Source organism: Saccopteryx bilineata, chromosome 11, assembly GCF_036850765.1.
Source record: "Saccopteryx bilineata isolate mSacBil1 chromosome 11, mSacBil1_pri_phased_curated, whole genome shotgun sequence".
Taxonomy (NCBI): domain Eukaryota; kingdom Metazoa; phylum Chordata; class Mammalia; order Chiroptera; family Emballonuridae; genus Saccopteryx; species Saccopteryx bilineata.
The window spans coordinates 36,948,425-37,020,513 of record NC_089500.1 but is presented as its reverse complement, the minus strand read 5'-3'; the positions used below and the strand labels follow the sequence as shown (position 1 = coordinate 37,020,513).

Here is a 72,089-nt window from a genome sequence, read left to right as displayed (position 1 = left end):
GCGCGTGTCTGCTTGAGTCCCTTGTTTCTATTATTCCATAGAAGCAAATAACTCAAACCCTTGTTTAAACATTAGATTTCTCCACTTTATTTCTCTAGTAACCACTGGGTGGCAGCATAGGATGATAAATCAAAAGGAATCAATTCAAAATTTAGCAACAGAGTTCAACAGATTTGAATGTTGGTGCCTAAAATATAGAACTGGTCACAAATCCATTCGTGGGGAAAATGCGTGTGGTATTTAGTTCCACCCATGTGCGGTGGCAATAACACTTCACCAAGTCATTTCTCAATTTTAGCCCAGTGGAAACTATAATAGAATCTATCATTCGTGCTGCCATATCTTGTAGGGTCAGAGTGTTAGCAATATGAACATTAATTTGCAGTAAGAAATATTACAGCTTGAAAAAAAATATAAAAATCATCCCATGGCAGCCTTGGAATTTTCTTTTAGAAATCAATACTCAGTTTCCTGTCTCTGGTTCCATTTCCCTCTCTCGTAAAAAAGAAACTAAAATGTGCGAAAATCCATTCTGATTACATCAGGTTATTTTAGCTCATGAATGCAAGATTTTTAATACTTACATTATCTTCTGGAAGAACAGGATATAATTTTTCTTCAAAGTGGATGAGCCAGCCAATTAACTTTAGGTACTTTTTTAAAGTTTAAAACTTGAAATATATTCAAAAATTAGATTAGTACTCCCACATTCTATATTTTGTTACTTTACATGTATTTTCTATTTTCTCACATGCCTACAATTACTTTAAATGATATTATTTGTTGTTTAAAAATTCTTACTAAGAACATCATTTACCTCAAGAAATGCTTCATAAAAAGGAGTTTTATTTCAGAAATTCCAGGCATGCCTTTTGAAAAAAAGAAATATACAAAAATATACTCAATCTCTTAGAAGTCCTACAGAAAAGAACTATTTTACCTTTTAGAAATTCAGCTTTTTAAACCCTGATGTTACATGCACTAAAATTGCTGATTTGGAACAGATCAAGTAGGGCAAAATTTTAAGATTACATTTCAAGATCTATAATATCTCTTACATACAAAACTGGCATTTGATATCACAAATACTAAATATCTAACTCAGTTGCCAATCAACATAGAAAATCCTATAAAATCCCAAAATTCTTGAGACAAGAATTTAATACAATTTTTAAAGTGTATCATATATCTTAAATGACATAAATAATTCAGTTTATCTAAAACAAAATTTTTGTGTGGAAACTGTGCTTTATATCTTGGATTTAATCTTGAAGACTACAATATATGTTGCCATCTAGCGGTCATTTCTTAAATCACATTTTGGACTGAAATAAGAGTGGACATTTGGTTGAAAGGTATTATGTTAAAATTACATCCAGAAACAAAATTTTAAAACCGATTATCACTGAAGTAAGATTAACTTATAATTTTATAACTATAATTTTTAAGGTGTAATTTATTCATGAGATCTTTTATTTAGTTTTCATTTCATTTATCAATTTTCTAAATTTACTGAGTACCTACAGGTATAAATTAAGCTTACTATTTCTAGTGGGTTGGATATTAGGCTTGTTTTGATCTGCTTATTCTTATATATTTTTACCTGGTTTTTTACATGCATTTAATTTACAAATGTATTAGTCATGTCAAGTTAGTGATAGTCATGTGACCTTTTCAAAGAAATAATACTCATTATATATCAGCTAATGCAAGCAACTAAAATTAAACTAATGGTCAGTTCCCCACGTGATGGATTGTGCTTACTGTAAGTCTTAAAGTGGTTAAATGTTATCTATTTAACAAATACTTTATAAATACCTACTTAGTACCTTGTTATATGCTAGTCAGTAGAAATAACTAATAAGCAATATATACCCAATCTCTACCTCATGGGGTTTCTAGGAGAGAAAACAAAGGTTAAACAAATAATTATGTACAACAAATAATATTCATTGGAACGTAACTTAAGAATCCACCACTCAAGACCACCTGTCTTAGTGCACTGAGGGGGAAGGAGCTTTCACATGTCCATCCATCATGCACCCAACAGCTCCTCTCTGCCTCTTTTTCTGCGGGTCACAGCACATATCAGCCCCCGGCACCAGTATCGTGATGCTGCCTCCACACAGGAGTCAATGTGGGTGAACCCACTTTTTTTTTTTTTTTTTTTGTATTTTTCTGAAGCTGGAAACGGGAAGAGACAGTCAGACTCCCGCATGCGCCCGACCGGGATCCACCCGGCACGCCCACCATGGGGCCACGCTCTGCCCACCAGGGGGCGATGCTCTGTCCCTCCGGGGCGTCGCTCTGCCACGACCAGAGCCACTCTAGCGCCTGGGGCAGAGGCCAAGGAGCCATCCCCAGCGCCCGGGCCATCTTTGCTCCAATGGAGCCTTGGCTGTGGGAGGGGAAGAGAGAGACAGAGAGGAAGGAGGGGGGGGGTGGAGAAGCAAATGGGCGCTTCTCCTATGTGCCCTGGCAGGGAATCGAACCCGGGTCCCCCGCACGCCAGGCCAACGCTCTACCGCTGAGCCAACCGGCCAGGGCCAAACCCACTTTTCTTCACTGGTTTCCTTTGTGGTGTCTCAAAATACCAAAACAAAACATTCTAAGGGTATCTAAGACAGTAGTAAATGTTAAAGGATAAAAATTATAACCTAGAAGAGAAACCTATACATTAACCATGATCAGTACCATAGTCTAAATAAATAAGTACTAAGAGGTATATCCTTCAGAACAGACCTTTCTGGATGCACTTCCACACTTAGGCTAGTTAAAAAAAAAAAAAAAAGGTATATTAGGGGAGCCCAGGTCAGATGTCTTTGTGGCTTAGAGAGCATTGTCCCGAAGTGCAGAGGTTGCTGGTTTGATCCTCACTCAGCACATACAGGAACAGATCGATGTTTCCCTCTCTCTCTCTCTCTCTCTCTCTCTCTCTCTCTCTCTCTCTCCTCACCTTCTCCCCTCTCACTAAAAATAAAAATAAAAATATTTGTTAAGGGAATTAAGTGCCTAAGGAAACAGATTGAATTGAATTGAATAGATGGAATATGTAGGAAATACTTCAGAGCCCCATTGAAGAATGAGTTTACCATGGAGGCTGCTTCTGCAGTGGCTGGCCCCAGGAGTAAGCCACCACCACCACAGTCAGGAAATCACTACCATCAGAACAAAGCCACAATCAAGAAGCAGCAATTGTCAAGGAGCTTAGTATAATAAGGCACTTCCAAGATACTAATTTTTGGGGAAAAAAACCCCAAAAACTCAGAAAAAAAAAGATAAACAGAAGTCAGACCTCTGCTTCTCTTCTGCTTTCCATGTGATGAATGGAACCTAAATTGCAGCCAAAACCTAAATGCAGGAAAGCCTGTGACATGTAGCTTATATATTTCTAGTTTATATGCTACAGGAAGGTACAGCAGAGAGAACAGGGAATGGATGCTTTGAGTGGTTCTGGGTCAGTCTGAGCGACGGTTTTTCAGACCTTTAAATTTAAGTCAAAGGAACTCTTGACATCATCATGAAAGACCGTGTAGCCATATGTCTCTTCACCATCACTGCGCCAGCTTCTGGCTTCTCTTTCCAAGTTGTATGCCAAGCGCAGATGCTGGATCATCAATGTCTACAGAGCAAACAGTAAGATAGAGGAGCAGAAAATGGGATCGTGACACCACACCAACTGAGATCCAATTCTACTTAACGCACACAGGATTCCCTCTGTAACAAGTATGCTTTAGGTTAAGAGTTTATAAAATATCACAATATTTTTAAATCAAAGTTGGTTACAAGTATTACTTTTTCTCTCAGCAAATTTACAGGAAGAAAAAAAAACCCCATGTGGTCTGAAGAAGAGTTCATTGGTCACATACAAAGGAATAGATCTTGTCCTTTAAGAGCTGAGACACAAATTGACATTAACAATCAATCAAAGAAGTCATATCACACATTAGGGTGCAGAGTGTGCACCCCAAACTGATTTGTTGACTACATTAATTTCAGCTCTCTTTCCTTAACCAGCACTACCTAATGTCCAGCCAATGGATTCTAGATTTTTCTGCATACTTTGACAGCTGTGGTTTTGCATGCACTGCTGTTTTTAAATAGACAAACACACCAACACCTGAGCACAAACTCACGGTTTCAAGTTATCTGACTGGTCCACCCCATTTTTAATTTTATCAGGGAAGTTTTCTCTCCTTCCTTTATTTTTGTTTTATTTTGCTGCTCTTGATAAAACTTTCTATCCTGTTGAATCTCAGCAAAACTTTCCTTAATTCCAGTAGATTTAACTGTGATATAAAATAACCTAAATCCCCAGATTAAGTGCTATCCTCTTAATACTTTTGCATTAGTTTTTTTTCTTTACTTTGTCTAAACTCTGGCATAGAATTTATTCTTCCAGATAAGAATAAATGACTGTTTTGTTTTTATTTCTCTCTGTGTTAATTTATTTAATAAATATCTGGCTCTAGTTTGGGTTTGCAAAGTCACAATTTAGGATGTTGATCTACCATTTCCCTTGTTATCAACCTATTGTTTTCTTCTGAAGATCTAGGCTACAATTGTTGCCATATATATATAGTGTGTATATATATATATATATATGTATATCTTTTTTATCAACTACTCTTTAACTGTTGATATAAGAAACCCCATTTATTACCAAGCATCAGAAAAATATCTATTTCTTATGAGGATTCTCTCTTCTTCTCAGTTTAGACATTTTCTCTCTTCACTATGTTTACACAGATATTAAAAATTCATACCTACATGGAACAGGGAACTCCCACGTTAAACATAGTAGCTTAAAATATGGTCTTAAAATATTTATAAATATTTATATTTTAAAAATATTTTCTCTGTAACTCTCTCTAATGGAAAAAAAATCATGTCTACATTTGTAATCCATTTTGGGAGAAAATATTTATAATGTGAAAACATTACTGAAATATCAAGATTTTTTCCAACTAGAATATCTGTATAAATATTAAATAACCAGTAATAATAAAAATGAATCAAATGACTAAGTGCTAACTTATTCAAATAAGCTTTTTGGTATAACTTCTTATTTGATATATTTTAAAAATTGACTAAGGTAATATTTTGTTCAAACACGGTCATTGTTTTCATGGGCCAAGGATAGATCATTTATAATGTCTATTATTAAAAAAAACTTGGGTTCTTGGAATAATATGAATTGAATGCATACAATGCTAGAAAATGACATCCTAATGTGTATATACCTAGATACATCTGTAATGGTTTGCCTTTAGAAAAATTTAAATATCATATAGTATAAAGTCAGTTAAAATACATTCATCAGTTGTAATGAAACAAGGAAGTGTAATCATGTGCTCAAACTTTAAAAAGTAAAACCAAAGTCAAGAAAAGAAAAGATTTATAAATTTTACATATAGCATAGCTTCTGACCCGCACCCAACTCCAAAGAGAGAATACTAAGAAAATAATATAAATCAATCTTTAAATTTTGAATATTTCTAATAGCATTCAATTCAATTCTGAGATAAGCTGCCTGATACTTCAACATCAAATGAAGAGATGTGGAAATTACAAAGAAAAATGGTGGAGAGTAGAAATTTCTTACAGTTGACCTTGAGATCTCAGCTTAGGCAGAAAGATCACACATAGCTATTCATTATTTCGAGATTTTAGGTCAAGTGGAGGATAAAGCTTTGCTATCATAAAAATAAAAAAAATCTCCAATTAAGATAGCTCAGAATGAGGGACTTTGTTATTTATACTTTCCATTTGATGTTTATATTTTTTAGTAATAAGCATGTATAATTTTTATTATAATAATACTTATTTTTTAAAAAAACCAAAAACATAATAAAGTATAATTAAATAATTAGAGATATTTACAAAATATATGTATAAAAGAATATATCATGATATGAGCATTTATTGACTTATATGGACATTGTCACTTTGGCGTGATCTTACAGGTTGTCGAAACTGTGAAGTAGTTCCTCTGGCTCTAATGTTTACCTATTGTTTTAAATATAATTCTTTAAAAGTTCTTGGTTTGTTATTCTCTCAAAATGACCTAGTTATTCTAAAAGGACTTATTTGGAAAAAATTTTATCCCTGAAACACTTCTTAGATAATTGACAAGGTTTTAGAAAGCCAAAATCAACTTTGAAGCCTACTTAGGAGGCTATCTCACAATTACAACATTAATTCGGTTGATTAAATCAACACAACTTTGAAAATTACCCTCACAAAGACAATTCCTATGTCTACACATTATAATTTCTAAGAAGAAAAAGTATTATTTTCAAATAAATATGTAAGAAATCAAAAATAAGAATAAAAGATTGAGATATCCAGGCAATGCTACTAGATATTTTAAATTACATATTTTAAAAAGAAACAGATATTTCTTTAAAATAAAACAAACAAAAAAACACATTTCTTGCTGAGCCTCATCAGAAAAAAATAAAGTAAAATAAAAATATAATTTTTTAAGTATTCTAATCATTTCCAGTGTGTCTAGGAGGAGGGGGGAGAAAAGAAAGTATAATATGACTGAAAGAAATAGTATCTCTCAATAAGTCATTAAAATGTTTATCAATGGATCTGTAGTATTAATCTAAAGTTCTAAGTCAATGGTTTTCTAGCTTGCTTTTTATTTAATTGAATATATTGGGTCAACAGTGGTTAATTCCACCTTTCTAAAATTTAATAAAAAGAACAATTTAAAAAAATATTAAAAGCAAAGTAGAATAGACATAAAACCTTGAGACCCCCATTTTCAGTGAAACCAGGAGACAGACCTTGGTGACAGAGCCAAAGGTGACCCCCAGTGATTTGCTGGTATCCATGCCTTTATGTCATCCCTCACTTTGAGTGCAGGCTGGACTCATGACTTGCTTCTAGCCAATAGAACGCGGAAAAAGTGATAGGCTGTCACACGCATAATTAAGTTACATTATGTAAGACCGTGGCTTAATGAACTGGAGGAAGAGAGAAGTAAGCGGCTACACTGAAGAAGCCCACGTGGCAAGGGCCTGGGTTGGCCTCTGGGAACTTGCTTGGCCTGTGGAACCTGAGGGCAACTTATCATGACAACAGTCATCAAGAATTGGGAGCCCTCAGGTGTGCAGCTGCCAGAGAATTAATTTTGCCGACAACCTGAAGACCCTGATAGTGATTCTTCCTTCTCAAGTCTCCAGATGAGAGTGCCGTGCAGTTGACATCTTGATTGCAACCCTGTGAGGCCCTGAGCGGATGACCTAGCTAAATGGGGCTCACACTCCTGCCCCATAGAATTGAGATAACAAATATATGCCATTCTAAGCCAAGTTAGTGGTGATTTGTTACACAGCACTAAAAAAAAAGTGCAGCTATTATCCTTAGTCAACAAAACACACACAAGAGCTACTCAGAGTAGCTGAAATCAAGCAGAAAATGGAGCAGTGAGTTGAAAGGGCCATTGGAGGAAAGTTCAGAAAATGCCAATAAAAACACATTCCTTAAGAGTACCCTGAAATAGCATGACCAAGCAGTGACCAGGCAGTGGATAGAGTATCAGACTAGGATGCGGAGGACCCAGGTTCCAAACCCCAAGGTCACTGGCTTGAGCAAGGGGTCACTCAGTCTGCTGTAGTCCCCAGTCAAGGCACATATGAGAAAGCAATCAATGATGTCTCTGTCTCTCTCTCTCTCTCTCACACACACACACACAAAGATAAAAGAAAAAGTACCCTGGAATAGATAAGCTATATTACCCATTTAGTGATCTTAGTCTGACTAGCCATAAAATAGAGCCAAGTGAGAATGTTTGTTATTCTTATATATTTTTTATTTTTTTGTATTTTTCTGAAGTTGAAAACGGGCAGGCAGGCAGACAGACTCCATCATGATCCCGACCAGGATCCACCCGGCATGCCCACCAGGGGGCGATGCTCTGCCCATCTGGGGCGTCGCTCTGTTGCAACCAGAGCCATTCTAGCGCCTGAGGCAGAGGCCACAGAGCCATCCTCAGTGCCTGGGCAATCTTTGCTCCAATGGAGCCTTGGCTGCAGGAGGGGAAGAGAGAGACAGAGAGGAAGGAGAAGGGGAGGGGTAGAGAAACAGATGGGCACTTCTCCTGTGTGCCCTGGCCAGGGATTGAACCCAGGACTCCCGCACACCAGGCCGACGCTCTACCACTGAGCCAACCGGCCAGGGCCTGTTACTCTTATAACATGATTTAATATTACTAGTTTAGTAATCAAAGTTATGTATTCTGTAACAAATCAAAAGTATATAATCAATACAAAGTAACACAGGAAAATAGGCCAAACCAAGTCCTCCTTACAGTTGAAAGACCTGTCTTTCTCCCGCTGACTCACATCAAGGTTTAACATCTGAGTAAGAATAAACATAAACAGGAACTTCATGACTCCACCTCAGACCCCTTCTTCTCACTCCCACCGTGCTGAGGTTTACAGTTCTGATTCTTGCTCAAGGCCAAGCGAGCAAGCTGACTGCAGGGATGTGTGGGCACCTGTTACAAAGAACAGTAACCCTAGTTTCTAAGTTACTTGCTGGCTTCAGTTCCTATAACAATCAAAGAAACAGACTCTGACCTTCAGATATGCCAGCTCCGGGAGATTTGCTGACCTTCAGTAATGAAAAGTACTGCAAACTGGCTTGCTCTTGGTCCTCTCAATAAAAAGTTCTCAATCACCTTCTTTTGATTCTTTTGTTCTATTTTTTGTTATTGTTTGTTCTCCCCTCTTTCTCTTTTCTTATAAAAAGCCTTGTCTGCACAAAAAGATTAAGATAGGTTTTTGAGGACAGGAGTACCCTCATCTTTTCAGGTGGCCGTCACTTAAATAAACCTATTTCCCTTTCATCAGCACTTGTGTAATTGGTTTTCATGGCAACAGGCTGCCGGACCTTCGGGTCATTTTTCCGCTTTCAAGAGCTCATTCTAACATAAAAGACTCTTAGATTTTGTTTTTAAAAATCATATGAGATTTTGGGTAAGCAGTTACCAAAAAAGACCCAGGCTAGTTCATACATGCAAGGAATGTAGGATTATAGAAAGTGTTAGCATCAATACTCCATAATGGTGAAAAGCTGAAGAAAGCATGAAGGTCTTCAGTGGGCGAGGTAATTAGGCCTTTCTTCTCATTCCGAGGAACCTCCTCAAAGAGCTGACTTAATAAATCCCATCTTATTTAATGCTAAAGGGATTCACTTTTCCCAGAGAGGAGAAACCTCATTCATTGCATTGAAAGAGTTAGGGATATTTTAGGCTGATAAAAGAAATTTGATTAAGGATCACTGCAAGGCGTAAACTATATCACATAGGGTATACTATACCATATAGATTATAATAAAATTGCCACTTAAAACACAGCATCTTACCCTGTGCCATGCTACTCAAGTGATTATCAAATATTTATACATTTTTTTATTTGTTTAAGTCCTTGAACACCCAGACACAAGATGCCAAATAGTGATAAAGGTTAGGATTCTGAATGTACCTGCTAGGTTAGGCCCCTCGATGTATTTTCTATTGGGTCCAGATATTAAGGTCACTCAACTCTCTGTGAGGGCCTTTACAGTATCAAAAGATGTAGGATTCTAGTAAATAATAAAACCAGCAATTCAAATCCAGTTCTGACCCCAAAACTGGCAATATTAAATGACCAAACCAATGCTGACATTTATTGAATGTTCACTCCAGGCAAGCAATGTTCTAAGAATTTTACCTGAACTGGCTCTGTTAATCTTCAGAGCCATCCAGTGAGGGAGGTACTGGCCTTGTAAATCTCCGCTTCCCTCTCACTGAAAACCACCAGGGGTTTATTCAGAGTGCAGTCTCTGACAAGAAATTTACAAGTGTTGTATGTCACTTCCCCCCACAAAAATACTTTCTAAAATTCTTCTGATAAGCTTCTAAGTCCAGAAATTCTTTTATTGAGGTTATAGTTCAGGGGCACAGCATGTGACTGCAGAAATGATGCCCAATTAAAGGATAGAAAGGGACTTGCCCATTAGAACTGCCTCCAATAAAGCAATACCTCTGATACCCCTAATAATTGCCCATTATTTCTGCATCCAAGGTTATAGTGAAAATAGTAAAATGCACAGTTCTGCTTAGAAAATAATTCCCATTGAACCCCCGCAAATACAGGGATTCTGGAACTGCCCTGATTTAGAAAAAAAAAAAATGAAGTCATCTCACCAACAGAAAGCTATGAAATAATTATGGACAACATGTTTAGCAAATATTATTTTAGATATATAATAAAAGGGCAGGGAGAAAAGTCTACTAAGATTGGTCTCTGTCCTTAAATCTTAACTTTATTACTCTTAAGTAGAATTTTAGGAAAATAGACCATAGCCCCAAACTGAGATTTGCACATACATTTGACAAGGTATGAAAAATAAATTAATTTTCTAATAGAAACCATCTCAAGTACATTTATTTGATTTATGTTTGGGATAAGCAGCAGCAGCAGGAAAAAAAGCACTTAAAAATAGCTCTCAAACACACATGAATTTCACTGAGCTTTTATGGTGTGTGAAATAAAGGATTTGATTTTAAACAAAGAAGGGGAATAAAAAAAAATAGAAAATAGTAAATTAGGCCCTGGCCGGTTGGCTCAGTGGTGGAGCGTGGGCCTGGCGTGTGGAGGTCCCGGGTTCGATTTCCGGCCAGGGCACAGGAGAAGCGCCCATTTACTTCTCCACCCCCCCCCTCTTCCTCCCTGTCTCTCTCTTCCCCTTCCGCAGCCGAGGCTCCATTGGAGCAAGGATGGCCCCGGCGCTGGGGATGGCTCCTTGGCCTCTGCCCCGGGCGCTAGAGTGGCTCTGGTCCTGGCAGAGCCACGCCCCAGAGGGGCGGAGCATCGCCCCCTGGTGGGCAGAGCGTCGCCCCCTGGTGGGCATGCCGGGTGGATCTCGGTGGAGTGCATGCGGGAGTCTGTCTATCTCTCCCGGTTTCTAGCAAAATTAAAAAAAAAAAAAAAAGGAAAAGGAAAATAGTAAGTTAACTGTTAGTTTGGGGACAACTGACATTATTAAGAATAGATAAAATGGATTAATTATCAATGTATATCTACTAGTTATGTTTAATGCCTTCCCAAAAGTATCTAAAACATGTTATTTGAACACATAAACTCAAAAGTAAAATTAGCTCTGCTGTAAAACAATTTAACAAGTGTCCTCTTCTCTTTTTTTATTTTTCAATTACAGTTTGCATTCAGTATTATTTTGTATTAGTTCTGATGTACAACATAGTGGGTAGACAGACAATCATATGCTTTACAAAGTGTTCCCCTCAATATTTTCATCACCACCTAGCACCATTCATAGCTTTTACGATACCATTGAATATATCCACTGTATGTGCTGGATTTGACATCCTCCCTGCTATTTTGTAGCCACCAATTTGTATTTCTTAACCTCTTCACCTTTTTCACCCATGCACCTCAGCCTTCACTCTGGCAACCGTAAGTTTGTTCTCTGTTTCTATGAGTCCATTTCAATTTTGTTTATTTTGTTCTTTAGATTTTATATATAAGTGAAATCACATAGTATCTGTCCTTTCTGACTAACTTATCACACTTAGCATAATACATTCTAAGTTCATCCATAGTGAATGTCAGTAAACATATTTGAGATTTTTAATTTTTTAATAAAAATTAAATAAATTGCCCAATTCAATCTCTTTGAGATTTTTTTTTCTTAATCATGAAGAAAATTATTCTGCATATTTATTTAACAGACTTTTTGGAGTATAGGTACCTATGTCTTTTACCTTTCTTACCAGCATGTAGAAGTATGGGGTTGTTGGTACAGAGAAGAATAGAAAACCTAGACTAGATTATATAGAGGGCTCACGTTATAACATACGATTAGCAAAGACAGGCAGGTTCTGTTGAAGAGCGGTATTTTTCAAGCATTGCAGTAAGAATGGGTTGACTCAGAGTGGAGCACAAACACTCAAGCTAAGCTGGTTAGAGGGCGAACATTCATGTGAAAGCTGAATCGGTCTCACAGCCAGAAAGACATGTTAGAAGACAAGTTATATAGATTCCCATTGTTAGAAGAACTAAATGCTAAATGCTGATATTGGCAGCTTAGGTTCTCAGCCACACTTGCTGGTTCATGCCTTTTAATGTATTCTTTGTGACAATCCCATGGCATTTCCATGGTGACACACAATTGAGGAGATATGCACATGTCAAAGCTGGGAGGCACACTCAGTTCTACATCAGGGAGACAGTAAAATAGGACAAAAATCAAGGTGGAGAAGGAGAATAAAATATTAGGGAAAGGAAGAAACTGAGGAGGAAGAGAAACTTAAGAGAAGAAGGTGAAGAAAGAAGAGGGAGAGGAAATGAATAGAAGGAAAAGAAGAACAAGAAAGCCCTTTATATGTAAGGACTCCCTTCACCTGTAATGTAGGTACTGTTGTTGTAACTATGTCTCTCATCTACTCCAAACCCTTCAACAGGCTGTTATTAAGAACTTATTCAAAGTCAGATCTTAAATCATTATTACAGACACGGAAACCTGCTCGATCTGGTTTCCTCCAGTGACCTCTCCTCTCCACCTCCTCTGACTCTCTCTTCCATTCAAGGTCAGCTGTGCTGGCTTTATGGAACACACCGAGCAAAGCCTTAGCTCAGAGCATTTGTGCTAGATGATCATTAGCAGCAGAACATTCTCTCCCCCATCCACATGGCTTGTTCACTTCCTTCCTTCAGATTTTTACTTAAATGTCACCTCATTATAAGGGACTTCTGTAACCACTCTTAACAAAATAGGAATCTTCCATAGTTTCCTATGCCCTTAATTCTGCCTTTTTTCCTTATATCATTTATTATTTCATGTCATATGATACATGATTTGATACATTAGTTCATTATCTGCCTCCCCTTTCTATTTGTTTGGGATTTGTCATGAGAACACGAACTTTGGCTGTACATTTTTAGCATTTAGAACTGCACTTGGATTGTAGTAGTTGACCAAGAAATAATTGTCAGTGAATGAATAAATGGTCTTACTTTAGACAATAAACTGAAGCACAGAGAGATGAAGTAGTTTAGCCAGGTTACTTGGCAAGTCAAATACTTTCTCCCGGCTGAGCCAAAAAGTGCTCGTACCTATTTAGAACACAAATGGCATTCACATCTGAAGCTTCTGTTTTGTTTGTATTCATGTGCATTTTTGTATTTTTGTCCACTTTGAATCGTTGTTACAAAGTTGTGTTATCCTCATCTATCAAGGATAATTTATTTTATTGTTACATGTTTGGCATGAGTGTTGGTGTGTAGAATGGAGATAGAAACTTAGTCCAATTGGTTGTTGGAGATTATAACTTTTAATTAGATTACCAATAAATCTATTCAGAAATATAGGCTAAAGGAAGATTACAAAACTTTTGCAAGTATTAGAAAATGTAGTAAAAAACAAAAAAATACGAAGAAGAGAGAGTGTGACCTGGATCCAAAGATCTCAGAGAAAGAAACTCCTCACTCTGATCCCAGCTACATAAAGAAGCATAAACTCCAGTCATTGAAGAATAAGAAACCTAATTTTAATCTAATACAATTTACATTTTTACTTCATTTTTGCCACCTGACTAAATAAGAGGCAGGAATAGAGTCAAGATAAAGACAAATTAAGTTATGAAAACATGTTGACATATTTTCTACATCTGAACTTGTGGTCATGGATATTATTTGTGTCCTACATTTTAACACATATATAACAAAGAATTTCTTCTAAGTGATATACAATCTTTTTTGAATCAAGAGGGTGTGTTGAGTGAGGATTCCTTTTGAGGAAAAGAGTGTTTTGAAAATTGAGGTTACAGAAGATTCCATACTGAATTTTGAGACCCCATTCTTATGGATCAGATATAACCAGCTGCATAAAGTAAGAATCACATAATAATAATAATAATGTGACTACACCAATTTGATTCTAATAAAATTTTTATCACCTTGTTCTCTCTACTATGTTTTTTCTCCTCCTAGGGTTAATTTACTTAAGCTATTTTCTTGAATTTCCTCAAATAGCTTTATGGCATTATACTTTATCTGTTTACTTTGTCTATGATGCTTTCTATTAAGAGGAAAACCCATACATTACAATGTATTAAGAATCTTTGAGAAATTGTACTTCACCTTGGAACCTGTCACATCATATCATAGGAACTTGCATAGTTTATGAGCCAGAATGTTTATGTCTCAGCACAAATCTGTAACTAGTAACAATTAAGGTGAAAACAGAAATCTATCTTTCAACAAACTAAATGTGGCCCTGGCCAGTTGGCTCAACAGTAGAGCATCAGCCCAGCATGTAGAAGTTCTGGGTTTGATTTCTGGTCAAGACACACAGGAGAAGCGACCATCTGCTTTTCCACCCCTCCCTCTCTTGCTTCTCTCTCTCTCTCTTCCCCTCCTGCAGCCATGGCTTGATTGGAGCAAGTTGGCCCAGGTGCTTCCACCTCAGGCACTAAGAAGAGCTCAGTTGCTGACAACAGAGCAACACCCCAAATGGGCAGTGCATTATTCCCTACTGGACTTGCCGGGTGGATCCCAGTCAGGGCACATGCAGGAGTCCACTCCTTTCACTGAATAAAAAAAGGTAAAAAGCAAATGTATATACATGTATATTACACAGCATATATTTTCACTATATTTTGAAAAGAAAACAATAAAATCAATAAAGGTTGAGTGGGAATTTAGTAACAAATACTCGGGTTTTCTTCTGGCATCATATTACATCTATTAGCTTCCTTGATGTAAGCTAATAACACTGTCTGTTAATATCTAAACGACATATTTTCCTCCCACTATGATTGTGTTGTGCACAGAGACAAAGAACAATTATAGAAGAGGTTGCAGGAATTTTTGCCAGCATTTAGCTTTTTGCAAATTGGCTTCTGAAGTTTCTCCTGCTTTTGAAGTCATATGTAATGATAGCGTGTTTCTTTGGCACTGCCCAGGTGTTTGTGCAGGCCCAGATGCACTTCAAGCGCAGGAGGGGTGTAAGTGACTGAAGGGTGTGTCTCCCACTCTCTTACAGATACCTGAAAAGGAGCCAGGGACACTGGGAGCCGGAGGCAAAGGCAGAACATCAAGCCTCTCCTACGCTGAGGGTTCATAGAACTTACCTCGCCTCATGAGCACCATAAACCAGTTTATCCTGAATGGAAGTACTCTTTTTCCCTCAATGAGCTAAAAAAAAAAAAGACATAAGATCTAGCCCCCAACAAATGTTTACATGTATAGTATTGTTGAATATAAGCACAAGTTGTATAGCAGACCTCTAGAACTGTTTTATCTTGCATAACTCATACTCACTGACCAACGACTTCCCATTTTCTCTCCCCCCACCCCAGCTCCTGGAAACCAGCATTCTATTTTTGTCTCTTTGAGTTCGGCTACTTTTGATACCTCATATCAGTAGAATCATGTCGTTTTTATCCTTCTGAGACTGGTTTGTTTCACTTAGCATAATGTCCTTCAAGGTTCATTCATTTGTAGTGTATGACATGGTTTTCTTCTCTTTTATGGCTGAACGGTGCTACCACTTTAGAAATAGTACTGCAATTCCTCAGAAAGTTAAAATAGAACTACCATATATATGATTCAGCAATCTCACTTCTGCATATTTATTCTAAAAAATTGAAATCAGAATCTTGAAGATTAGAGCTGTACTCCCATATTAATTGCAGCATTAATCATAATAGTCAAGAGGTGGAAACAACTGAACGCTCATCAATGGATGATAGGATAAAGAAAATGTGGTGTGTACATACAAGGGAAGTCCCTTTCTTAACTATCTTTCAGTAATCTCTGATTGCTTCTTTGTTTGAATAGTAGATAAGAATCTCAGTTTACTTCTTTTACGTTCCAGAAATATAACTTTTCATGTTCACTCAGTTTCTATGTATTTCAAGTCCTAATTGAGCCAAGGTGGCAGAAAATAAATATGTCATTTGGGATTTTATCTACACTTCCATTTTCTGAGGTTGAGTGTAAGGTTCACTTATTCCTACAGAGTACCCACGGGAACTGGGTCGGGCGAGCGTATGATGCTTCCTCATTGACTCACGCAGGGGGTCACCAATGCAGCTGCTAATCTCATCACAGTCACCTGCGTGCTTGAGACTGGTATCTGTGTTAATTCCTCGGCACACTTACAGAACAGCTGAAGGATTTAGTCACTTAAAACGGGACAAGGATCTCAGAATTAGTCCAAACTATCAGAAGGAGAAACATGTTACAGAATTTTCTTGTGCATTATAAGCTCATATTTGGGGGAAAAAATAAGGCCGCCCCAGCCCATGCCCATAGCTGAATCATGTGGCTTCTCTGTTCTCTCACAAGCATAAAGTTGGACAGTCAGCAGACAGGGCCAGGGACTCAGGGTCTCTTAAAACTCATTAAAGCACAGACTGGGGAAAAAGGGCATATTATATACAGGCAAATATTATAGTTTCTCAGTAGATAAGTTGCTGCCACTGTTTTGGTTTATTTGTTTACAAGCAGGGGGTAGTATTTTAGCATGGGCCCCTGTTAGTCATGAATATAAAAAGTCCAGACAAGGACATCCTGGAGATGTGCAGTGGTGTGAAACAGAAAGTATCCCAGCACTGTGATGTAATGTGTGTTTCCAACAGCAGCCACACTCCAGAATGGACTGTATCTTAGACAGCATGTTGGCCAGGGTAGGGGGCAGCCGCACGCAAAGATAGAAAGACAGAATCACGTGGGTTGTTCAGAACTGAACAGAGAAGCTAAAGCAAGTTTTCAGCTTGAGTTTCAACTCTTGAGAACATTTAATTTTATATTTTTGAGTATAGATATTAGAATTATGCCCAAATCGATCAATTTCTGTCTAGAAAATATTTCCCGGTTCATATAAAATTAAGACATATCACTTTCAAAATACTTGTACAGCTAAGTTAAACTCTTTATAATTTTCTATTTTATCTTATTAAAACTACTTTAATAAGGCTACATTTACATATATATGTGTGTATATATATATATATATATATATATATATTTTTTTTTTTTTGTATTTTTCTGAAGCTGGAAACGGGGAGAGACAGTCAGACTCCCGCATGCGCCCGACCAGGATCCACCCAGCACACCCACCAGGGGCGACTCTCTGCCCACCAGGGGGCGATGCTCTGCCCCTCCGGGGCGTCGCTCTGTCGCGACCAGAGCCACTCTAGCGCCTGGGGCAGAGGCCAAGGAGCCATCCCCAGAGCCCGGGCCATCTTTGCTCCAATGGAGCCTTGGCTGCGGGAGGGGAAGAGAGAGACAGAGAGGAAGGAAGGGGGGTGGAGAAGCAAATGGGCGCTTCTCCTGTGTGCCCTGGCCAGGAATCGAACCCAGGTCCCCACACGCCAGGCCGATGCTCGACTGCTGAGCCAACCGGCCAGGGCTTTCTCTGAAACCTTTTAAAGAGGTCAGTTTTTACAGCTCTAAATTTTGCCAAGAAGATACGATGTTTTTACAAATAATAGATAGTGGTGCATATGGTTATAAGTATCATAAAATCTATTTTTGCTTTATTACATTTGATTTTCACATGCACAAAATTACTCATTTTGAATTTGGTAAATGACTGATAGTCATATTGTTTCTGAGCAATTCTGAACATGACCTTTCAGATATTGTAGAATTTCTTTCCAAAGCAAAAAGATACACACAAAAAAAATTAATTTCAATGAAAAGAAGCCAGATGCACAAGAGCACATACTGTGTGGTTTCATTTATAAGAAGTGTCCAGAAGAGGCAAATCCGTAGAAACAGAACATAGCTTAAGGCAGGGGTTGGGAACCTATGGCTCACGAGCCAGATGTGGCTCTTTTGATGGCTGCATCTGGCTCGCAAACAAATCTTTAATAAAAAAAATAATAACGTTAAACCTATAAAACATTCTCACATATTACAATCCTTTCATTTCCTAGCGCTCATGTTCACGTTTGCGGGTGGCGGGAGCCAATCACAGCTGTCCTCCAGGACAACACCAAATTTTTATTGGATAATGCATTACGTACATGGGTCATTATATGGCTCTCACGGAATTACATTTTAAAATATGTAGCGTTCATAGCTAGCTCTCTCAGCTAAAAAGGGTCCCAACCTCAGGCTTAAGGGTTGCCAGAAGCCGAGGGAGTGGGGACGTGAGGAGTAACTGCCTCCTCGGTTTCCTTTGGAGGAGATGAAAATGTTCTAGAACTAGATAATGGTGATGGTTGAATAACATTCTCAATGTCCTGATTACAACTGAATTGAACACTTAAAAATGATTAAAATAGTGAATTTTAAGTTTTTTAAATATAAAAATTATTTTGGTAAATGAAAAATGAAAGATCTGAGACTCACATCAATGGGATCAAAATAAACTACCAGGTAAAGTGGTCTGTAAACTGAATCTGAGTCTTTTTTTTTATGTCACAGCCTTTTTAGGCTTCCTGTTCATGCAAGCAACCCTAAACTTCACTAAAACAGGAGTCATGAAGAAGCTGTCTGAGGCTCAGATTAATCCTTTAAAAAACCTTTAATGTTTGCAATGTTGATTGTAGAAAATGAACACCAAATATAAATCAACCATAATTCTATTGTCTGGAAATAATCTGTTCAGGATTTTTTTTTCCTATATAAGCATAAGCTTTTTCCTAAAATGAGATTAGATATTATTTTGTGGTATACTCAACTACATATTTGTACTGCCTATATACCTACCACTTCTAAATCTTTTTCTGTGTACAGGAAATCTGCTGCATGCTTTAACTATATTAACTCATTTAATCATCCCAACAACCCAGTGAGGTCAGTATTATTATTTTGATTTTAAAGATGAAAAAACTGAAAAAGAGGATAAGGAGGCTTCTAAAGTCCTCAAAGAATAAGTGGCAGAGCCAGGATGCAAATTCAAATAGTCTGTCTCTAGAGTCCATGCTTCTGAATCACTATGACCTAATATTTGAGCAAAGCAATTCTGCTGACATTTGGAATTTGTCCAGTTTTGTTATTACAAAAAAAAAATTCAACAAATATTCTTCAGCCAGATATTTAGAGAGAAAAATAATGATCACAGTAAAAGTCCTGAAATTGAAGTTGTGGCTCAAATTATACTAGAATTTAAAGCTATTGATAAAACTAATACATTTTTGAAATGGTCTGCCTTATATGTGTGGGGAAGTGAGTGTGTGCACCCATACACACACACATCTGGGGAAAAGACTGACAGTGAATTGACCATCACCATAATTCAGTAGTAATTAAAGCTCTGAAGTTATGTATCCTGTAAGTGGCAGAACCAAGGTTGAAATATCAGTTGCTTTTTCTTTTTTTAACTCCTAATGTTTCCTCTTGTCTACACTGCTCTTCCACTAAGAATATACTCTATCAGCATTTTATTTCCGGAGCTGTCTGTAATTATAACCACCTTGTAGTCCCTCTTTACTCAAACAAAATCAGATGATAGAAAGATAAGTAGATGGATAAATAAATAATCATTTGCCTCCAAATAGCAATCCCCCTAAATAGTATAATATATATTAATAATGTTGACAATTTTAAAATTATCCATTCTCTAAAATATTCTGCAATAATACAAAAAAAGCATTACTGAGAATCTCTATTTCCATACAGGTCTTAAGCACAATTTTATAATGTATTTACAAAATAATTTAATCTCTGAAAACAGCAAAGACAAAAAATCAAATTAACATTGTTTTATTACATCCTGTATCCATGAATATTTCTTTACACATCCAATTTTTGCTATTATAACCTGCCATATAAAGTAACTTTTATAGCAAAGTTAAAGCTCTTTTAAAAATGTTGCAAAACACACCTCACTGCATTTTACACAGATAGTTAAGTGTTTCTTTATAAAAATAAGAAAAAGAATAACCTGTACATTTACATTAAAGAGTCAAGAACTGCAATACATGAAAGCTTTAAAAGAACCGAAATAGCATAATTTTCACTTTTCACATAAAAAGAAAGAATACTACATGTTAAAGATATTTTCAAGAAAACTTTAGAAGAAAAACTATCCTTTCAAAAAGTCTTAGTCTAAACATCAAGATTTCAGGGGCAAGTAAGAAAACCAAAAACGTAGCATCATATAAAAACTTTTAGATCATATTTATTTAAAGAGCTTCTATTTTAGAGCTCAAAAGGCTACAGAGGAATAAAGCACATCCCATGAATGCCTTATTTGTTCTGCACAACCAGTTCAGGTGCATCCTGTAATAGCCTTCAGACTCATCCTACCGTCAGCTCGCTTCTCCTGGACTCTGCTCTCCAATTAAAGAAAGGCACAGAGGAAGGGTTGGTGAGACTTTACCAAAATCAAATGGCAGCTTCCACTGGCTTGAGAAAGAAGTAAAAGAACAGCCTGGCTTAGGAGAAACTATGAGGCCATAATGTTGCTTTTATTACCACTCATGTCCCTTGGTTGTCCTCTTTTCTTGTCCTTGAAGGCTTGGGTTTTCATGATGCTCCCTAACTGTCCAAATATGCCCCTTGAGCTTTTTCTCCCCCAAAGTTTCTTGTGTCCCCACATATATACACACACACACATATACACTCTATTCAAACTATATACCTATAGAACATAGCCACTTCATGGGCTAGCTCAACAAATTGTCCCCAAAGTCAAATGAAGAATTTTCTGGGGCAGGGGGGAAATAGGTCCCAGTTCATGGCTGCAAAATTTTTTAAGTTAATTTTATTTCTTTTTCTCCCTAAATTTCCTTCAGCTAGTGACACTTTATATAGGGTGAGCAGAAGTAGGTTTACAGCTGTGAGTATGCAAAACAGTTTATTCTTGTATTATTATTTATTAATTTTTGTATTACTAATTTTCACTACAACTGTAAGCCTATTTTTGCTCCTTTGTTTCTAGTTCTAATTATAAACTATCAGTTGAAGTAAGTACACAGCCATGTGATTAGATTTACCATAAATTTAGGTATTCATTATTTTAAGTTCATAACATTGTTGCTTTGAAGTACACTGCAGGCCTCCAGGGGCTCAGTCACGGGGATAAATTTGAGAAGAATTAAATTTAAACAATGTCTTGGAAGATATTAAATTGCACCTAGCAGTTAAGTTTCCCTGTATTCTTTTGATTTATAGCATTTTGTAATATCTATCTGCCTTAATAAAGAGTAATATATTTTATTTGAAAATGGCAATAAATGAAAATGAATGCTTATTCCTCACTGCTACTTATAACTATGATATGAGTCTGTCTTTTCAGATTTTAAAGTATAACCACAATCCTTCAAAGGATAACATATTTTAATTTCAAATGACTACTATTGAGAGAAAATAGGAACCCCATGTGGTAGAATGGCAAATAAAAATATGAAAGTACAATACTCAAGAGAAGAAAAGCAGCTTTTGGGAGGCATCATTTTCATTACTGGCAAGTTTTGAAACAGTAGTCCTGAATCTATCTCTAAAAAAAAAATAAAGTTAAGATTTGGGACTATGATCTCAATAAAAAGATTTTTAGTATTTTCCTTAAAATACTGGCAATAACTCTCTGTATGGTGAATACAGTTTTGTTTCTTGAGTATAAGAAAACTTATATTCCTCATAACAATCCTTTATAAACCATAAAATACACTTTCAAAAACATAAAAATAACCATTTCTTGGTTTGCACTTGCTAGGGTAGTTTAAAATTGTGGCAATGCATTTTGATACCTTTATTAGGGCATTCTAGTAGATAAGACTGTACTTCATTACCTTATTACCAAGAAGAAAAACAAAATTTTGAAATCACAAGGTCTACTAAATAATAAATACTGATTTTTTAGAGCTAAACAATCCAACAAAATTTTCCATAGTGTTTGAAACAATCCTGTTTCACTTAAATCTAAATCTAGACCAAGAACAAAATTTCTGCCCTTGTAGCTGTTTTGCAATGTTCAATCAAATACAGCTTAGCTAATGCTGGACTAATATTTACACAATGTATTTATTGGGAAAATATCTGTAGAACAGATATTTTTAGACCTTAATTCCAATGCTACAACATGAGATTTGCTAGTTGTCTCTCTACGCAGCTTTAAAGAAGGCAAAAATCGGTGTTACATTTAAATTTCATGAAAAAATAAGCAATGAATTATTTGAGAAACACAAATTGATAATCAGCATAATTTGAAATTTAGAAAATTCATTTATAAATTATATATATGTATTTAGAAATTGAAATTGAATTTTACAGTATCCCTTTTGGAAACATCCAAAATGTCTGACAAAATCATGTCTGATTACAGCATTTTGTAATATTTATCTTTTTGTGCATGCTTCTGCTAATGTAGTAAACTTAGTTTCCAAATTATTTAAAAAGTCAAGACCCTCTTCTTCCTGTTTTTCACTGCAGCAACCCACAGAGCCAGCTGGAGATCCTTTTCCTTCATACTGATATGCAAGAACATAATCTTGAGATGAGGTGTGGTCATCACTCTGATTGTATCGGTTCAATTTCTGTAAAATAAATTTTAAAAAGGTTGCATTATTGTTTTAAACACACTTAAGCATATAAACATAAAATATATTTTTTTATTTACCTTTTAGGTTTAATTTTTAACCAGTGTGTCCTCTAATGGAGTCCTACATACAAAAAATGCACATGATTGGTCTATATCACAACCATACCATCAAGTCAGTATATTTTACAAATCTAGTAATACATACAAATAAAAATATATGTATACAAATGTTATATGTAAGTATATTTAAATTATCATTAAATTCTTATCTTTAAAATTTATATCTAGAGGTCAGGCTAGTCCACAGAATGGTGACAATATGCACAGTGGTAAGGAATTTGAGCTTAAATGGTCAAAAAGTTCTGATTTTGATTCATAGCTCAAAACCAACTAGCTATATGACCTTGAGCAAGTTACTAAATATTTTGTCTTTCCCTTCTCAAGCATAAAATGAGAATCTAGACAGTAACCATCTCACAAGACCTTTTTAAAATGATGTAGTGCATAAAAAATATTCTTATTCTGCCCAGCATGTAGTAAACAGACAACAGATGTTAACTAAAACAACTCCATATTATTGGGCAGTTAGAAAGTAAGTAAGAATGACTTCAATTGGCTTCAAAATCAAATATTCATGATAACCAAAACATGGCAAAATAGGGATGCATAATATATTTCAGTGAAATTTAAACACACACACACACAAACAATAACATGACCCACATTGCGAAAACCTGGCCTTTAGAATGGAGGGCCAAGCACTCAGCCACATCTCTCTTCACTGTTAATGGTGTATCTGCTCACTTGCCAAACTCTTGTGTCTGCTCCTTTCCTCGCCTGTGTGCATTTCCTCTCTAACCCAAGCTTATTTCCTAGTCTCACGTCATCAAATGCCATCTTCTCTCATGACCATTTTAGCCTCACATCCCATTACCTGATGTGCACATTGAAGAACATTCTTAACAGTGCTTCCCAAGCTTTGCTCCTTCTCAACCTGATATTACATGAAACTGTCTAGAAATAGAAAAAGGAGTAACACTTGAATTTTATTTTAAAAATTGCTTTGGACATGTGATAAGCTATAGCCGTGTCACAGAAGGTTGCCCATATGCACTCCATTGGAGGATTAGGGCTTCCGGTCCAGTGGCTGTGTTAGGCACTGCTACCCTCCGATTAAAGAAGTGACAATTCAGTACCTGAAAGGAATTTAGTCAGTAGATTTTACCTGGGCTGTGCATGTCTATCATCTGGGGAGCTTTAGGAAAAGAACAATTAATAATCTCTCAAAGTGGAGCGCAGGCATTAGTATTTTTAAAAATCTCCCAAGGGGGATTTTGATGTGCTATCAGGATTGAAAATCCCTTATTTAATCTCTCCTTTCTTTAAAATCCCTGTTTTCTTCTGAATAAAACACGTTGTTTCGCACGGTCCTTTTCACATTAAAAATCATTCAGACAGAGCCTATTATTTAATGTTAATTCTGGAATTGTGTATAGATGGTTTGTTTCCACAGAGAAGTGGGGATTGGATTTGGGGAGTTTTGTGAGCAATGAGATTCCATCCCCTGTTTTTCCATCTTAAAAGAGCTCATGAGGTAAACCCACATCTAAAAACTAAAATGTAACTTAAGTCAGAGATATTAAAAACCCCCAACTCTCATGAGACTTTAGAAATTAAGTGCTTATGACAGATGAAGTAAAATCCCTTTTATATTAAGTAACACAATCAAAGAGCAGAGGAAAAGTAACCTGAGAATGAGAAAGAGGAAACCATGAACAATATGGAAAAGCTGTTTCTAAAAACATATGTTAATTTTGATTTCCTATTGTTCTCCACTTGGACATTTAAATTGGAGAGTGAAGTCGCTTAGAGAAACTCACTTCACGAAGACGAGGCTGAGTGAAATTATGCCACTCTGAGTACATGTATCTGGAATTGTCCATCTCCATGTGTCCTCCCCTGCAGGAATCCAGGGTATGATGATGCCCTCGGCATGAATCCAAGGTATGGTGTCCTCCTCCTTTCACCATTTCGATGGTTTCCTGTCCTCCATTTTTCATTCCTGATCCCATCGTGCCACCAAAGCTACAGTTGTTGACTGTGTGGGTCATACACCCATTGGCAGAACACTGAAATAAAATAAGACCATTCATACTGGGAGAAAATGGATTTTAAGCAAAGTCTCAGGAAGGCAAGGGAGAAAGAACATTTATTCAACCTTTTTTATTCATTCTTTCCTTCCTTCCTTCTACAGACATTGATCATTTTCAATTATGTGCTCAGTCTAGTAGTACAAAGACGGACATGGCCATTCAGTGACCCCAAGAAATTTTTACTCCAGTAAGTCAGAATATAGATAACACTTTAAGAATGTGATTATTCTGATATATAGGTGAACACAGAATGCTATAGGAGCATAGAGAAAGAACATAAAAATTCAAATCCAGAAAGGTTACTTGAAAAACTGAGCTGAAGGATTCCTACTGAGAAATGGGAGGAAGAGGCAAAAAATCCTTTCTGGATCCTCAACTTTGACCTGTCAAGAATGGCTACCACGTAGAATTCAGAGAGGAAGTTGGAAAAGTTATAAGAGACCAGTGGACATAAAGACCTGCATGTCATGCTAAAAAATGTAGACTATCCTGAGATTATGAGGCTCAAAGAACAGTTTGCACAACAGGGGAGGAACATATTTTTTAAATCATTCTAGGTAATAATGTGAAAGACAGACAAGTTTAGTGTCATGGAGATTAGAGAGGTCGCCAAATTATTCTAGGTGAAAAATGATAAGGACGTAAGCCAGTGATGATTTTGACTGATTTGGATGATGATTTAGATGGTAAGGACTTAAAGGCAGTGGTTATTAAAATGTGGGTGGACTCCATGGAGAGCTCGCTGGTGATTAGACAGATGGGGCAGCAAAGGGAGTGTTCAAAAATAATTCTTATGCATTGCCCTGTACACTTAGACTGATGGTACAATTCAAACTGAAATAGGGAACAAGGAAGTGTTTGTGGGTAAGAGAAAGGCAAGCAATTCAATTTTGGATGTGGTAAACTTGAGAAATTGTGGGATGTCCAAGTTGAGTACGTGAATATGGGGACCTGGAGCTCCAGTGTTAGAGCTGAGCTAGTGATAGAATTCAGGGAGGCTCTGCCATATAGGTGGTAGTTAAAGCCCAGGGAATAAATGACATCACCCAGAGAAAACTGCAGACTGAAAGAAAAGAGGGCTAGGAATAAAGCTAAAAATAAAACCACAGAAAATAAACCCACTTTAGCAGACAGGTAAAGGAATTACAGCTGTGACAATTGATAGGGAATAGCCAATAGAGCAGCGGTTCTCAACCTGTCAGTCACGACCCCGGCGGGGTCGCCTAAAGCCATCGGAAAATACATAATGTATATCAGGTATTTACATTCCGAATCATAACTGTAGCAAATTACAGTTATGAAGTAGCCACCAAAATTATTTTTTGGTTTGGGGTCACCGCAACATGAGGAACTGTATTGCGGGGTCACGGCATTAGAAAGGTTGAGAACCACTGCAATAGAGGGAAGCAAACAGGCATGACTGAAGCCATGCAAAGAAGGGGTATGGTAAGGAGATCAATGATCAAAGGAAGATAAGAACTGGTTCAAACAAACTTAGCAAAAAAAGAGGCCATTGGTGATGTCTGTCCACAGAATTAACAAGGAATGCTGAGTGAACAGGAAGTGATAATATAGCAAAATTGAGTGTAACTATTTTTTTCTAAAAGTTCAGGTTCAAGGAAAAATTGATATAAATGGCACTAGAGACGTACAACATAGGTGTGAAGTTTAGTTATAGTGGAAACCACGGTGTGTCCGTCCTAATTAAAACCACTATGGTCATGACAAGACCTCTGTAACAATCAGGCTCTTTGCTGCCGTCTTCTTAGCAATTTAACTTTTTTAGATTTAATATGCAGTGTGTCCACCTAAACTGGAAGATTTTCAAGTTCAGATGATTTACTGAACCTGAAATGGATCTACAAAAATCACTGCCTTAGAAAAACTACCAGAAGAAGAGAACTGAAAAGCAGCCATCTGGTGGCACTGTTACCCTGTCCTTTTTGGTTAGGTTGCTGTTACAATGAATTTCCTGATTTTCAGATCAATACTATCAGCTTCAGCATCAAATGGCAAAAAAAAACCCACATATGAATTAAAGCTCACTCATTCCATGTTCAGATAGAAAATGAGAACTTGCTATTTTTGTGAGGACTATCAAAGGACTGAACCTATTTTCTGAATGGAGTGCAAATGACAGGGTTCCACACATAGACAGCTTAGATCCCGTAGGTTATGATTTTGTGTGAGGGTGGGGAGGTGGTGAAAGAGAAATACTTGATGAGAAAGTCATCTTCACCCTGAAATACCAAAAAGCTTGATATAGCGTTATTGTCCCTGGTCGTAGCAGCTATCCCTTTGACTTCAATTTTTATCTTATTACTCAAAATTAAACAATCTTATCATTTACACATTAAAAATATTTCTTACCCATCCCTAGTTTAATATCCTTTTTAACATTATCCCAGTAACCTTACCCTTAAACTGTCAAAAGATCCTAATCTTTTTTCTTCCCTGTCTCTAATGCCTTCCGGTTCTCATTGATCAGTGTGATTCATCATGACACTGCCCATGCTATACTGCTTTCTCGAGAAAAGCCTTGACTGACTCTCCCTTACCAAGAAATAAATCTGAAGTCCTTACGGTGGTCCATGCAAGTCCCATCTCTCACTCCTCTCTTATATCTTCCCTTGCAAAGACTAACTTAAGTTTCAAACCTCTACTCCAAAACATCACTTTTTCTATTTCAAATCAGTTTATTTACAATTTGTTTAATAATCCCTAAACTTTATTGTCTTCTTTTTAATTCTTTAGGCTGTTTTTCTCCTCTTTAGCTATTCCCAACATCTTTTCAGTTTCAAATGTTACTTAATCTTTAATTCATAGAGTGAGGTATACCTCTTTCACCAAGCCTCCCTGGTTGGTCTAGATGACATGTGTACCTAGGTATCTTTGAACTCAGACAATGCTCTCTAGCTTATTGATGTTAATGGTTTACTGGCATGTGCCTAATTATTTTCTCTATAAAAGTAGATCCTATTTATCATAAATTAAAACATTTTTGAGGAAAGAACATGCCTTGTAAAACCTTTTTTAATGTATTTCCTAAAAAACAAGAAGCATAGTCCCAAAAATATATGAGGTTGGCTATTGGCACTGATCTTCTAGTCTCCCACACCCCATACACACACACACACACACACACATACACACACATACATATACACACATACACACATACATACACACATACATACACACACATACACACATACACACACATACACACACATACACATACACACACACATTAAAAAAAACCTCATATATCTCTTTGAAATTTTCATTATTTTCAGAGCTTTTAGCAAGTTATTTTTTTACTATAAATAGTCAAAGAGACAAATAATATCAGGATCCTGATCAGGCGGTGGCGCAGTGGATAGAGGGTCAGACTGGGATGCAGAGGACCCAGGTTCGAGACCCTGAGGTCTCCAACTTGAGCGCAGGCTCATCTGGTTTGAGCAAAACTCACCAGCTGGGACCCAAGGTCACTGGCTTGAGCAAGGGGTTACTCAGTCTGCTGAGAGCCCACGATCAAGGCACATATGAGAAAGCAATCAATGAACAACTAAGGTGTCGCAACAAAAAATTGATGATTGATGCTTCTCATCTCTCTTTGTTCCTGCCTGACTGTCCCTATCTATCTCTCTCTCTGTCTCTATAAAATAATAATAATAATAATAATAATAATAATATCAGGAAATATAATTGTAGAGAGCAGCCAAATAGATTATTATAATAAATTTACAACCTCCAAGAACAAGTTTTACATTATAATACTAGACAGTGGGAAAAAGAAAATGGAAACAATGCATCTGGTTTAAAAATTAAATAAATGTCACTACACATATGTTTAAATGTTGACAGATAAAATACTTATGTCTACCAAATCTTACTCAATTAGAATATAAATAAACATCTAAATTTCAAAATAACTTCATGAGGATGAGTTGAGAAATTATGGAAGATACTCAGAGATAAATACTCGTTGAAGAAGATTACTTACCACCTTATCATCCCCAGGTGCTTCTGTGTTTGATATAATTAAGTTCTGCTGTGCCAAATCCTCAGAAAAACCTTTTTTGGTTCTGGCACCAACAACTCCACATACTAAAGTCAGCAACACAGCTGAGTTTGAAAAGAAAAAAATTGAGTATATAGTTTAACATACATAGAATAAAATACCCGTCTTTTGTATCTTATCATCTAAACTACACACAGGACGCAGATAAAGCCACTAAGCTTAGATTAAACCAGTATTTTGCTTAATTTTAAATTTTGGCATGATTATATGTATAGTTTGATGATACTCATCTTCAAGAGATATCATCATACTGAAGCATTTAGAATCATGAGTTAAACAGTACCTATTTAAGACAAAGACTGTAAAGAGATTTACTCATTCCTAAGAATAATTTGCCTATAGGAAAGCATGACAAAACATTTTTTCAGAATAAATTTATCTCTAAGTATCTGAATTAAACCTTTTTGTATTTTGCCTATTCAGAATTTTTATTTTGCATAATAATTGTGGGAAGTTAAAATTATGATAATATAAATAATAGCAATAAATGTTTTTATAATGTTCTGCAAATTGCTATACCACAAAATATCATGGCACAGCCCCAAAGCCAGCCCACCACATGTTTTTGTATGACCCATGAATATGTTTTTTACATTGTTAAATACTTGATAAAAATCAAAAGGGGCCCTGGCTGGTTGGCTCACTGTAGAGCATTAGCCCAGCGTGTGGAAGTCCTGGGTTCAATTCCTAGTCAGGGCACACAGGAAAAGTGCCCATCTTCTTCTCCACCTCTCTTCCTCTTGCTTCTCTCTCTCTCTCTCTCTCTCTCTCTCTCTCTCTCCCTCCTTTTTCTCTCTCTTCTCCTCCCCTCCTACAGCCATGGCTCGATTGGAGCAAGTTGGCCACAGGCACTGAGGATGGCTCCACGGCCTCCGTCTCAGGCACTAAAAAATGGCTCTGGTTGTAACAGAACAACACCCCAGATGGACAGAGCATCACCACCTAGAGGGCTTGCTGGGTGGATCCCAATCGGGGTGCATATGAGAGTCTGTCTCTGTCTTTCCTCCTCTCAGTAAATTTTAAAAAAATCAAAAAAATAGTTTATTACATGTAAAAATTATACAAAATTCAAATTTTAGTGTCCACAACTAAAGTTCTATTGGAATACAGCCATGCCCATTATTTAAATATTTCCTATGGCTGCTTTCTTGATACAAGGGCAGATCTGATTTGTTATCATCAAAGCTGCATTTTAGTTATATACACAGCCTACAAAGTTTAAAATATACACTAACTAGCCCTAAACAAAGTATACCAACCTCTGCCTACCCTTGTGGCCCCTTGTGACCTTTTACTTCTATTTCTTACCCCACTTAACCCTCATCCACTGCCCCCTAGCCACATTGGCCTCCTTGCAATTCCTTGATTCCCCTACCTGAAAGCTCTTTCCCCAGGAATTCCACTGCCCTGACTCACCTTTTCCAAAAATCATCGGCCGTAACCTTCAGCTAGGCCGGACCTAACCATTTACTGAAAATTGCAATCACTATCATCAATTTCCACACTCACTCCACTCATTCTACAGCGCTATAGATCCTAATTATTTTGCTCTACCTTTTCCTCCATAGCACTTAATTTTATTTATTAGTTTACTGTCTCGAGACAGATTGTTATTTTTGTTTTTGTCTGTTTTATTCTTTGATGAGTCCCATGTATCTAGACCATTTCTGGCATATCACAGATGTTCAATATATATTTACTTTGTTGAGTTGATGAAAAATAATGAACACTTATTAGAAATAATACCATACACTGTTGTAAGCTCTTCAGATACATTAATTAACCCTTGGTGCTCCCCCGTAAAGTAGGCTACTATAATTATCTCATCCTACAGAGAGACAACTGAAGCATGGTTAGGTAACTTGCCCCAGGTCACACGGCTTGCAAAAGATAGAGTGGGGTACCCACCCAGACAGACCGATTCCAGGGTCCTGCTCTAATCAGTGCTCCTGTCACAGAATGAGGAACAACAGCTAATCTGAGCTGGAGGTTGGGTGGGAATAAAAAAGGGGGGATGTGGTGCCATTGGAACTAGACACCTGGTAAAGAGGTTAATAGAATTCAAAATTGGCAAGATAACATCAACGAGGAGCTATTGCTGAACATCTCTAATAAATCTGTGGCTGAACGGTGAGAAGACATGCAATGGAATGGCTTTTAGTGAACTTTCCTAGAGCAGAAGTGTTAGACAGTTTTATAGTACTAAAACGGGTAGTATTATGACCAAGAAATAAAAGTTTTATGTTGACAGATTTAACACAATCTAAGGAATTTTCAACAGTTCTGTTCAGATATGAAATCTTTTATGTCAAAAAAGGATCTTGCTCTTTTCAGAAAATTGTCAGTCAGAACTCAGCTAATAACACAAAGGTAATTTGTAAAGGGGACTCACACCTGATGGGTGGTTGGACAAGATTACCAAGATTATTTTTCAAATACCTTTTTTTTGCACTTAGATATTTATTATATAATTATAACTTGAATAAATAAAAGAAGGCACTGGTCAGTTGCTCAGTGGATAGAGCATTGGCCCAGCATGCAATGTTTCAGGTTTGATCCCTGGTCAGGGCCCACATGAGAAGTGATCATCTGCTTCTCTTCCCTTTCTTCTCCTCCTTCTCTCTCTCTTCCCTCCTCGTAGCCAGTGGCTCAGTTGGTTCAAGCACTGGCCTCCGGCACTGAGGATAGCTCAGTTGATTCAAGCATCAGCCAAAATGCGGGTGGCCAGGTGGATCCCAGTTGGGGTGCATGCAGCAATCTGTTTCTCTATCTTGCCTCCTCTCACTTAAAAAAAAAAAAGTAAAAGGACTTACAAGAAAGTAACGCTATACCCAGCAGTATCGCCAAAATTGCCCATTTTCCAAGTGATGCGCCTGCACTCCTTGATGTTGCCACACACTGACTTGGGTGAGTACAATCGCATAGATTAACTCTCAAGGTTTTTGTTGCAGATTGACCTGCTCGATCTTTTACAGTAATAGGAATACTGTATTCTTTAAGTTCAGCATTTTTCTGATATGAAAGACGGGCAGCTGTTTCTGCAAGAAAATAAAAGAATTGTATTTTTAGTGAATATTGAGTCATCCCTTAGCATTTGTTTCGCCACACTTGTATGCAAAGATCTTATTCTCAGAGAACCACCTGCTACATAAAAATGAATAAAAATGGATGACTCTCTTCGATGTGTTCAAGCACCAACACTACCATATATGTGTATATATTGTAACTTTTTAGAGAGAAGTTTAAAGAAATAATTTTACACTGGAGGGATCCAGTAGCATTTCAACAATATTTAATATTCCCTTATCTACAAACTAATAATGCTAGATTGACTTTTAACATACATTTCAAATATTTTTCTGTAGTACCAGTTGATGATACTCATAAAGAATTAACACAAAGGATGTTTTAAGTTCATGTTCTCTCATCCACTTACCTTCTGGTACCTGTCCATTATCCTATCGATAAGAAAATTGTTCAAAAACACAATAGACTTTTTGTGATTAGTACCTTGCTTCTGGAAGTAATCTCAATACCATAAAGCTAAATAACTTCACCCAGGCTAAGTGTAACGCTTACAAAAAAACCCCCAGCTATATTTATATCATAGCAATACATATTTGTCAATTGTGATATTTCCCATAACAGTCTTGATACCTGATTTTAATTACCTTATTATCAACTGACCAAAAACTCTACACACTTTCAATGGTAATTACTACCTACTCGAGTGTTTGCAATGCATTCATTGAAATGACAGAATAGCATAACACACATCTGGAAGTCATCTGTAATTTCTAAGCTGCGCTTAGATGCACTGTTATATCTGTAAGAACTTTGAAGATTTGGCTGCACCTCATGTCTGAAGCTTTCTGGAGCAATGTGAATTACTACTTGGGTTTATTTTGACCCCTTAGAATCAGACTGTGTCTAACGTAAGATCCTTCAAATCCCTCTGCTTCCTCAAGACCACAAACTGAGCCACATTCTCATTCATTCATAGGAGTTCATCAGCCTCTGAACTGCCTTGCCACTCTACACTGTCCTCTTCAAATTGTCCTCCTAACTGCCACAATCTTCACTTTTTTTAAGTCAAAGATCTGGATACAGTATTTCCTCACTTGTACTCTCCCAATGCACACCTTTTGTCATCTACTATACAGAAGCTATTCTCTGTGGTCTACCACACGAGGCTCATCACCACCAGATTCCTCTCTTTCTCCATCCATTCTCACAGCATTCCTATTAAAACTTTCTAAATTCCAACAACACTGATTTCCTTATCACACTAGTGCTTTCCTTCTTTCATGCATATACATTAATGAATTTTTTAAATTTTTTCTACTGATTGAGAGAAAGAGAAAGAAAAGGAAAGGAGGGAGGAAGGGAGATAGAAAGAGAGAAAAGCATTAATTTGTTATTCCGCTTAGTTGTTCCATTTAGTTATGTACTCATTGATTGCTTCTTGTACGAGCCTTGACCCGGGATCAAACCCATGACTTCAGAGCACCAGGATAACACTTCATACTGAGCCACCCAGCCATAGCATATATTAGTGAATTATTGATTCAACAAACATTTATTAAGCAACCAGTATTACTAAGCACTGGAATCGGTACTAGAAATACAAAAATAGATTACAAATGTCTTGAGAAACTCATGTATATATTTGAGGAGAAGTGTAAACAGATGATAGTACAACATGAAAAGCATTATAATAAAGGTAGCAAAAGGTCACAGTGTCACACCTACTTCAGAAAGACTTCTGAGACATGAGCATCTGAGCTGGAGTCATGTCTGTCTTGTTACTTTCAATATGTGTGTGTGTGTGTGTGTGTGTGTGTGTATGTGTATGTGTGTGTCTGTCTCCAGGGTCTGGAACAGTGCCCGGTAGACAGTAAGTGCTCCATAAATATTACAAATTAACATCAAGCTAAGAAATGGAAAGGGAAGTATTCTAGGCATTTGGGACAGGCTAAAAAAAGTCCAACTTCATGAAAGAGCATGACATAGTAACAAAGAAGCAGTGAGCGATGGCTAAAATACAGACTACACTCCCAGAACCACTATCACAAAGACTGCCCTGCAGGCTCCAGTGCCAGACTTCCGTCCGTATCCCACGTGTTTCCTTCCAAAATAGAATGCTTGTCTCATACACCGGGTTCCTCATCACCAGTTTGCTTACAATCAAATTTAAACTGACCATCTTTCATTGCCTCTTCAACTCACTGAAATTACTTAGAAAACACAAAAACAATTTAATAATGAGCTGCCCAATAATAGTTTAACAAAGCATTTTTGTCTTTGTTGTAAAAGTAAATTTTGCCCTCATAAAAATTATAATTTCTTTTACTTTACATACAATATATAACATAAGCCCCCTACAATATTTGTAAAAGTTTATGTTAGGCTATTGAATATCAATTTTACATGCTTCATACAAGTAAACAAGTAAATCCATTATCAATTATTTCTGAGCATATACATCATTATTTTTGATAGAATACCATTAACTTTCTTGAGGGTCCATATCCTGTTGATTTCTGAAGAAGTGTCTGCCAAACTGAAATGAAATGGAGCGCCATGGATAGGTTCGTCGGGATCAAAAGCTGAGATGTCAGTATACCCCATCTTCGGTTTGCAAATTACTAGATAATCTTGAAGTATTGCTGGTGCGTTATCGTTCACATCTTCAATGTTAACTACTAGTGTTCCAGTACATGATCTACCATCTAGGAGGAAAGAAGAAAGAGTTAGTGTAGTTTGTAAAGTCTTATAGTTTCTTAAGAAAAAAATCATATAAATTTTAATTATGATATATGGGTTCTTTTTATGAACTCTGAATTATAAAAAAAAAAGTGGTCAATAAGAACATGGATAGATGAAACTGGCAGATTATCTAAAATGAGTACCTTTGTTGACCATATCAGATACAACTGCCAATAAACTTTCTACCAAAGTTATTGTTATTACCAAACAGTACAAATAAATGTCTGAATTTCAAACTCTGTTTCCTTGAATACCTTCTGGCACAGATGTTAATGAGCAAAAACATGACTACAAAAATGTTATTCTAATCCTGGTATACATCCAAAACACTTAGAGAGATATTTTAAATTATGTAATGTCTAGGCTCTCCAACCAGGATTTCTGATTCAGTTGTTCTAAGGTAGTGTCTATACCTTGATATTTTTTTAAAGTGTCAGAAATTATTTTAAGATGAAACTAGGGTTGAGATGTTCTGGGTTAATTTAAGGAACAGAATTCAAGGAAAGAATAATTTTGACCTAAAAGTCAGATTAAAGGCTCAAAGTAACATGTAGAGTTCTAGAAGAGTCTGGTGAGACCATTTCATTATCCCCAGACTTCAGTTTTATTTTTGTTTTCTAACATAGAGTCAATAAGCACTGAAGGTCCACCAGGATAAGGATATAAAGATAAAAAAGACATGGCTTCTTGTTCCCAAACAGTTTCGCTTTGTTAGATGATTAAGAGAAGTAGCGGCCCTGGCCGGTTTGCTCAGTGGATATAGAGTGTTGCTCCAGCGTGCAGACGTCCCTGGGTCAATTCCTGGTCAGGGCACATAGGAGAAGCAACCCTCTGCTTCTCTTTCCCTCCCTCCCTCCCTTCTCTCCCACTTCACTTCCCACAGCCAGTGGCTCAATTAGTTTGAGCATTGCCCAGGAATTGAGGATAGCTCAGTTGGTCCAAGCACTGGCCCAGGTGCTGAGGATAGCTCAGGTGATTCGAGCATCAGCCTCAGATGGGGTTTGCCAAGTGGATCCCAGTCAGGGTGCATGCATGAGTCTATCTCACTATTTCCCCTCCTTGAGAGAGAGAGAGAGAGAGAGAGAGAGAGAGAGAGAAGTAAGAACAGAGTCTTTAAAGTGATTTCTACAAATTCCATATAGTCATCACAAGAATATTTCTGCACAAGAATAACTGCACTGTTCTCAAATTTTTTAAGGAAATGCAGATGAAAATTTTTTGTTTACCTTGGTCTATTGCCAGGACAGTTACATTATACACCTCATTACGATGAGTTGCGGCCTCCCTGTCTAGAATTTTGGAAGTTTTGAATGACCCTGAAATTTCATCAATGGTAATCCACCCTTTAGGATCATGCAATTTTTTGTACCTGTTAATAAAAAATAAAAGTAGCCTTTAGCAATATAAAATGCATTAAAATAAATTACTGTCTCAATTGTTTCAAATGCATAATCGGTATTATAGATTTCTTTGTACCTTATGCCTCTGTTACTTCTAGTTTCAGGGTCATATGCCTTATAGCCATCGGTCATGGACCCCACTGCTGAATTTTCTTTAATTTGTACATATTGGGCTGCAGGACTGCATTCAGGCCCTTCATCCTGATCCTTCACGTAAACTGTGACCGGAACTCTGTTCATGGTTGTCCTGGGTGCAGTATCTCTAGTAAAAGGAGCTTCATTGCTTACTCCAATTTCCAGAACCACTTGACGGTTTTCTTCATAATTCAGTGGCTTTGAAAAGAAATCCATGTATTTCAGTATGAGTGTAAAACACACTTGATGTTTCGTAGAGCATGTGAACTTCAGTCAATGTGAACACGTTCCATGCATACATTCCACGTTCCCATTTAGTTCATATTGACTTTTATCCTTTGCTAAAGAGAGAGTGATTCTTCACTAGGTCGTTAGCAAGAGTCCAAAAGTTTCTGCAGGTGGCTTGCGGAGTTAGGGAAAAGCAATTCCTTAAATATTTTTATGATTCACTCATACTAAAAAATTACTCTGAACCTGGAGATGATGCAAATAGATGACAGTGTTCCATGGTCCTGCTTGAGTGTACTTGTGGCTCACTATTTACTATTGACTAGGGCCCAGACATCTTACAGCTCGGACCAAATTAGATGTCAACTTAAAACTGGAAAGGAACGCCTGACCAGTGGTGGCGCAGTGGATAAAGCGTCGACCTGGAAATGCTGAGGTCGCCAGTTCGAAACCCTGGGCTTACCTGGTCAAGGCACATATGGGAGTTGATGCTTCCAGCTCCTCCCCCCTTCTCTCTCTCTGTCTCTCCTCTCTCTCTCTCTCTCTCTCTCTCTCTCTCTCTCTCTCTCTCTCCCTCTCCTCTCTAAAATGAATAAATAAAAAAATGTACAAAAAAAATTTAAAAAAAAACTGGAAAGGAACAATGATCGTCTTTCCTCCCTGATAGAAAAGGTATTCCCAATGCATGTTTTAATTCATGAATATCATTTTTATCAGGCATAGAACTGAGCAAACTTATTTCAGCTTTTCTTTTTCTCAAAACCCATCCAGAGTTTCATTTCTTCTTAAGAATCTGCCTTGCCTTTCTGCTGGTGCCTTCATTAATTAGTTTTAAGTAGAACTTTTACCTATGCTGACTATTTTTATGAAATTATGTTTTGACAATTTGGGAATTATACTTTGGCATTGTCTGTATTTTATCCTAAGGAACTCTCACCATGAAAATGCAGTTGAGTAAGACAAATATGATATGCTTAATGGTGTTATTATGATGATTATCCATGTTTTTCAGAGTAAGAAAGTGGAGAAGGGATAAACTGATTTTTCCACGGCTAAAAGATTCCCACCTGAGCTGGATTGAAGCCAGGTGGTGGGGCTTCATTCAGTCCATGTCCTTAAGTACCACACTGTTACTCCTCTGCTACTTTATGCTGTTTAACTGGTTCACTAGCCTCTAAAATTCTTTTAAATCAATCCTTGGATTATAACTGATTTTCAGACAACAAATCAAGCAAAACCCATAAAACACTTTTTTACACAAACTTTGAAGCTCTTTTTCTTTGAGTCTCTGTTTATCAAAACAATCTTGGCTGATAGAGAAGAACAAATACTATGTGATTTCACTCATATATGGAGTTTAATGAAGAAAATACACAAACAAGACAGAAACAAATCACAGATAGAGAACAGACTGACCGCTATCAGAAAGAGGGGGGTTGAAGGATTTGGTGAAAAAGGTGAAAGGACTAAGAAGGAAAAGGCACAGGCAACTGCAGAGTGATTGTTACTGTATTAACTACTAGAGAAGAAAGGGGTGGGGGAAGTAGGAGAGAGTAAAGGGGGGTAAAGGGTGACAGGAGACTTGCCTTGGGGTGGTAAACACAATGCAAAATACAGATGAAGTGTTTTAGAATTGTACACCTGAAACCTATATAATTTTATTAACCAGTCTCACCCCAATAAGTCAATAAAAAAGTTAAAAAAATAAATCCTGGCTGTACATGGAACAAAACCAAAGCTGATAAGTAATATTTTAATTTTAAGCCTTTCCCCATACCTAGGTATTATCAAGCTGAGATAATAATATCATAAATCCACTAAAAAGTCAAAAAAATTTCTGAATCTTAGAGTCTACAAAAGGCATGTGAAATCCGTTTTGATTTCTATGACTATCCCAGAAACTATAGAGTCAAGAGGGAATACCAATTAATATGTTTATTTGTTGCTAATGAACACCATCACACAAATTATATGTGTTGGTATGATCGTGCAGAGTCAGAGCATCTGTTGACAATGAGAATTGGATGAGAATTTAGAAAACAGCTGCTGAGCAGGAGGAGGTGCAGTTATTTGATCCAGAGCCACCTGCTAATTGAAGCCTTAGAATTTTTTATGTAATTTTTCTAGGCTTAAACTGGATATTGTCTTTAGTGGCTTAAAATTCTGCAAGATTAGAGATCTACTGGGATGAACTCGATGATTGATGAAAAGACATGAATTCCTTTTCACCACAGGGCATCTTTTTGATTCATCAATTGAAATAAATTGTTCAGAAAGATCTGCATGGAGATGCTAACAACTCTCTAGAAAATGAAGTGTTGTTTTGAGGAGCTGAGGACCTTTTATGTTGAGAATGAAACAAACAAACATCAAGATGAAAAGCTTACCCAGGACTCAACCAGAGACTGTATCAACTTATGTTCTACGGTTCCAGAAAATTTATCTTCTTTTTTAAAGACAAAAGTTGTCTTTTAATGGAAAATTATAAACAGTAGTACCAAGAACATGTTAATATGTATAAAAATATAATAATGATATCAAATGGCTTATAAAATACTTTCATTTTTATTATTGTTTGAATAGCTACTAGGGAGGCAGAGAGAAGTATTATTTATTTTTTTAAGGATAATACAAAGGCTAATTTATATAAGTAAGGAGTAGTTAAAGAGCATTGGGAGTATTTTTCCTACAGAAGGTAAGTTTCAAATAGACATAATAGCCTTTTCAAAAGAATATACCTGTTCTGTATAGCATTAGCAATAAAATGTGGATCAAAGACATGGGATATATGGAGAATAATTTAGGTACAGCAGACATAAGGGCTTCTGAGAATCAGAGCTCACTAAATACAAAATAAGCTGCCAACTGAGATGTGGAGATTCTTATAATTGAGAATGTCCAAGTATAAGTTCGGTGACTAATAACTGGAAACTAAATTACAGATGAAAGGCAGCAGTAGATGGGAACAGTGGTACTAGATACTGTTTTATTCCAGCATGTAGTCTATGAACTGAAACTATTTAATTGATTAAACTATTAGTTTATTAAAATATGTTAACTTGCCAAGTTGTTAGTTATTCATTATTACTGTACCTTTACAACACACAGAACGCCTTCATTAGTTTCTCTGTCTGTAGAGATTTTGAAATGTCCGTTTTCATTGCCTTTTAAAATGGTAAAATTAGCTCTCCAATTGGCACTGTTAATTAAATCCTTGTCCTCTATAGGTAGTCGCAAGATTTCCACATTGTATTTATTTTCCTCTACTTCTGTTCTATACTGTAACAGAAAAAATTCATTAAAAACTTACTTTATAAAGAAAACTTTTTTTGTTTTGTTTTTTGTATTTTTCTGAAGGTGGAAACGGGGAGAGACAGTCAAACAGACTCCCGCATGCGCCGACCGGGATCCACCCGGCACACCCACCAGGGGCGATGCTCTGCCCACCAGGGGGCGATGCTCTGCCCCTCCGGGGCGTCGCTCTGCCGCGACCAGAGCCACTCTAGCGCCTGGGGCAGAAGCCAAGGAGCCATCCCCAGCGCCCGGGCCATCTTTGCTCCAATGGAGCCTTGGCTGCGGGAGGGGAAGAGAGAGACAGAGAGGAAGGAGGGGGGGAGTGGGGAAGCAAATGGGTGCTTCTCCTATGTGCCCTGGCCGGGAATCGAACCCGGGTCCCCCGCACGCCAGGCCGACGCTCTACCGCTGAGCCAACCGGCCAGGGCCTATAAAGAAAACTTTTACAAAGAAAGTAAAATGTTCAACTACAGAAGTATTTGTTCTTCTAGTTTTGCCTAAAGATTATTTTAAAAGCATGAATTTCAAATAGTATTGTTTCATGAGGACATCTTTTAAATGAAAGAAGAATTCCATTATAAATGTAGACAAATGTTACTGGCCTTCAACAAAAGGTCATTAATATATATAATACCATGAACAAATAAAATAGATTTCTATATCTACTATTTAATTTTATTCAAAAATAAACATATACTTCAAAATATAATAAATGTTTATTACTTTAAATTAAATTACAAATGATAATAAACAAATAGATTTTTGGAATGATATACTTACAGCTTTTTGTTTGAAAACAGGTGCATTGTCATTTGAGTCTGCTACTGTTATGACACAAGTCGATGTACTAATCAATCCAAAAAATTGACCATCCATATCTTGTACTTTCATTACCAGTGTGTACTTGTCTGCAACCTTAAAACAAAGCACATATTTAATTAGCTTTGAGCAACTTCGTTTAGATTTATAAAGTGAAATTTTAATTGTCCATTCTATTTGTTTGCATCCATGCTTTTATTTCCATACTTGCATATACTTTAAGAATTTGGTAGACAGGTATAAAGCTGAAAAGAAGAGGTTCAATTATAAAGAGCCATACTAAGAATTTAGACTTATGCTTTACATGGCAGGCGATATGGAGGGTCTCCTTGAAGTCTTAGGGAGAGCAAAAAATAAGAGCATTTGTGTTTTAGAGAGAATATTCTTCAAGTATGTGGAGAGGAATTTGGAGTAAGCTGAACTGGAAGTCAAACCGGTTAAGAGTTCCTAAAGTTGTCTAACACAGGTAGTATAAATCTGAGGCAAAAACCATGAGGGTGACAGGGAAGTTAGGTGGGAGTCAGAATTCAGGTAGAGTTGATAACGAATTCTATATACAAGTGGAGAAAGAAAGAAAGGTTGAAAATGATGCTCAGGTATCATTCTTGTATAGATAGGCAGACTGGTGTCACCAATCAATATAAGAAATTCAGAAAAAGAGACTTCTCTAATGAAATGAATACTGGCAAGTTCACAAGGAGTGACAAAATCAATGAGTGGTTTTTTTGTTTTGTTTTTTTTTTTTGGCATATATTGAATTTTACATGCCTATGGGAAATCTAAGAAGAAAAGTCCAGAAGACACCTTCATATATGGCCCATACTTATGGGATGGACCACAGCCAGAAATAACGATCTGGGAATCACAAGTAGAGGCTGGTTGAAATCATGCCAGGAATCAGTATCTAGGAGAGGTTAAAGGATGAGAAGAGCAGAGGATGTAAAGAACAATAGCATTTTAAGTGCTGAGAATATAAAGGGGAAATAAGACTAAGCAGAAACAAAAAATCAGAAAAGCAGTAGGAAAACCAGAAATCCAAGGAATGAGGGAGTTTCAGTAACTGACAATAAACAAGAACTTAAGGTAACTATTGCATTTGATAATTAGAAAATCACTTACTTCTGGGAATGAAGTTTCACAGATGGTATGTTGATGAAAAAATGCAGACCTTATTTTGTGACAATTTTATCGCTCTTGCCTTTCTCTTCTATCATACTGTTCTTTAGCCACTCTTTGTGTTGTTTAATTTCCTTAATTTTTTTTATTTCCCTCTATCCCCAGGCTTTATTTTACTTTTCTCCCTTCCACGTTGGAAATCAACATTCCCACCCTAAAATGCTCCACCCAGAGGCTGCAGGACTCAGATAGCCTCTTTTTTCTTTCTCTAAAGGCACAGTTTCTTTACCACTCTTGTTCGTTTCTTTACTTTCTGTGTTATTTCCCACAAAATTCTGTTAGATTTTTTTTTAATCCAGCAAGTAGACCTGAGTTGATTCCCCAAAGCTGTTTCTTACAAGCTATGTAAACTTAAATGATCTTTTCTGAGCCTTATTATTCAATCTGTAAAAAATGAGGGAAAAGCCTTGTTTTCACTTGATTACATTACCTCTGTATATTACACAGATACAAGTCACATTCATATTACCCCCTTCAAACCTTCTCATTATTACCAGTCTGTGCCTTATCATATAAAATATCCTTCCTGTACAAATGCACACAACCCCCCCCAAAAAAATTATTAAAGCTTCTGTACTACTTCTGATTCATTTTTATAAGTTTTCACCATCCTTCCCTTTTTCTATAGCATCAAATTCCACCGATGTTTTCTTTTTATTATCGCTTCCAGACTTATTGGTCTTTCTATTTACGTTACTTTGGGTGTAGTGGGAAGCATGTAAGTGTTCCAAAAAAGCTATTTTGTACATGTGAAACTGATGAATTTGCCTCAAATATAGGGTAACAAAGTCAGGTCAATCTTTCCGATTGTCAGACAAGAAAATTATAAAAATCAAATCAAATTATGCAGAAATAAGTTAAATATAAAATAATATATATGAAAATACGCTATTATTGTTATCTAAATAGTGTTATAGATTTTTTATAATCTATAAACCTCGCCTCAACTAATCCTTTCTAGATAAAAAACACACATATATAATAACTGGGTAAGAATCAGGGTATGATCTATATTCATGGAACAAAACAAATCATCCTTTATGAGAATTGGACCCTCTACTGGGTAGAACCAACTAGACACACAGAAGAAAAAAAATTTAGTGGCCCTGGCCAGTTGGCTCAGCAGATACAGCATCAGCCCGGTAGTGCAAATGTCCTAGGTTGATCGCTGGTCAGGGCACACAGGAGAAGCAACCATCTGCTTCTCTTCTCCTCCCTCTCCCCCTTCTTTCTCTCCTCTTCTCTTCCAGCCAGTGGCTCAACTTGTCCGAGAATTGGCCTCAGGCACTGAGGATAGCTCTTTTAATTCCAGCATGGCCCTGGATGAGAAAAGCATTGGCCCCAGATGGGGGTTGCTAGGTGGATCCTAGTTGCAACACATGCGGGTGTTTGTCTATTTCCTCTCCTCTCACTTAAAAAATAATAATAGTACTTAGCAATGATAAATTGCATAATATCTTTTGTTCCCACACCTTCTGAATACCAGTTGATCTGTATTTCTACTCTTCATAGCTTCGCTTACATAGGAAATAGAAATAAAATGAAAAACAGATAACATGGCCAAGAATTCTTATTATCTTATGCCTAAATAAAATAAAACTGGAAATGGAAACTCAGCACGAAGAATAGCAAAGTACAGTAAGTGGGGAAGAAAAGGGGGCCTCACCCCCTCCCATAAAAAGATATTCTAGGAAGTATGAAAACTACCTCTCTGTCCAAATACTGAGAAACCAGGGTGATTGCGCCTGTGCTGGGGTGCACGGAAAAGATCCCAGGTGATCTTGGCTTCTGCTCCAAAATGCTGTACCTCAGACGCGTGTGCATCGTGTCTGGTTCATCTCTGTCCGTGGCACAAACCACTCCCACCGTACTACCTACGTTTTAAAAAAAAGTGTTTAATTTACTGAATTGTCAAACACATTTAGGAGTATCTACACTTTTCAGATGTTAACAGTGATGGTGGAAAACTAATTTAAAATGCATTTCTTACCAGAGGTAGTCAATCTTTAGATAATACTAAAGGTGACTTCAATTTATAATATAAAAAACTTTGAGGATTGAAGTATACTTTTACATTGCTTACAGCTCAAAATTTTTGATAGTGAATCCCTAAAAACTTATTCAAAAGGCATTTAAAAATATTTTCAACACATATTCCCCCATATCGTAATACAAACCTAGCTGGAGAGATAAACCATGGGTCCTGAGCATATCAGATGGTTTTTTTAAAAAAATTAAACTGAACTGTATTTGAAAGAAATTAAAGCCAAGTAAAACTTTTAACACAATATATGTGTTATATATGTGTGCATATATATGTAAATAAACTATAGTATATATCTATATTTTACATATATTTCTAACTTGTATATTTATATATTAGATATAGTAGGGAATGTTCAATTACATACTTATAACTAATTACAAAATTTCTGCCATGGATCAATATGCAGATATGAACTAATAATTTTTTATCATAAAAAATAAAGGCTATTTACCTTTTCTTAGAAAAATGTTTATAATCTTTGTAAGAAGTTACATTTTCTTCCTGCAATTTTATTGAGAGTCAAGAAGACTGTCAATTTTAATTCTCTGGATAAAGAACTGCTTTACTTATCACATAAAATTTTCCTAAAATCTTGCCAATTCCTTCCCATGCGTGTTATGCTTTGTCCAAACCATCTTTGTGTGTGACTGAAGACAAACTCAGGAGCACCCATTAGTTCAGTGTATGATAGCCTTAATTGGTCTGAACCTACTGGTATGAGATGGTTAAAAATCCCTGGGCTAATTTGGGCATCAAAGTGTTCACCCTTGAATCTTCTGTTACCTCCAATGAGAACAAAAACCTCAAGAAAGAGTTTGAAACCAATCATTTCCCTTTGAAAAAAAAGAAGTGTAACCAAGGTCATGGGCTTGTGAAGCTGAAAACATTATAGCTCATCTAACATTAATTAACTCACTTTACAGGTCTGAGAACTCAAAGGGAATTTCATGAGTTCCCACAGTAAGTTAATAACAGACCCTAAACCAAAAACTAGGTTTCCTATGAATAATAAAGAGATCGACATCAATGACATCAAATTATCAAAGTAAAATATAAAGGGAAATAACAAGTATAATAATGCAATGAAGATCTAAGTAACTAGCAGAAACCTCAACAAGCAAGTTAGCAAAGTCATCCTTTATGATTGAGTCCACATTTCTCAACTTTATTATGAGTGGATACTGTCCATATTGAAAGTCTCAGAAGACATTATGAATGCCACATTAAAAAGCCAACTAAACTGAAACTCTTTGGTTTTCCACATGTGAGAGCAAGTGTTTAGGATGGAGAACAAGTAATGTAAGTTTCTCTGAAGTTATTCCAGTATTCATTCTAAATTGGAAATAGTAAGGTAGTAGTTTAATAGAAGAGACAATAGAAATAAGAGCTTTAAAAAATGTTTCATCAGTGAATGTCATTCAATACTTCTCTAAATAAACCCCCCCAAAATATTGATTTTACTTGTATTGTACATTTTACCCTGCATGTTCTCTGTTTGAAGGTGATAATATTGATAAACCCACAAAATGATAACATGAAATAAAGTAAATAAACTAAATATGGTATGAAGTTTAAACAACTGTCATCAGCATTTATAAATAATTGGTATCATACTGACAATACTACAAACTCATAATATCCTCTAAATTACATATTGTTTGTATTTGATAGGATGAATACATTTGTAAATAGAAACTGGTCAAACACCATCTCAGGATGATTGGCCTTGAATATAAAAAATTCAGTATCTCAAAAAATGTACACAAACATATCACCATAATACATTTCACTCTTAAAAGCTGTCTTACCATAAGGTCTGAAAGGGAAAAGGCCATTCTAAGCCTAATATGGAGAGATTTAACTAAATAAAGACCTGAACGACTACTCTGCTACACAAAGAAACTATAATAAAATTTAAAAGCAACAATATACTAAGAAAATATTTGCAATGTGACAAGTTAATATCCTTAATATGTAAAAATCACTTTATTTATTTATTTTTATTTTTTTTTACAGGGACAGAGAGAGAGAGTCAGAGAGAAGGATAGATAGGGACAGACAGGAATGGAGAGAGATGAGAAGAAGCATTAATCATCAGTTTTTCGTTGCGACACCTTAGTCGTTCATTGATTGCTTTCTCATATGTGCCTTGACCGGGGGCCTTCAGCAGACTGAGTAACCCCTTGCTCGAGCCAGCGACCTTGGGTCCAAGCTGGTGAGCTTTTTTGCTCAAGCCAGATCAGCCCGCGCTCAAGCTTGCGACCTCGGGGTCTCGAACCTGGGTCCTCTGCATCCCAGTCCGACGCTTGTCCATTGTGCCACCGCCTGGTCAGGCATGTAAAGAACACTTTGTAAAGTAGATTTAAAAATAGTTAAAAAAAAAAAAGATAAATGCCAAAAATAAAAATAGAGCAAAGGAAATAAACATACATTTCAGAAAAGAAAAATACAAATGGCCAAAGAAAACACACAGACAAAAAAGTCCAAAACTTGTCTTACCAAGTTTACTACTTTCTGGAACTTCAAAATTATAAATTTGTTCTGTGAAAAGAGGATGGTTGTCATTTTCATCCTCCACTCTGATGGGCAGTGGAAGGGGTAAATCTGCTGAATACCCATCTGCAGTTGATGCATAGGCAATCAACTGAAAGAAAAGAAAAAGCAAGTTCAGTAGTCGATAGTCCATTGATATAAGATTCCAACAAGAGCAATTACTATCCTTTATCTACTACCTTCCTTACAAATCTTTTCAGTAATAACCCACTTAATTTCTATTCATTGCTTTTTTAATCATCAAAGCATCAAATGGAGAAACACTTTTAAGGACAGTAAAGGGTATCTAGTATTTGGCAGAAATGTCTAAACTGCAAATAAAACTTCAGAGTACAGTGAAGTCATGGACAACTGTGTACATTAGATTGATAATTGAAATGCAAATATAGAGACTCAGATTATAGTCCTTATTCTCTCCATAATCAGAACGTTGTATTGGAGAATACAATTAAACTCACTGCACTAGGAAAAATCCCTATTACATCATCTAAATAATGCAGCAATTTCTAATCTTGAAACTACCAAGCACTTTTTTTGTTTTACCTGATAGATCACATATTTTTAAGAGTTTTTCTAACAAAATCCATTTAATAATTTCTGCATTGCTAAGTAATTAAAAGCACTGTAATATCAAATAGAATGTATTTCTATTCAGCATGTGATTACAACACTGACTTGATAATTTTCTAACCAAAAAGTAAGAAATGTCATGTGGTAAACATCAGTCATATTTGCTTACCCAGATCTCTTTCTTCTTCTAGGAAAAGAATCCCTTATTCTTATGGGGAATAATTGTCCCTACACCACAAGAATGACCCCACAACATTGATCATCTTACACTGAAAATTGTCTTGTTAGTCCCAATTGACTGTAAGCTTATCCATATCGGAATGCTGGCTTATTAACCCTTATTTGGGTTTTATCTCCCACTTTTGTTTCTTATCCAGTTCTCAGATGTGATTAGAGATTATAAAAGTGGAAGAAAGACAAAAGAAGTAGTTAGAGAAGAAGAGGAAAGACTGTGGCCATGTCCTGGAGAGAGGAAATTGTACCATGACCAGAGAGTGCAAGAGCATCTCATAAGTATAAACAACTCCTGGAAACTTACTGGATTTTGCATTCAAATATAATTAAAGCTCTTTGCTTCATTTCAGGCAACAACAGAAGCTGAGATAAAAAGCAGAAAATATTCTAAAATATAACATATTCTAATTCTTTTAACTTTAAGACATCATATATGAAGAGTGCAAGAAGACAGGAAAAAGAAGATGGAGTACCAGAAGAAACATAGTTTAATCACTTGAAATCATGTATTATATCAAAACTCCTACATCAAAAATATCATATTCTTCACGATCCACAGGCCGTGTGCAATACAGATTTCCGGTGTCTTTTTCTATAAAAAACAAATTTAAAGGTTCTTGGTCAACTCCACGTCCACTTATTGAATAGAAGACGGTATAGTTCTGTGCTGCATCGGACTGAACCTAAAAGGAAAGAAATACATATATGTAAAAATATTAAAATTAAATTATGTTAAAATGCTAGTTTTCAAAAATGCACCTTATATATCAATATTTTATTTTATATCAATATTTTATTTTAAAAGGATGAGTTTAACAAAATAGTCATGTGTCATTTCATCAACAATAAGCAATAACAAATACTTAGCAAAAGATTTTTTTTAAAACTGCTCAAATTTGCCCTGGCCGATTGGCTCAGTGGTAGAGTCGGCCTGGTGTGCAGGAGTCCCAGGTTCGATTCCCACCCAGGGCACACAGGAGAAGCGCCCATCTGCTTCTCCACCCCTCCCCCTCTCCTTCCTCTCTGTCTCTCTCTTCCCCTCCCGCAGCCAAGGCTCCATTGGAGCAAAGTTTGCCCGGGCGCTGAAGATGGCTCTGTGGCCTCTGCCTCAGGCGCTAGAATGGCTCTGATTGCGGCAGAGCGATGCCCCAAGATGGGCAGAGCATCGCCCCCTGGTGGGCATGCCAGGTGGATCCCGGTCGGGCGCATGAGGGAGTCTGTCTGACTGCCTCCCCGTTTCCAGCTTCGGAAAAATACAAAAAAAAAAAAACTGCTCAAATTTAATGAAAACAATGATCAATGTAAACAGTAAACAAAGAAAATCTAATTACAAACAATAGGCATAATTTGCCTGACCAGGTGTTATGGATAGAGCTTTGACCTAGGATGTTGAGGGCCCAGGTTCAAAACCCCAAGGTCACCGGCATGAGTGTGGGCTCACCAGCTTGAGCGTGGAGTCATCGGCTTGACCATGGGATCGTAAAAATGACTCTAAGGTCACTGGCTTGAGCCCAAGGTCACTGGCTTGAGCAAGGGGTCACTGACTCAGCTGGAGCCCCCTCTCATCAGGGCACATATGAGAAAGTGATCAGTGAACAAGTAAGATGCTGCAACTATGAGTTCATACTTCTCATCTCTCTCCCTTCCTGTCTGCCTGTCTGTCTCTTTAAAAAAAAAGTAAAAATTTTATATTTAGTGATTTGGCAGAGGTATAAAATAACAGTAATACCCATTTTTGGTAAGAACAAGGCAAACAGGACTATCATATATGGTGAAGGGAATGGCAACTAGAATGTAACTTAGGGGGGGAGCTGACAAACTAAAAAAATGAGAATAAACAGGGAAGATTCTTCTTGGTGGAAAAAAACAGGAAGTACAAAGCAACCAGGTAGAGTTGTAGCTGGAGTGCTAAAGGAACAGCAAGAAGGTCACTGTGGATGAGAGAGCTAAGGGAAGGAAGTAGAAGATGAAGAGGCCACTTCAGGCAAGTGATTCTAAGGATGTTGCCTTTCCCTTGGAGTCTGATGAAGAGATAATTTAGACAAGAGTAATATTATCTGATTTATACTTTAAAAAGATAATACTTGGTGTCTTGTTAATAAAACTAGACTTGGATGGATGGGTAAGGAAAGAAATAGTAAAACCATTTAGAAAATTACTGCAATAATTCAGGGAGAGTGACAGTTTGTTAGACTAGCATAGTAACAGCAGAGGTGGTAACAAGTAGTTAGATGCTGGATATAATCTAAAGATCAGCCAACAAGATTTGCTAATGAGTTGCATGTGCGGTGTGAAGACGGAAGCTGAGAATGACACTATTTCAGAGAATGCTAGTATCCCTTAATGTCTACTCAGTAGATGAGTGGATAAAAAAGCTGTGGTACATTTACACTATAGAATACTACTTGGTCATAAAAAAAGGAAATCTTACTATTTTACCAGAGAGTAATATAATAAGTGAAATAAGCCAGTCAGAGAAAGACAAACATCATATAATTTCACTTATGTGAATCTAATGAACAAAATAAATCAACAAACAAAACAGAAAAAGACTCATAGCTTCAGACAATAGACTCACAGCCATCAGAGGCAGAGGCTTAAGGGATTGGGTGAAAAGGTAAAGGGATTAAGCAAAATACACAAACAAAAAACCTCACAGACACACACAACAGCACTGTGATTACCAGAAGGAAAGAGGGGAGGGGGAAATGAAAAAAAAAAGGGGGGTCAGCAAGGGGAGAATAAATGGTGACAGAAAAAGAGTTAACTTTGGGTAGTGGACACATACAGATGATGTATAATAAAATTGTACATGTGAAACTTATATAATTTTTTTTTTTTTGTATTTTTCTGAAGCTAGAAACCGAGAGAGACAGTCCAACAGACTCCCGCATGCGCCCGACCGGGATCCACCCGGTACGCCCACCAGGGGGCGACGCTCTGCCCATCCTGGGTGTCACCATGTTACGACCAGAGCCACTCTAGCGCCTGGGGCAGAGGCCAAGGAGCCATCCCCAGCGCCCGGGCCATCTTTGCTCCAATGGAGCCTTGGCTGCGGGAGGGGAAGAGAGACACAGAGAGGAAGGAGAGGGGGAGGGGTGGAGAAGCAAATGGGCGCTTCTCCCATGTGCCCTGGCCAGGAATTGAACCCGGGACTGCCACACGCCAGGCCGACAGTCTACCACTGAGCCAACCGGCCAGGGCCGAAATTTATATAATTTTATTAACCAATGTAATCCCAGTAAATTCAATAAAAATGTTAAAAAAATAACAGAGCACAAGGAAATATAAAGATGATGTATCATACTTGAAACCTATATAATTTTATTAAACAATGTCACACCAGTAAATTTGATTTAAAAAAGGTTCTTAAAATATCTGTTAGTATTGGAATTTATCAAACACAAGGTTGCCCTAAAGAAAGATATAGCTCTGCCTGACCAGGCAGTGGTACAGTGGATAGAGCATCGGACTAGGATGTGGAGGACCCAGGTTTGAAACCTCGAGGTCACCAGCCTGAGCGTGGGCTCATCTGGTTTGAGCACAATTCACCAGCTTAAACCTAAGATCACTGGCTCAAGCAAGAGGTCACTCAGTCCGCTGTAACCTCCCAGGTCAAGGCAAATATGAGAAAGCAATAAATGAACAACTAAGGAGCTACAATGAAGAATTGATGCTTCTCATCTCTCCCCTCCTGTCTGGCTGTCCATGTCAGTAACTCTCTCTGTCTCTGTCAGTCACACACACACACACACACAAAAAAAAAAAAAAAGAAAAAGAAAGAAAGAAAAAGGAAAAGAAAGAAAGACATGGCTCTGCCTCCCTTGCAATTGAGTCATTAAGTATGGCCACACAAAAGATCAGGTCAACAGAAGAACAAAAATAATGTGTGCAAGATCTAGACCAGGGGTCCCCAAACTACGGCCCGCAGGCCGCATGCGGCCCCCTGAGGCCATTTATCTGGCCCCCGCTGCACTTCTGGAAGGGGCACCTCTTTCATTGGTGGTCAGTGAGAGGAGCATAGTTCCCATTGAAATACTGAACAGTTTTTGTTTTTTTTTTCTGAAGCTGGAAACAGGGAGAGACAGTCAGACAGACTCCCGCATGCGCCCGACCGGGATCCACCCGGCACACCCACCATGGGGCGATGCTCTGCCCACCAGGGGGTGATGCTCTGCCCATCCTGGGCATCGCCATGTTGCGACCAGAGCCACTCTAGCGCCTGAGGCAGAGGCCACAGAGCCATCCCCAGCGCCCGGGCCATCTTTGCTCCAATAGAGCCTTGGCTGCAGGAGGGGAAGAGAGAGACAGAGAGGAAGGCGCGGCGGAGGGGTGGAGAAGCAAATGGGCGCTTCTCCTATGTGCCCTGGCCGGGAATCGAACCCGGGTCCTCCGGTAGAGCTAGGCCGACGCTCTACTGCTGAGCCAACTGGCCAGGGCGAAATACTGAACAGTTTGTTGATTTAAATTTACTTGTTTTTTAATTTAAATATTGTATTTGTTCCTGTTTTGTTTTTTTACTTTAAAATAAGATATGTGCAGTGTGCATAGGGATTTGTTCATAGTTTTTTTTATAGTTTGGCCCTCCAACAGTCTGAGGACCAGTGAACTGGCCCCCTGTGTACAAGGTTTGGGGACCCCTGATCTAGACTGTGCTTTAGAAGGTGGAAGAGTGTGTTTTATTTGGATACAGTGATGAGCCATCTTAAACTTGCAGGGATGGCCAAGCTAAAAAGCAAAGACACTGGGTCTAGTATTTTTTCAGATTAGATTCTTGACCTGAACACATATTTACACAAGAAGAATAAATCTCTGTTATGCTTAAACCGTTATACTTTAAAATCTTGCTAAACTGCAGTTATACCATTATCCTATAATAATAAGGAATTAAATGTTTAACTGAAAACAATAGATATGTTAAATTGGGGATCAATATTTTATCCTCCTTCTACTGTGTTTTCTCATAATGTAGTTATCAGAAAGATTCATCAAAGACTTTCCATTTTTCAGAGTCTCTTAAAACCAGAACTCTGGGTTTATATACAATCAGGAGTGCTTGCATGAGATTTGGAAGCCATAAATAAGGTAGCTGTCTGTCCACTGTCCCATTTTGTGCAGTTTTTGCTGGCATTATAGTTTACATAATTTTCTTTCTTTCTCTCTCTCTCTCTCTCTCTCTCTCTCTCTCTCTCTCTTTCCTGCAGTAGCAGAAGTTCTGGTAGTTTTTCACAAGCTTTATAGATACTGAAAGACAGGGTATGGATTAAGCTTTTTCCTGACTGGAGCAGGTAAGATGCTATTCTAGAGCTTAAATTGGAAGAACACATCCTGACTGGTGATTTCTTGACCATGGCAATATCACTTTGGCTCTAGAATTAGTGGCTTCCCCATCTTGGAGAAAACAGCATGTCCCTGGGTGGTAGATCCTGTGCTGTAGCTTGAGGTTCATTCCCAAAAATTCAATATAAAGTTTGGTTTTCAGTCTTCCCAACAATTCTATAAACTATTTAGTGCACAGTAGAAAATCCCAATCTGTTAACTACTTAGAGAGATATATGCTTTCTACAGCTAAGACCTTACAACAGACTCCAATGTCCCAACAACTGAGTGGGTAGCATTGCTGTTAACTTAGATGGGAAAATGTTTTTAGGATAAACACTTGATTAGCATATGTTAATTCTGAAATGTCTACTAAACTTCCAAGTGGATATATCAGGTAGGCAGTTTGGGCTTGACATCTGAAGTTTTCAATGTATAAATAGTACTTAAAGCTATGAGATCACCAAGATAATGCATGTAAATAGAAGACAAGGTCCACGGACTGAGCCCTGGAAGTCTCCAAAGTTTAGAGACTGGTGGGGGGCTGGGCGAACGGGAAGGAGAGCAAGGAAGAACCGGCAAAACATGCTAAGTGGAAAACCAGGTAAACGGTGTCCTAGAAGCCAACTGGAGAAAATATTTTTAGGACAGAGAGGTCACTATGTCGAACGTACATATGTATGACAAAGAAATGAGGACTGAAAACTAGGGACTGGTTTAGCAATGTAAAGGCTAAAATTAACAATGATCCGTATAACCCTAGTAATCAGAAATCATTTCTTAATATGCCTCATCAGTGCTTAAAGTACAATAATCAAAAAGAAGAAACAAGGGTCTAGCACTAGAGAGTAAGAAATTAGTGTGGCCTGACCGGGCAGAGGCGCAGTGGATAGAGCGTTGAACTGGGATGTGGAGGACCCAGGTTCGAGACCCCGAGGTCGCCAGCTTGAGCGCGGGCTCCTCTGGTTTGAGCAAGGCTCACCAGCTTGAGGCCATGGTCACTGGCTCGAGCAAGGGGTCACTCTGTCTGCTATAGTCCCCCGGTCAAAGTACATATGAGAAATCAATCAATGAACAACTAAGGAGCCGCAATGAAGAATTGATGTTTCTCATCTCTCTCCCTTCCTGTCTGTCTGTCCCTATTTGTCCCTCTCTCTGACTCTCTCTGTCTCTGCCACACACACACACAAAAAAAAAAAAAGTGTAAAAGACCCTGCAAGGGTAGTTAAAATGTAAAAAACTAGCACACAGGTTGCACCATTGTTATATGAAAAAAATTCAACAGCAGTAATAGAAATTTAAAGAGAAAAGGCAAACCATACACAGCCCTACTTCAGTAATTGTTTTCATTCCATTAAGATCTTTATGAAAAGTAAAACTGACCCTGCTTAAAAATTTTCCTTGTTTTTTGGACAAAGTTCACCTTCCCAGCAGAACATATGTGTTTCATTATGGTTTGACCCCCGCTTGCCTGTTCTGCCATCATACCTGGGATCCCAGGCTAAGCGGCCCAGCGTTCCTCCAAGGGGCCATGCTCGCTGTCACTTCGGCACCTCCCTCTTCCTCCACAACTGATTACCTGCACAGCACTTTCCCATCCTTCAGGAGTTAGCTCAGATGTCTCCTTCTCTAAGGCTTTTCTTGTTTTCTATCCCGTTTCATCCCAGATCTTGATGCCTATCCCATGAATTCTCAGATCTCCCCAATTCATCTCTGACATAGCACTTGTCCCTCAGCATTATAATCATCAGCCGACTTCTCTCTCCCTTACGAGGCTAAGAAACTACATGAGCACAAAGGCCATGACTAAATTTATTTCTAGCTTCAGTACGTAGAGCAGTGTCTTTTACAGGGTATAGCAGGTGCTCAATAACTAGCTACTTAATGAATGAATAAACTAATAGAGATCATTCAATGGCTACAGTCTCGTAGTATTATTAATTTTTAATGATTTCTAGTTTTTCTCATCATTAGCGATTTTTTCATTTTACTTGCTTTTATTATGCTTTATACCTTCAATCAAATGTGTTTTTCTTAATGTTTAAAGAGTTATTAAATTTAAATAAAACAGACTTTTGGATTAAAACACTCCCAACCAGAAGGAATGCAAAACCTACTTGTTGAAGAAACAAAGGGAAAGGGCCCAAGGAATTCTCTTGCATCGAACAGGGAATAGGTGCCCATCGCCTCTTGGAACGCCTGAGAACAGTTTCTTTAGCGTGTCTTTTCCTCAGTACCTGAATTTAGAGAAAGAACATTAAATAAACAAAAGCATCACACTTTACTCTGTTGTAAGATAACCGACAGCCCATAAACCTAATGCCTCCCTGGAGGGTCAGTCTCAGGAATGTCCACGATGAAAACAAAGACCAGTTAATAGGGTCTTTGTCATTAGAAGAGTAAAAAGGAATGTATCTAGATTGTTAAGTTTTCATAAACTAGAGAATTTCCTTTCACATATCTTTCTAACACTGACCATACTTTCAGGTTAGGGAAATCATTGCTGTATTATTAGTTCTGCTTCCCTGTCCCTAATAGATCAAGAACACATCCTCTTAGGAACAATCAAAAACAGCACTTACTTGTTCTTTCTGCTAAGACCTCACACTCTCAGGTGAATCAGAGCGAGAAAATGCATGTTTTTCATTGCCTTAACACTCTATCTGCACTGTCCAACATGGCAGCCTTAGCCATATGTGACTATTTGAATTTAAATTAATTAGAATTAATTAAAATATAAAATTCCATCCTTCAGTTACACTAGCCACACGTCAATTCCTCCGTAGTCATCAATATTGGGCTGCCTTATCAGACTGTGCAGATTCTCCCAAACAGTTACATTACTGCAAAAAGTTCTACTGGACTTTATAGTGATTTCCATCTTATTTCATGGTATAGCAAAGAAGACATTTTGTTTCCTGAGAGTTAATTAATAAATTTTATTAAACATTTTAAAAGTGCTAAGCAGTTTTTAAAATTAATTTTATTATTAATACACGTAAAATCAATTAGTCGTAATGCAGTCTAAATCCTTCGTCATTTCTGTGACTACTTTATGACATATTACTCATGATGTGGAATCTAGAACTGCAATGAATAATCCCGAGTGATGGTTAATCATGTCATACATACTCTTTTTCCTACTTACACATACTCCAGGATTTTCATCCTATTTTAACATCAGAAGCACCACAGGCACTTGAACTCAACCTCATCTTCACTGGGAACCACTGCTCTTAACATTAATTTAGTGTGCACCTATTGACTATGGATGGGTCAGGTGTTACTGAGGCTATAAGCAAAAATGGAGATCAATTCATGCCTCAAACAACTACAGATTTGCACTAATCACAATTCTGAATGTTGGAATAGTGGGGTAACCAAACTGACACGGCTCACAAAAGCAATTACTTAGACTTCAGAGGCAAAGGAAGCCTTCACGGAAGAGGTGTCATTTAAATTTAACAAAGCAAAATCTCAGGTTTAGCCAGTGCAAAGAAAGGGGGGGAAGGGGAAGGAAAAGTAAACACAGGGTAAAAAAAAAAAAGAAGAGCAAAGGAGAGGGAAAAACTCCTATTTATCCTTTAGTCCTCTTTGATATGTTTAATAAAAATATTTAAATAAAAAGAAAAACATGCCAAACATATTAACGCACTTAATTACCTTCTTCTGATGTTCCAGGAGCACAGGAATCTCCTTCTGGATCTGTTTCTTTATGTCAGAGAGCCATATGGTGAATGATCTTTTCTCATCAGACAGCACAACAGCATGGGCTGTGTAGACTGACCCATCCTCCAGAACTCTGAAATCAGGGTCACTGGACTGGATGAGGTCTGCAGACCGGAGGCACTCTTTCAAATTAACTGCGAGTAAAGAGTTCCATGTTGCAAAATGGAAACACATGCAAAAAAACAAAGTGTTAAAATAATTTATACAATCATCTTCAAAATGATGAAGTAGAATGAAATAAACCAACCACTTTGCATTTACCAAATGTCTTCACCAGTCTCTTTACATGTATTTAAAAAAAAAAAAAGATAATTCTCTTTCAGTTAAAAAATAATTCTTGATTGCATATTTGTATTAAGCAGGGTACTTAAAAACTTCATATGCTTCTAAAAAGCTTATGAAAATGATCTTCCTCTAAAAGAGGTGTGGGTATTGCAATCATGACAAAGCTAAGCTACATGCCCCCCCACACACACCTGAATAAACAAACAGCAAAGTTTCCTTAACAATATAGTCTAAGTCTTTTTAAGATACACCTGTCTTTAGTCCAAATAGCATGCAGTGTATGAGTTTAGATAAATTTGTCTTACTTATCAAGTAAGTTTGTCTTACTTGATAAGTAAGACAAATTTATCTGCGAAGTCTTCCACTGGTGAGCTTCTGTTATCCATCCCTCCCCAGGGCTCACAGTTATCTTTGTGTTTCTAGTTTTTCAAAACTTCCCACCAAAAGTCCACATAGGGTCTTCTCTCCCTGGAAATTTTTCCCTCTAATAAAAGGTCAGCAAATATACATATCAATTTAAGTGTTTTGACACATAAAAATATCAACTCCATCTCATTCTTCAATTGTCTTCCTTAACAGAAAAACAAACTGATATATTAGTGCTTAATTAAGTAAAAATCTGTTAAAGAATTCATGTTACCCATGCATAGAGTTTTGGTTTTAATCCTTATTTGTCACAGGTGAAAATAGTCAAAAAGAAGTAAACATCTTTAGGAATGATGTTCTATTTCTCATATCTTCACATTTTTTAGCAGAATAATAAGCTCTGGTCTATTTCCCTGCAGTGGTTGGCAAACCGGCTCGCGAGCCACATGCGGCTTTTTGGCCCCTTGAGTGTGGCTCTTCCACAAAATACCACGTGCAGGCGCTACCTCGATAAGGAATGTATCTACCTATATAGTTTAAGCTTAAAAAATTTGGCTCTCAAAAGAAATTTTAATCGTTGTACTGTTGATATTTGGCTCTGTTGATTAATGAGTTTGCAGACCACTGCAGAAGAACACCCCTGACCTCTCTTTACAACCTTTCCTTTCTTTCTCTTCATAGGAATAAAAGTGACACTTGTTTAATGAAATTAAATGAGGCACTATAACCAGAAATGGTATCCTTTTTTGAAAAAGCTATTTGATATCTCTAGGACAAAGTATATCTCTTTTTAAAAATCATGATGTGTTCCTCCAATATGCCCTGTACTACAGGCAACATCTGCCTGCACCGAACTCCCTTGCTGTTGAAAAGTGTGAGGTTCCTAACTTCTCAGTGCGTAAATGGTTCAATATCATTTTGAATGGAGTGGCTGTTATGTTCCTCAGTGCAGCCATAGCATTGATAACAACCTGATCTGATTTCTCTCAGCTCCTTATCTATAGTTCTCTAGGGCCACAATCCTAGAGCAATGAAGGGCTCTGTTCTCCAGGTAACTCTTTATGTAATTTTAAATCCTCAAACATGAATGACTACAAATATATGGCTAAGAACATTTGCACTAAAATCAACTACAGGATTCAATGGAGTAATAAAGCACAGAAACATATTTAAATTGTCTTAAATTGTATCAAATTATACTTTTTCAAGCTAATTCCAAAAGGCAATGATTGGATAACCTGCTCTTTTCTGTGTCGGTAAACTAAAACTTCTGAATTCAAAACACTGTTTTGAGATTTCTCACCTCTGCCAACTATTTTGTCTGCATTTAGTTTAGAAGGTGTATTGAATATCACCTGTTTGCAGGCTTCACAAGCAAAACTGAAGACCTAGAATAAAAAATAAATAGGTCACATAAATATGATACAAAATAAAGAACAAAAATTTAGTTATACAGGATAAACTCTAGAGCTCTGCATATCATAGTGTTTACACTTAACAATGCGGTATTGTACACTTAAAATTAAAATAATAATTAATGATGAGGACGGGAGGAAAGTTTTGGAGGCAATGGATATGTTTGCAGCACAGACTGTGGTGATGACTTCACAGATACATACTTATCTCCAAACTCATCAAGGTGTATCATTAACTATGTACAGCTCTGTGTATGTAAATCTTACCTCAATAAAGTGTTTTTTTAATAGAATAAGAACAAAACTACACGATCATTTTAAAAGACTCAACACAAGAAGTTGACAAAATCTGACACTTGTTTTATGATTAAAAACCCTTATCAAAATAGGAACAGAGGTTGCCTGACCAGGTGGTGGCGCAGTGGATAGAGCGTCGGACTGGGATGCGGAAGGACCCAGGTTCGAGACCCCGAGGTGGCCAGCTTGAGCGCGGGCTCATATGGCTTGAGCAAAGAGCTCACCAGCTTGGACCCAAGGTCGCTGGCTCCAGCAGGGGGTTACTCGGTCTGCTGAAGGCCCGCGGTCAAGGCACATGTGAGAAAGCAATCAATGAACAACTAAGAAGTCGCAACGCTCAACGAGAAACTGATGATTGATGCTTCTCATCTCTCTCCGTTCCTGTCTGTCTGTCCCTGTCTATCTCTGCCTCTGTAAAAATAAATAAATAAATAAATAAAAAATTTAAAAAAAAAAAAGGAACAGAGGGAAACTTGTTCTAGATGTGCAAAAGTGTGTACAAACAGCTTACAACTAACATTGCGCTTAGTGGAGGACTGCTTTCCTCTGGCATGAGGAACAAGACCACAATGCCCGTTCTCACCACTTCTATTCAACACTGTATGAAGCTTCTAGCCAGGGTAATTACAGAGAAAAAATAAATATAATTGAAGGGACCCAGATCGGGAAAGAAATAAAACTGTCTCTATTTGCAGATGCTATGACCTTGTATGCAGAAAATCCTAATGAATCTACAAAAAAAAAAAAACCATCAAAAATAATAAATAAGTTCAGCAAGGTTGCAGCATATAAGACCAAAATACAAAAGTCAATTGCATTCCTGTACACTAGCTATAAAAAGTCTGATAACACAAGCAAATAATATCACTTGACATAGATATTGCTCTTCATGCATCAGACATATTCCCAAAATACACCTACAGTTTCAGTGCAATCTTCATCAAAATCCCAATAACTTTAATGTCCCAATAGGTCATTAATCCTTGTGCAAACGCAAGGGATCCAAAGACACAAATAATCTTGAGAAAGAACAAAGGTAGAGAACTTACATTTTTCAGTGTCAAAAATTTACTGCAAACTACATCAACCAAGACGGAGTGGTACTGGCATCAGGATAAACATATAGCTTGATGGAACAGAACTGAAGTCCCAGACATAAGTAAGCACTTGCATTTGTGGTTAGATGATTTTTTTTCTTAGGTGGGGAGAGCAGGATAAACATATAGCTTGATGAAATAGAACTGAAATCCCAGAAATAAGCACTTGCATTTATGGTTAGATGATTTTTTTTTCTTAGAGGGGAGAGAGAGAGAGAGAAAGGGGGAGGAGCAGGAAGCATTAACTCCCATATGTGCCTTGACCTTACAAGCCCAGGGTTTTGAACTGGCAACCTCAGCGTTTCCAGATTGACGCTTTATCCACTGCGCCACCACAGGTCAGGCTGGTTAGATGATTTTTGACAATAGCTTCAAGAAAGTTCAAGAGAAAGAAATAATCTTCAAAAAATGATGCTGAGACAATTTGATAACCTCATACAAAAAAAAAAAAAACAGAATTTGGACTCCTACCTCATGTCATACATACATATTAACTCAAAATATATCACAGACCTAAATGTAAGAAGTAAAACTACTTAGAGGTAAGCTGAAGAGTAGGTGTTCATGATCTTTGGTTAGGCAATGATTTTTTAGATCTAACACCAAAAGCACAAATTATAAACAAAAAATTGATAATTAGGACTTAATTAAAAATAAAAACTTTTGCTTTTCAGAATACCATAAAGTGAAAATTAAACCTACAGAAAATGAGAAAACATTTTTAAGTCACATAACAACAAAGAAGCTATCAAATTATTAATATATTAAAAAATCTTACAACTCAAAAATAAGAAACAACACTAAAAACTCATTTTCATATTAAGTTTATCTTTTTAAAATTACTGAATTTTTTTTTTCTTTTTTTGACAGAGACAGAGAGTCAGAGAGAGGGATAGATAGGGACAGACAGAAAGGGAGAGAGATGAGAAGCATCAATTCTTTGTTGCGGCACCCCAGCTGTTCTTTGATTGCTTTCTCATATGTGCCTTGACCAGGGGGCTACAGCAGACGGAGTGGCCCCTTGTTCAAGCCACTGACCTTGGGCTTCAAGCTGGTGAGCCTTGCGCAAACCAGATGAGCCCACGCTCAAACTGGTGACCTCAGGGTTTCAAACCTGGGTCCTCTGCGTCCCAGTCCGATGCTCTATCCACTGCGCCACTGCCTGGTCAAGCTTAAAATTATTGAATTTTTTAACTTGTAGACTTATGTAGGTTGCTTTCTCACTTTTTTATGGCATTGTTTCTTTTGCAATATCTTTTGATAAACAGTGCCTCTATTTAAAGTAGTCAAATTTATTAATCATCTTTTAGTTTTTAGTCAATTTTATTAACCATTTCTTCTGACTTATACTTTTGTATATTATTAACTCTCTTCCTCTGCTCTGCCACAAATATATTATCTAATATCTGTCATTGTAAAGTAACATCCAAGTTTTAAATCTTTTATCCATTTGGAATGCATTCTATGTGTTATTCACTGTCACTATCTTATCTAAAAATTTTAAAGTTACTTCCAACTTTTACCCATCTGGAATGTATTCTATGTGTGATTCACTGTAACTATCTGATCTAATTTTTTGCCACATGGTTCGCCAACTGAACTATCACTACATATATCTTCCTTTCTTAACTAATGATAATTCCACATAACTTATATTCATGGTCCCTCAAATACAAAATTTATTTCTAGTAACCTGTGCTATTTCATCAATATATGTGTTTATCTCTACATCAGTACTATACGGTTTTAGTTAATATATCTTTATAGTAAAACATATATCTTTTATTGTAAAACATGATGTTTGTTACGGTGACCCCAATCCTTACATCTGTTTGGTTTTTTTTAGCCTTCCACTCATCCACAGTTTTTTTAAGATCAGCCGACCAAAATTCTTTTAGATTTTTTTTTTTTTACCAAGAAAACTTGCTTACTTTTATTAGCTTTAGAAGTTTGCTAGACAGTTTGGCTCTCCCATGTAGCTAATCTTATAGCAGACAAAATGGCAATTAGATTTTTCTCTTACTTCTGTGCTTGTGAGTACCTCCAGTAGAATACTAAATTAGAAGTGATGGTGACTATTGTGGGTTTGTTTCTAAGTTTAAGAGAAAATTTTTAGCATTTCACTGTTAATTTTGAGTCTTTCTTTTTCTTCATACGCTTAGTCATTTGTAAGTATGCTTCTTTATATTAAGAAGATTAATTTCCTCATATTTTATTTGCTCGGTTTTATAACAATAAATATAGTTACCCACTTATTTTGAAATGAACATATGACTTTTCTCTCTGAATGTATTACTATGTTAAAATACAATATATAGATTTTCTAATGTAAAACCATCTTTCCACTTCTGTGATAAACCTCATAAGACATGATAATTTTTAATACATTAGTGATTTCACTTGTTGTTATTTATTTTAGCATTTCAAAGATATGTCCACAGTGAGATTAAACTACTATTTTTCAACTTCATACAGTTGTCATAAAATGAGTTCACTTTTTTCTATTCTTTGAAACAATTTATATAAGGTACAAATTATATGCTCCATGTAATTATGGAGGAATTCACCCATCACAGGTCTGGACCTGATGGATATGAGTAAGGGTGTGTATTTGGCTTCTGTTTCCATGTCTTTAATGGTTCTAAGTCTATTTAGATTTTATATACCTCCTCGAGTCAATGTTGGTAATTCGTATTTTGTAGAAAACTGCGCATCTGTGTTTTGAAATTAATTGGAATGATCTATTAATATTATTATCTATTTTGAAAAACATCTGTTCTCTTGACAACTAAGTCTCCTTTTCATTCTTAACACTGCCTGATCTGTGCCTTCTTTATTTTTTACTTGCTCAATCCCAGCAAGTTTTGTCTATACTTTCAAAGAAGGGTTTTTGGTTTTGTTCATTTTTTTCTATTGCTTGTTTCTTTTGTTTCCTAAAAAAGTTCTTTTAAAAAAAGAAATACAAATGACCATATATAGCATAAATAGGCATTTTAAGAAATAATAAAATGCAAACTAGAGCATTCACCTTCAAGGATACAAACAAAACATTACTGTTACTTCAAGGCCTCCCCCAATTGTATATCCTTCCATCCTTCAAGATTTATTTGGTCAGTTTTTGGCTTTTCAATATATACAGTCATATGCTTATTGAGTATAACTAGATTTCTTTGCTCAAATTATGTTTGTGAAGTCTATCCGTGCTGAGTATAAAGTAGTTCATTTTCATTGCTGTATAGTGCATCATCAGAAAGAATATACAGTTAATTCATTAATATAATTTTTAAAAGGATGATATGTATATAAATTTCAGTTAAGTCATTCTTGAAACTAAAAGTGATTTGATACAATATTTGTGGGAATTGGATGTATTATTGAAAATAAAGTAAAAAATGTAAAGTTTTCACTAGATTAGCAATGATGAACTAGTAACCTTTAAAGATATTTTTAAATAACTTTTATGTAAAAGAGTGCCCAATAAAAACTGTAGTATACAAAAACAGTTTTAAAGATTAGTGAGTTGTGAGTTGACTATTTGAGTTACAAAATAAAATGCCTTTTAACGGAGACCACTCTGGGGCAACTTTGATTTATAAAATCTAGAGTTCCAAGCAAACTATAACAAATTAGATTTTTTAAATGATAATATAAAGTATTGTTTACTATAGTCTGGACAAATAAATTGTTTTGATTCATTTTACAGTATTACCTAAATTTCATTAATTGCATGATAAGGAACTTATCTAACAAATCACTAAATCCTGATAGAAAAATCTAATGCCAAAAAACAGAGTGAAAACCAAAGAGGTTATTTGAGATTGTTTCACTTTCGTATTGTTGTAAAATTTTATAGTGATTATACAAGGTAGGAGTTCTAAATTGACATTCTTTTATAAATAAATAAAAAGGTGGCTTAAGTAATCAAAAGTTATGGAATGTCTTAAAAATTAAGACATTGTCTAACTGAGCATAATAGTTCCAGAACTTGAAATTCATGTTTTCTGATGGACACCACTTCTGCAAAAAGGAAATATAACCTTTCAAATTCTTATCACTTCAAAGGTAAATTGGAAATTTACTTCTCTGTACTCTCAGTCCTGAGATAAGTCTACTAAATTTCCTTCTAACAAACTCTTTGTAAGATGGGGTTGTAGTTAAATAAAAAAGTATGATTAGCCACAAGTCACCTCAGAGGCCATATATGGAATACCAACAGCCAAGGGAATTACAACACAGCCAAAAAATGCACGGGCTCACATGTACTAAGTGATTCAGAAGGTGCTTCAGCATCTAGCTGTATCTCAATATGAACAACAACTATCTCCTTTTAAAAAGGTCACTGGTATTGCATTGATCTAGATATATATAAAACTTTGACATCATTAAGATCAGGTGTTTAATATAATCTAATCCCCATTTACCTCCTATATTTATCTTAAACTTTTTTCACTAATGCAAAAAATAATAGAAATTATTATACTCATTTTTATTTTTAAAAGATGAACATGTGAACTTGTTATCAAGAACAAAAAAAAACAGTCTTTCTGTTAAGGGAGTCACATTATACATTATTCTCTTTAATTAATGTTATAAAATCTAAAAAGGTAGAATGCCAATTTGTCAAGATAGGCTTCAGGTAAAATTCATATAATCCAAGGGACAAAGCATGTTATGCTATTTTTAAAAACACCATTTTAATTCCTTTTGCAAAAGAACCTTTTTAACAAAATGATAGATTGTGTCCAAGTACATATTATCTGTAATAGGTAAAATTTGCATCATATTAAACATATATTTAAAAGAACCTCAGTAATTGTAATTGGGTAGAAGACATCTAAACAGCTGAGCTAACGTAAATCAGTTTTCCTCATCTCTTACAATTTTTGTAAGGTTAGAAATTTCCTCCTTTCCTACTTTTTTTTCCTTCTTTGTGTGTGGGGCAAGGGGATCATTAGGAATTATCTAGAATTGTAAAGGGGTGCAGATGCAAGAGAAATGTGTAAGTGGAAAGACTCCTCAACCCAAGATGCAGCTCGGTGGGAAGGCTAACACATTAAAAGTCTCCGTGTTGTGTTAAAGACCTGCTTCGAAGAGCTCTCGCTTCAAACATGGGATTGTTTTTGAGCGCTCCATTAAGATATCTATAAAATGAAACCTATGCTTCTGAAGTGTTATGCCATTATTATTAGGCTGAAATGTTGATAATCGTATGAGTCAAAAGGAAATACAGACATAGTGTGGTCAATAGAGGTCTTAATCTACCCTTCTAAAACGGAAGTTGAAGGTGATGGTTGACTGGGGATTTTAAACTCGAGTGTTCTACGTGCACTCTCCATATTACCGTTTAAAAATCTCCAGATATACAACTTGATCTAAACTGTAGGAAATTATTTGTAAAATCATCCTAAACGAGTGCCACGTCCGACAGCTGATGGTATCGCTAGAGTTACACCATCTTCTTGCCTTGCCACACCCCAATACCCCCTGTCACTGGGACAGGCCCTGCACACCACACCCTAACTGGCGAATCCGAGAAACCTTGGGAACACGCAGCCCCTGCGGCTTCTACTCCCCATTCTCCAGTCCTTCTCCCAGAGAAAGCGCAAGACACTAAATTCATGCTTTTAAACACAAAAAGTGGCAACACTATCAAATATCACACACAGACACACATACAACACACTTTGAGAGCAGTTTCCATTTGGAGAGTCATTTTATCAGCATTTTGTCGGAATAGTGGTTTTGAAGGTTGTTGACGCGCTTTTTTTGTACAATTCTTTGCCCGTAAATATATTTTAGGTCATAACTATTGATCCAAAATTCATAATTTGTTAACCCAAAGAAAGGACAAAGCTTGGACCCAATCTCCCTGCTTGGAGGCAGAGGAGTGGCAACAATGATCGTAGCCGAAGTAGGCCTCCTCCCAAGCCAGGCGGGGCCTTCTCGCTCCCGGGCCCCACGCCCATCCTTGGACGTGGACAAGTCCCTGGTCTCCAGCTCTTTACGCAGCACCTTCCAAGGGCATCCCTGGTCTCCTCCGAGGCTCCGTGCGGAATCGCGCCGTCGGAGTTCCCAATTTTTCGCTTATGTCCCCCAAATTCTAGGACAATTGTCCCTAACTTCTCCAGGCAGATCTCGTCCTGGGTCACAGGTTTCTCGGGCACAGCAGATCCCAGGCGGGGAGAGGGTCCTGTGCTGTCTTCTCAGAGCCAAAGTAAGACTCGCGCCAGTCTCACCACGCCACCCACCCTACTCCATCCCAACTCTCCTCTCAGACCGCTGGCCCCCAACCCAGTCCAAACCCAGTCTTCCCACCACCTCGCTCCTCAGGCACACTCTGCCCTTCTTCAGGTGGCTCTCGGGGGTGGGCAGTACGGAAGAGCTGTTGAATAACCTTCAGGGAGAGAAAACCTGAAAGCTGTTTGCCGAGGGAACTCCATGCTGGTTCCCGGAAGCATCGCTCAAACCCCTCCAAGCACTAACGCCCGCATTCCAGGCGCCCCTGGGCTATGGCACAGCCCCTGGGACCCCATCTCACATGTGTATTTTGCTCACGCAGAGATCCTGAAACAACTGACCAAATAGACTTGACTACTCTTGCCACGCAAACGCGTCCCAACCACCACCACCAGCCGCTGGAGCCAGAGGAGAGTGCGAACTCAGCCCCCGCCCGGTCGCCACGGCGTGCGCCCGCGCGCAGCGAAGCCGCAGGGCTTCTCCTGTGGTTCAAATAATCCAACACGGGGTTTCAAACAAAAGCTTCAGTTTTGAGCCGTCCTCAAAAAGGTCGTTTTCTACCTTCATCCCTCCTGGTACGAATGTGGGCTCGTCCTTGCCCCCCAGGATTGAGCTAAGCAGCGGTCCACATCTTTCCGCCGGTTTAGCCTCTAACGCGCCCGCGGCGGGGGTCAAGGTGGTCCCACCCGCTTCCCCATCCCCGCGCCCCGCGGCGGCCGCGCAGAGCCCCGCCCGGCCTCCCACTCACCACGAGGCTCAGCAGCAGCCTGCAGAGGGCTCCGCGCAGGGAGCCCCGGGGCCCGGCGGCTGCCATCCCGGCGGGGGTCGGGATGCCGAGGGGCGAGAGCCCAGGAAGGTGCAGCGCAGGAGGTCTGTGAGTCCCCTTAGCCTCTCTCAGGCTGGTCTCCTTGGGAGCGTGTTCACTCCTGAGACAGGATTGGACCTAACAGACGCCGAGCCGCCCCTCCTAGTTATTTCTCAAGTTTTATCTCCGCGGGGATCGCTGGGGAGGTGCCTGAGCCTGCCCCGCCGCTTCCCCGTGGCCGCGCCAAGCGCGCGCTCGCTCGCGGGAAAGCGGTCCCACGAGCGGGTCCCTGCCCGCTCTCCCACACCCCTCGTCTGCCCCGCGGCGCTGCCGCCCCGCCTTCCCAGATCGTCTCCGGCATCCTCCCTGCAGACGCTGCACCTCTCCTCCTCCCAGCAGAACCCAAATCCGCCGGCAGGGATCCCTGCCCTGAGACGGCAGCTGCTGCATGCCAGGAACACTGATCTTTCCCTTCGACTTCTGCTAAAGTTCTGGGCAATGCCTCCTGGCTAATACAAAACATGTACATTCTTTCCGAATTTGACTAACGTGATAACGGAAGGAAAACTATCCCAGTGGTACGAAGAAGCTGGCCTTTGGTATAGCAGAACCTAAAACCGACTAAAAGAAATTCTGCTCTCTGACCATATTTACGCACAAAAACAAGAATGATTACACTCAGAGCTTTGTTTACTGCCAATTTTGTGGCCTTGTATGAACTGTCTAAGAAAGAGCATGTTTTTCTATGTAAATTATTGATTTAGTAATTACGTGTTGATTGTACCAATAGCAATTTTTCAGTTTATGGAAAGAGGAAAATCTTCCACACAAAACTCTCTACTCTAAAAGAGTCTTACTTATTCAACACCATTTGTCAATTTAAAGAAGTTTTAACCTGTAATAAAGAATAAAAAGCATTTCTTTGAACAAAAGAATTGCAGCCTCAGAGAAGCAGATTCAGGCAACAACTCAAACAATGCTCTGGAAAGAAGAAAGACAGGCAGGGTTTATAAAGGCAAAACCCACCAAATGTAATTCTTTCATGCAAAGGAAGGATTGCTGACTAGCTTGATAGGGATTGGTTGGTTTCAATATGCAAAAGCAGAGGGGTAACTACAAAGAGGGTGTCAATTCCATGTGTTTCAGTGGTTGTTCCAAGAAGTTTATGCCTCATCCTTGATCTGAGTTTAACAGTTTAGCAATTTAATAGCAGCTGAAAACTGAGGAACGAGATATGCATCAGCCTCATTTTGTTAGTAGCCTCCCTACTCTCCTAGCAATGCTTAATCCATTTTTTTTTCATTATCACATTCAACAAATATGTGTCAGGGCCTAAAGTCACCCAGGCATTGTGTAAGGGGCTGGAGGAAGGGAAGTGTGCAAAACCCAGTTCCTGCTCAGAACACTTTCGAGTCTAAGAGGGAATAAAGATAATCATCATGGCCCAGTATGCTAAACTTTTTAATAGAGAGGTAGCTTGCAACACTGAGGACATCCACAGTCCTTTGCTTCTCTCTAGATTGAATTTTGTGTCCTAAACCGATAACTCCTGGATTCAGGAGGAACTCCTTAGATGTGTTGGTTGTCTTCAAAGTCCATGCACAAGCTCCAAAGTCAGAACACTCAGCTAGTCCAGATTAATCAGGGAAGGGGCTTTGGCTTCATTCATCCCATCCTAATCAGTTGTCCTTCGGCTTCCCTGAAATTCACAGGCCTCAGCTCTCAGGACTCAGACATTAAGTTTAGCTTTTCTGTCCCATCTCTGACACATTCAAGGAACCCATCAGAGATTCTGTCTCACCTCTCGAGGCCTCTGTAAAGGAGAGCTCTTCTACTCTCAGGCATAGCTTCTGAATTTCTCTCCACTCCAACCGTTTTTACCTCCCATTCTCCAAACCTTCCCTTTCACCCATAACCTTGGGAAAAGCCTCTCACAGTCTCCTCTGGACCCAGCCGGCCTTTAGAAACACAAGTGGGTTGTGGCTTCCCTGGAACATAGGTGAAACTATGAAATATGTGTGTCCTCTCTAATTTAAAGGTTGAAACCCTAACTCCTATGACTGTATTTGAAGATAGGGCCTAAAAGGAAGTAATTAAGGTTAAATGACAGCATAATGGCAGTGTCCTGATCTGATAGGATTAGTGTCCTTATGGGAAGAGACATCAGAGAATAGAGAGCTGACCTCCTCTCTCTGTCTCTCTCCCTCTCCCCCCCTCCCACTGTCTCTTCCACCTTCCTTCCTTCCCTCTCACTTGTAGACATAAAGAGAAGGCAGCCATCTACAAGCCAGGAAGAGAGGTCTCATCAAAAAATAAATCAGCCAGCAACTTGTTTTTGGACTCTTCACCTTCTGAACTATGAGAAATAAAGGCTTGAGTAAGAACCAAGAAAGCAAAACGGAAGGGTGTGTTCCAGGCAAAGGCCACAGTAACATCACTAGCAAAGCTGTGCAGCATCTTGTGCGGACTTTCCACGCCCAGGAAACAGAAGAGAGTTCCTGCAGAACCAGGGGACAGAAGAACTCCAGTGGCTTGGAATTAGGTTAGGGAGACTGACAAATCAGGCCGAGGAGTAAAATTTCATCCTGGAAGAGAAGAAGGACCATCCACTCAATCTATAAAAAGGGGTTACTAACTACAGTTCCAGAATTATCACCTTTGGTGAGCTCGGTTTTATTAATACACCTGTTAATGCTTTGATACTTCTTTCCCTTAATACTTAACGAGTAAAAGTCTTTGAAATGTTTGTCCTCATTCTAATTAGTCCTCGTTTTTAGTAATTTTAATTTATCTGCGAGAGTGAGTTGGACCTGATTATGACTGTCTTCCAAGTGAGTAAAACTCAGATCGTTATCGTCTGCTTGTTTCATCTGTGCTCTGTAATTGAGGAAATTGTTAAGTCTATTGACTATAGGTTAAGCTTACTGACTATACACTGAGCTTTCATTTTCAGCTTGTACAAAATGAAAATTATCAAAATCAATTCCAGAAATACTGTAATAAAACATGTTGGGGATGTTTTTTATCTGTTTTGCAAAATTCTAGATGCAGTATAAATACTAAATAATAACTGGGTATAGTATTAGTAATTACCTTAAAATTTTCTGTGCTATAGCTTGTTCTTGTCCATCATGAGAATATTAGTCTGTCTGTCTTAATATAAAGTAATGCATTTTTATAATTTAGAGAAGAATCTTTATAGGCAGTTTTAATTATCACACAAAAAGGACTTGGAGATAAATTTAAGTTACTTTTATTTTTCCTGTGTAAATTATAATTTTAAAAGAGTTTGTGGGCCTGACCTGTGGTGGCACAGTGGATAAAGTGTCGACCTGGAATGCTGAAGTCGTCAGTTCAAAACCCTGGGCTTGCCTGGTCAAGGCACATATGGGAGTTAACGCTCACTGCTCCTCCCCTTTTCATTCTCTCTGTCTCTCTCTTTCTCCCCCCAAATGAATTTTTTAAAAACCTGTAAAAAAAAAAAGAGTCTGTGGCAAATTTATTTAAAATATGAGTTTCAGTTTGATATAGTGAATACTGGAATTAGTTTGAAATCATTATAAGACATCATAAAGCATAAAAGTTTTTCTGAAATGTCTTTATTTTAATACCCCACCCCACCCAAATACAAAGTTATTTGAAGTCACTACTAAAAAGATTGTGAAAAAAAATGGGAAAAAAGAAAACCCCTTTGTTTTCCTGTTATTTTCTTAGTTTGAAAGATAAGAGCAGTAACAGTAAAGGATCAAAATGGGAAAAGTTTTTATCAAAAAAATAGAAAACTTCAGGAATCTCGGTGAATTGTAAAATTTTAAGTAGAAAGCAAACTTAAGATGGTTAAGAGGTCCTGTAACTACGAAGAAGCTTTGGCCATGGGAACGATAATGACTTAGGAGATGGGAGCTGAGTCCTGGCCCACTGAGCCTGGCCGCCTTGAACAGCGGAATGCCAGCAGCTGCTGGTCTCACCTACCTCCTCAACTCAGTGGCTGGCATGCACAGTGACCTGCAAGTGTGAGTCTCCTCAAACTCACCTAAGAAATATAGCCAGAGCACCTATACCATGTTTGGAAACAATTTTCCAGTAATGAAATTGAAATTTTATGAAAAGCAGCTTAAAAACAAGTAAAAGCTTGGTCTGAATCATCCTTCTTGTGACACAAAATGAGTTCTGCCATGACACGTCGACTCAGATCATTTCTGGAACCTTATTTAAGATAAATAGTGTAATAAACAGTAATCGATCAAATTACTTGGAACAACAGTGAGAAATACTGTACAAATGTGAAATCAGATGCCAGGAGCCCTTGCAGATTTTAGAAATTAGTTGCCTTTAATGTATCCACTTGCTGTATTAGAGAGGGTTCTTCCTTTCTGGTTGGCGGTCAGATGCTCTCCCCTCGACCACTGTTTTCCCCCACTTGTGACCCCTCTGCTCCTGCCACTCTGCTGTCCAGGGGAGGAGCTGTTCTTCTTATACTACCTTTCCCAACGTGTGACTAAAGGCCCTCTGCTAATTTCCCAGAGCACCACTGAGAATAGCCATTACTTTCCGGTCATTTTAAAAAAACACTGGAAATTTGGGGATAACAGAAAGTGGAACTCAAGAGTAACTCTAATATTGCATTGTTGCTCAGAACTAAAGCCAGTCCAGAATCCCTGCTATTCACCTCTCCTATCTCCACATGGTAAGCACCCCACCCAGGTCTACATGGAAATGGCCCAGACAGCAAAGAAAACTTTATGTCTAGTCCAAAATGGCCTCTCAGGTAAGAGTAGTCTCTCCTTCCTTTTCTGGGCTGGGTCCTCATTCTCATGTTAGGATTACCTTCTGCCCAGAATGACTGACTGTGGAACTGTCCATTTCCATCAAGAGAAAACTCATTTCCTTTCACAGAGGTGTGACCTTTCACTGTAACCTTGGCAACAATCATACCACCTTCAGACAAATGTACACTTCTGAAATTCAAAGTTATTCAGTTGAAGTGACACCATGACAATGGTCCAGGCTCAGAAAGATTTCCTTTCAGTCTCTCCGTGTTAACTAATGATTTAAGAACTATTACAATAATTTTTTTCATCCTCTACTAAAATCTTCAGATGCCCTTAACAATTAACCTTTCTTCTGCCAACAGGCTTTTTAAAGAGGGAGAAATGATCTAGTGACATCTCATAGGGCTGGGAGGAGAGGTGATTTCCACACACACACAAGAATAGTTTATTGTGTGAGTGATAATTTCTCACAGTAACCAGAAGAAAGCAGCAGAACAAAGACCTGACACGTGAATTTTCAGTCCTTCTCATCTTGGAATCATCTCATAATCCTTGACTGCAGTTTCTTTCAGAGTGAAGGTCTCCTCCCCCCTGGGTGGGGCTATAATTTGTCCTGGATGTTCTCATGTCCCCGGGAGCTCACCGTGTGCATCTGTCTCTTCAAATGGCATTGCTCAAGCATGAGGCTACAGGGGTGAGTGGGCTGACTTCCAGGTCCCAGGTGTCATTTATCCCTGTATCATTCTCTGATTCACTGTCTCATCAGCCTCTTTTTCCCAGAAGTTTA

At 37.7% G+C, this 72,089-nt stretch overlaps 1 protein-coding gene across 2 annotated transcripts; it reads right to left on the bottom strand.

The window, feature by feature from the left end:
- Nucleotides 1-19,750: 19,750 nt before the first annotated feature.
- On the bottom strand, nt 19,751-66,743 carry DSC3 (desmocollin 3). Of its 2 annotated transcripts, XM_066246943.1 has the most exons (17): nt 66,474-66,743; nt 57,983-58,067; nt 55,963-56,162; nt 54,417-54,536; nt 47,508-47,663; nt 46,123-46,267; nt 43,284-43,450; nt 40,362-40,496; nt 39,381-39,566; nt 36,001-36,257; nt 35,751-35,893; nt 34,263-34,487; nt 31,569-31,793; nt 28,678-28,799; nt 24,399-24,647; nt 22,597-22,639; nt 22,387-22,513 (listed from the first exon to the last, which is right to left on the bottom strand). In XM_066246943.1, the coding sequence occupies exons 1-16, from the start codon at nt 66,537-66,539 to the stop codon at nt 22,613-22,615; spliced, it is 2,508 nt and encodes an 835-aa protein (XP_066103040.1). In that variant the 5' UTR covers nt 66,540-66,743; the 3' UTR covers nt 22,387-22,513; nt 22,597-22,612. The 2 variants fall into 2 exon arrangements, with proteins under 2 accessions (XP_066103039.1, XP_066103040.1); XM_066246942.1 differs by lacking the exon at nt 22,597-22,639 and having other exon boundaries at nt 19,751-22,513; nt 66,474-66,742.
- Between the last annotated feature and the right edge of the window lie 5,346 nt (nt 66,744-72,089).

What these genes read in the sequence shown, in the direction of transcription:
- DSC3 (XM_066246942.1), bottom strand. Translation starts at nt 66,539, where the DNA reads ATGGCAGCCGCCGGGCCCCGGGGCTCCCTGCGCGGAGCCCTCTGCAGG. An exon ending in GGCTGCTGCTGAGCCTCGTG is followed by an intron (nt 58,068 to 66,473) that starts GTGAGTGGGAGG and finishes TTTTTATTCTAG; the next exon opens with GTCTTCAGTTTTGCTTGTGA. An exon ending in TCCTGGAACATCAGAAGAAG is followed by an intron (nt 54,537 to 55,962) that starts GTAATTAAGTGC and finishes CTCTAAATTCAG; the next exon opens with GTACTGAGGAAAAGACACGC.